This window comes from Oncorhynchus gorbuscha, linkage group LG01 (genome assembly GCF_021184085.1).
Source record: "Oncorhynchus gorbuscha isolate QuinsamMale2020 ecotype Even-year linkage group LG01, OgorEven_v1.0, whole genome shotgun sequence".
NCBI lineage: Eukaryota > Metazoa > Chordata > Actinopteri > Salmoniformes > Salmonidae > Oncorhynchus > Oncorhynchus gorbuscha.
Genome location: NC_060173.1, coordinates 58880678 through 58952766, shown reverse-complemented (window position 1 = coordinate 58952766; position 72089 = coordinate 58880678). Strand labels below are relative to the sequence as shown.

At 42.6% G+C, this 72089-nt stretch overlaps 1 long non-coding RNA gene across 1 annotated transcript; it reads right to left on the bottom strand.

Moving 5' to 3' along the window:
• Nucleotides 1–19183: 19183 nt before the first annotated feature.
• On the bottom strand, nt 19184–69728 carry LOC124040618. Its single transcript, XR_006839776.1, has 3 exons — nt 69383–69728; nt 22841–22907; nt 19184–19232 (listed from the first exon to the last, which is right to left on the bottom strand). It is a non-coding gene; the product is annotated as an uncharacterized LOC124040618 (long non-coding RNA).
• Between the last annotated feature and the right edge of the window lie 2361 nt (nt 69729–72089).

The window sequence follows — 72089 nt, the reverse complement described above, 5'->3', positions numbered from 1 at the left end:
CGAGTCCGCGTTTAACACTCCGTTAGGGCATTTTGAGTACCGGGTTCTGCCGTTCGGTCTCGCCAATGCGCCAGCTGTTTTTCAGGCATTAGTTAATGATGTTCTGAGAGACATGCTGAACATTTTTGTTTTTGTCTATCTTGACGAGATCCTGATTTTTTCTCCGTCACTCGAGATTCATGTTCAGCACGTTCGACGTGTTCTACAGCGCCTTTTAGAGAATTGTCTCTACGTAAAGGCTGAGAAGTGCTCTTTTCATGTCTCCTCCGTTACTTTTCTCGGTTCCGTTATTTCCGCTGAAGGCATTCAGATGGATTCCGCTAAGGTCCAAGCTGTCAGTGATTGGCCCGTTCCAAGGTCACGTGTCGAGTTGCAGCGCTTTTAGGTTTCGCTAATTTCTATCGGCGTTTCATTCGTAATTTCGGTCAAGTTGCTGCCCCTCTCACAGCTCTTACTTCTGTCAAGACGTGTTTTAAGTGGTCCGGTTCCGCCCAGGGAGCTTTTGATCTTCTAAAAGAACGTTTTACGTCCGCTCCTATCCTCGTTACTCCTGACGTCACTAGACAATTTATTGTCGAGGTTGACGCTTCAGAGGTAGGCGTGGGAGCCATTCTATCCCAGCGCTTCCAGTCTGACGATAAGGTTCATCCTTGCGCTTATTTTTCTCATCGCCTGTCGCCATCTGAGCGCAACTATGATGTGGGTAACCGTGAACTGCTCGCCATCCGCTTAGCCCTAGGCGAATGGCGACAGTGGTTGGAGGGGGCGACCGTTCCTTTTGTCGTTTGGACAGACCATAAGAACCTTGAGTACATCCGTTCTGCCAAACGACTTAATGCCCGTCAAGCTCGTTGGGCGTTGTTTTTCACTCGTTTCGAGTTTGTGATTTCTTACCGTCCGGGTAGCAAGAACACCAAGCCTGATGCCTTATCCCGTCTGTTTAGTTCTTCTGTGGCTTCTACTGATCCCGAGGGGATTCTTCCTTATGGGCGTGTTGTCGGGTTGACAGTCTGGGGAATTGAAAGACAGGTTAAGCAAGCACTCACGCACACTGCGTCGCCGCGCGCTTGTCCTAGTAACCTCCTTTTCGTTCCTGTTTCCACTCGTCTGGCTGTTCTTCAGTGGGCTCACTCTGCCAAGTTAGCTGGTCATCCCGGTGTTCGAGGCACTCTTGCGTCTATTCGCCAGCGCTTTTGGTGGCCGACTCAGGAGCGTGACACGCGCCGTTTCGTGGCTGCGTGTTCAGACTGCGCGCAGAAGAAGTCTGGTAATTTTTTTTCTGCTTCTGCTCCTGGTCTTGCTGGGTCTCAGTCTGTTCCCTGCCATCGCATCTCTCCTGTTCTTGTCCCTGCCCTTGCTGTGTCTCAGTCTGTCCCTAGTTCTCATTTTTTTTTTTTGAGTAGTACCCTAGTTTCCCTTTTTATCGTTTTTCGTTACGGTCCTGAGGAGAGGAGTTGGGTTCTTTCTCGGGACGTGCTGGACCGTTTGATCTATGATTTCCTCCGTTGCCGCCAGTGTTCCTCCTCGAGAGCGCCAGGAGGCGCTCGGTGAGTGGGGGGGTACTGTCATGTTTGTCATTTATTATCTTGTCTTGTCCCTGTGCTTCCCATGCTATTCGTTTCCCTCTGCTGGTCTTATTTGGTTCTTTCCCTCCTTCTAGCCCTCTCTCTCCCCCTCCCTCTCTCACTCTCTCGCTCTCTCTTCTCTCTATCGTTCCGTTCCTGCTCCCAGCTGTTCCTATTCCCCTAATCATCATTTAGTCTTCCCACACCTGTTCCCGATCCTTTCCCCTGATTAGAGTCCCTATTTATTCCTTTGTGTTCCGTTCCTGTCCCGTCGGTTCCTTGTATTGTATTCACCATGCTGTGATTGCGTTTCGCCCTGTCCTGTCGTGTTTTTGCTATGATTGTGTATCGCCCTGTCCTGTCGTGTTTTTGCCTTCATCAGATGCTGCGTGTGAGCAGGTGTCTCTGTCGACTACGGCCTGCGCCTACCCGAAGCGACCTGCAGTCTGTGGCCGCTTCTCCAGTTGTTTCCCCTCTACAAGTCTAGAGGATTTCTGTTATCCCGTTTTGGACTTAAATAAACTCTGTTTCTGTTAAGTCGCTTTTGGGTCCTCTTTCACCTGCATGACAAGCGGGGACTGTGAAGCAACACCAACATTGGCACACACACACACACACACACACACACACACACACACACACACACACACACACACACACACACACACACACACACACACACACACACACACACACACACACACACACACACACACACACACACACACACACAGATTTAGTATTGTAGATATGTGGTAGTGGTGGAGTAGATGCCTGTGGGCACAGTGGGTTGTGATTGTAATGCTTTTTTTATTGTATTAACTGCCTTAATTTTGCTGGACCCCAGGAAGAGTAGCTGCTGCTTTAGCAGCATGTTCCTGTGCGCTAGTTTGTGTTTTCCTTAGTCTTCCCAGTTCTGACCTTTCTACCAGTCCTAATCTTGCCCACTGTCCTGTACCTGCCTGACTCTGATTTGGATTATGATCCTTTGCCTTTCTTGACTTACCTTTTGCCTGCCCCTTGAACTATAAAAACTCTGAGACTAGTACTATCTGCCTCCTGTGTCTGCATCTGAGTCTAAGCATGAGCCGTGAAACTATCAGTACATTGGATTTTAGCCATATTATTTGCTTTAATATATATATTCTCCCTCTTCTGGGGGATGAAATTGGAATTGTAGCCAACTCTGCATGGCTTCATTTAAGGAGTGTGCTTCAAACAGCGTTCTATTGTCAATCCACTGGAAAATGAGTTTTAATCTGTATAACAAAAATATCCAATTTTTTTTATCTTCGTAGCCTACTGGATTTAGATACAGTTTCGGTATAATAGCAGCTTTAAGAGAGGTTTAATGCCTTGATATTTAAATGTTTTAGCCCTCCAAACTCATATTCCGTATCTGGTTTTCCATTCCATATAAAATAAATTACTTTTTTTGCTCACATTATTTAAAAAATATTATCTTGGAGTCGGTAGAATCATGAACAGATGCTGTATGCAACCTGCGGTATCACTAGAGAATTGTTCAGGGTCATTTCCCCATAGATGGACAGATGTGTCCCTTTCCATAGTTTCAAGATCCTGTCTATTTTGCTAATTATTCTACCAAAATGAATAGTTGCACGATCATTCAACTTTTCCGGAAAGTGTACACCAAGCACATCAAATGCACCATCCGCCAATTTAATTGGGAGACCTCATAGCAATTTGGTTTGTCTCTTTTAGAGACCCAATCTGTAATATTGCATTTATTATAGTTGGGTTTTAATAAAGATGAACTTGAGAAATTATCCAGGTCTTCAATAAAAGGGTTGAAGATTGTGGACTCAAGAGAAAGCTTCAATCATCGGCACACAATAATACCTTTGTTTCTAACCCATTAATTTCTAACCCCTTAATTTCATAATCGGATCAGATTTTTATAGCAAACAATTCAATGGCCATAATAAGTATGGTGACAGAGGGCAACCTGGTTTTACACTCTTGACAATAAAAAATGTTCAGAGAAATAACCATTAATTATAATTATACATAATGGAGTGTTATTCATAACTTTCATCTATTTAATGAGAGATTCTCCAAAGTTGAAACAATCTAGGCAGTTATAAATAAATTATAGACATACTTTATCGAAAGCTTTCCTAAAATCTGCTGTAAAGATTGTGCCTGTGGTTTCCCTGCATTCTCATAGTTTTAAATTATTTTGTATAATTATCTCAGTGTTCCGTTGTAAGTAGTCAGCTAGCTAGTTGGTTGTTTTGTCTTGTTTCTACCAATGTAATTCATATGGAAATGGTCCAAGCTGCTTGCTCTATCTAGCTAGTTAGTCTATCGTGCAAGAAAAGTTGTGTGTGGCGGTAAATTTGGGCTGCGCTTGTGAAGTGTCAACCCCAGATGTCACTTTCACTAGCTAGCCATACAGACAACCACTAGCTAGTCATACAGACAACCAGCCAACTAGCCACCATAACGGATATTAGAGTAATTGGTGTTTATCTATTGGGCTTCGGTCATGCTTTTTCATGTTTGCTAGGTATCGAAATTCATAAGCTATACAATGTCTCATTTTCCTATTATTTGACAGCTTAGCTGTCATGTTAGAGCAGATGCCCATGCAGTGGAGCTCATATGACATTGAGTGGCAGTGATATTGTAAGGGAAGTCCCCCCTGTATTGGACAAAAATGAATGGCAAGTCATTGGCATCGGACAAACCATATACACATTGGCCAATACCACCCAATTCGGCGTTGATTCATGCAAAGTGTATTGCAAATGCCATATGGCAATTGCCAGTTGTAACACTTTAAAAATTCAACAGGGGGCGAATGCGCTCCACCGGGGTTTTTCATATTGGAAATGTAACCCAAGTCAATGTCCAAAAGTAAAATTTTGAAAAAATGAAATTTTTGTCAAAAACTTATCACCCCTTAAAAAAGTGCTTTCTGGACCGTTTTTCGAAATTCTTTCGATTTTTTTGTCAATTACACATGTGTAAGAACTGTATGAATATACTTTTGTCCAATTTTATTATCATAATTTTTTTTTTTTTACATGCGCATAAGGAATATGTTTTGTTCAATTTCAATATGATTTCATAGGAAGTCAAAAGTCAAAAGTCAAAAATGTCAAAATTTTGTAAAAAACTTCACACACCCTTAAAAAAGTGCTTTCTGGACCGTTTTTCGAAATTCTTTCGATTTTTTTGTCAATTACACATGTGTAAGAACTGTATGAATATACTTTTGTCCAATTTTATTATCATATTTTTTTATATATTTTTTTAAATTGTGCATAAGGAATTTTTTTGTGGGCCAAATGACATAAGAAATTTGACATGCTCAAAAATCCTGCAGAAATGCAAAATTGACTGGCCTGATGAACTCGGGATGGCCGGGCAGTGATAGTTGTTCCTTTCCATCACTCGTTGTGTTGACTTCATCATGTCCATTTTGTGATGTTTTTTCACTGTATATTCATATTGCAAGTGCACGTGCATTTGCAATATGGTTCAATGGACAATTACTATATGAAATTTGACATGCTCAAAAATCCTGCAGAAATGCAAAATTGACTGGCCAGATGAACTCAGGATGGCCTGACATTGATAGTTGCTCCTTTCCATCGCTCGTTATATTGACTTCATCATGTCCATTTTGTGATGTTTTTTCACTATAGAATCATATTGCAAATGCACGTGCATTTGCAATATGTTTCAATGTGCATTTACCATATGAAATTTGACATGCTCAAAAATGCAAAATTGACTGGTCTGATGAACACAGGATGGCCGAGCAGTGATAGTTGTACATTTCCATCACTCGTTGTGTTGATTTCATCATGTCCATTAGGTGATGTTTTTTCACTATAGAATCATATTGTAAGTGCACGTGCATTTGCAATATGTTTCAATGTGCATTTACCATATGAAATTTGACCTTGCTCAAAAATGCAAAATTGACTGGTCTGATGAACACAGGATGGCCGAGCAGTGATAGTTGTACATTTCCATCACTCGTTGTGTTGATTTCATCATGAACATTAGGTGATGTTTTTTCACTATAGAATCATATTGTAAGTGCACGTGCATTTGCAATATGTTTCAATGTGCATTTACCATATGAAATTTGACATGCTCAAAAATGCAAAATTGACTGGTCTGATGAACACAGGATGGCCGAGCAGTGATAGTTGTACATTTCCATCACTCGTTGTGTTGATTTCATCATGTCCATTTGTTTATGTTTTCTCACTTTTGCAAAGTCACTGTGCATTTGCAATATGGTTCAATGGGCAGGTACCATCACGAATTTGTCATGCTATAAAAATCCTGCAGGAATGTGAAATTGACTGGCCTGATGAACACAGGATGGCCTGGCAGTGATAGTTGTTCCTTTCCATCACTCGTTGTGTTGATTTCATCATGTCCATTAGGTGATGTTTTTTCACTATAGAATCATATTGCAAATGCACGTGCATTGTTGTGCAACTGGTAACCCAAAAATAAAAATATGGTTGTAAATGCATTTACCGGGACGCCTATTGTCCATGCCCGCTATGGGAGTACCCTACTACGGCCCTCTATCTATGGAGTCCGTCCTGAGTGCTTTATGGACTGTTTAAAATATTTTGATGGATACGCATGTTGTGCAACTGGTGATTGAAAATAGGCACCTGGTAACCCCCCAAAAATATGCTTGTAAATGCATTTACCGGTCATTCTGATATTAATGCTCGCTATGGGAACACAGGATGGCCGGGCAGTGATAGTTGTACATTTCCATCACTCGTTGTGTTGATTTCATCATGTCCATTAGGTGATTTCTTTTCACTATAGAATCATATTGTAAGTGCACGTGCATTTGCAATATGTTTCAATGTGCATTTACCATATGAAATTTGACCTTGCTCAAAAATGCAAAATTGACTGGTCTGATGAACACAGGATGGCCGAGCAGTGATAGTTGTACATTTCCATCACTCGTTGTGTTGATTTCATCATGTCCGTTAGATGATTTCTTTTCACTATAGAATCATATTGTAAGTGCACGTGCATTTGCAATATGTTTCAATGTGCATTTACCATATGAAATTTGACATGCTCAAAAATGCAAAATTGACTGGTCTGATGAACACAGGATGGCCGAGCAGTGAGAGTTGTACCTTTCCATCACTCATTGTGTTGATTTCATCATGTCCATTTGTTTATGTTTTCTCACTTTTGCAAAGTCACTGTGCATTTGCAATATGGTTCAATGGGCAGGTACCATCACGAATTTGTCATGCTATAAAAATCCTGCAGGAATGTGAAATTGACTGGCCCGATGAACTTGGGATGGCTGGGCAGTGATTCATCTCAATGGCTCGTTAGGGTTGATTTCAGAATGTCACTTTTGGTGATGGTACCTCACCGTTTAAACATATTGCTAATGTACAAAAGTCAACTAGCAAGTCAGTGTCCACCAGTCAATTAGATGTCATTCTGACACCAAACTGATACAAATTGACACTAAACCCACTTTTTCCAACCTGTTTAGTAGCCAACTATCACACACTTCAGAGCTGGCCCAAAATTCACAACGCCTTTGGTTCAAACCATAAAAAAACCATAAAACATGTAGTTACGTTCTAGCTGCGGGTCCATTTCTTATGTTACGTGTAGGCCTAGCTGAGGCGACCCCGAATCCTAAGTTTCGGCTCGATCGGTCATTTGGTGTCCGAGCAAAACCCTAATTGGTACTGAAAATCCACTTTTTTCCATGACTTGCTACGGGGTCCTTGAATGAGCTATCGGACAGAAACGTTGGGGTCTGTCTATATGGGCCGAGACGGTCGCAATGCACCTAGTCTTGTGTCTCTGAGACATTTCTAAATGTCGCCATTTTCGTAATGGTCAAAATGAATTGAAGTCATTGCAAATGTACGAAGCTGTTTCTCGGTCCGAGAACCGTCTAGAGCCACGTAACTCACCACGCACTATCGACCTGAGGTCTAGAACAGGATTCTAAAGTTTCGAACTCTAGGTCTGACGGTTCTTTTTTAGCTCGAACAAAGCTAACTATTGGAGGCACTGTCTGTCTCTACAAACCCCAATACGTCCCTCCTTCCAAGTTGTGTGTCTGTGTGATTTAGTTTTCCTTTGAAATTTTATGGGAAAAATGACTGATTTACAGTTCATGGGGGTTGCCTAATCACACATATGAAGTTTTGGACAGATCTGACTTTTTTAACCCCTCGAAACAGCCCCTGAGACACCAATTAAGGCACTTCCGGTTGGCACAGGAAGCTATAAGTCAACACATATCCTCACTGGGCTGTGCTTTTACAGAATCCTGAGTTTTAAGTCCTTACGTTAAGAATTGACTGATTTACACAGGGTTGAATGCACTATGTCTATCAAACTGCAGGCAGGTAATGGAAAAACACTTTTAGGGTGATTTTAACCACTTCCGGTTGGTCCAGGAAGCTTAGAATCAACACAGGTAGACCTCATACTGTCCTGATGGACTGTCATCAAAGACAGGTTCATACGGCATTCATAACCCATATAGACTTCAGGTTGAATTTAGGGGTGCAGGCAATGTATTCCTATGGGGAGAGAAGTCAATGCAAACTCTTTGAAGTAAACACCTTATTTTAACTATTAAGGGTTAATGCCACACGGTCAAGGTTAGGCTTGCACGGATCAGGAGGACCTTAGGAATGTACCTGAGGTCGAATTGTGCTTCTCACCCTAACGGTTCTCTCACTGTCACCCAAAAGCAAATGACGTTGTGGGGCAGGCTTCATTTTGGGCCTACTTTTCTAATGGTCGCTGCGCTCAGACCGAGCGAGCTACGGTCAAGCGGGATATCTCGTTGAACTCGGCACGGCCTAGAGATTATGTTTATGCCATTGCCTGCTCTCTGTGTCTTTGAGAACCGCACTTTTTCACTCCAGCCTTGCTGTGTGTGCGTGTGAGAGCTTTTCTTTGACATCTGTTGGGAGAAATGACTGATTTACAGTTCATGAGGGTTACCTAGTCACACATATGAAGTTTTGAAAAGATCTGACCTTTTTAACCCTTGGAAACTGCCACTGTGACATCATTAAAGGCACTTCCGGTTGGCACAGGAAGCTATATGTAAACCCATGTCTTGATTGACATAGAAACTTACAGAATCCTGAGTTTTAAGTCTTTAAGTTAAGAATTGACTGATCTACGATCTACACAGGGTTGAATGTAGTCATTTTCACCTTTGAAGGTTATGTACATCAAAACACCTTTTGGGTCAATTTAACCACTTCCGGTTGCTTCAGGAAGCTTAGAATCGGCACAGGTAGACCTCATAGTGAGCTGATGGACTGTCATAGAAGACAGGTTCATAAGGCATTCATAACCCACATAGGCCTCAGGTTGAATTTAGAGGTGCAGGCAATGTATTCCTATGGGGAGAGAAGTCAATGCAAACTCTTTGATGTAAACACCTTCTTTTAACTGTTAAGGGTTAATGCCACAGGGTCAAGGTTAGGCTTGCACGGATCGGGAGGACCTCAGGAACGTACCTGAGGTCGAATTGTGCTTCTCACCCTAACGGTTCTCTCACTGTCACCCTAAAGCAAATGACATTGAGGGCCAGCCTTCCTTTTGCGCCTTCTTTTTTCAAGGTCGCTGCACTCAGAGCGAGCTACGGTCAAGCGGGGCGTCTCGTTGAACTCTGCACAGCCTGGAGACTATGGTGATGCCATTTTTTGTGTTGATTTCAGAATGCCATTTTGGTGATGGTCCCTCTCCGTTTAAACATATTGCTAATGTACAAAAGTCAACTAGCAAGTCAGTGTCCATCAGTCAATTAGATGTCATTTTGACACCAAACTGATACCAATTGACACCAAACCCACTTTTTCCAACTCATTTAGAAGCCAACTATCATATATGTCAGAGCAGGCCCATAATTCACAGCGCCTTTAGTTTAAAACATAATAAAAACGTAAAACACATAGTTACGTTCTAGCTGCGGGTCCAGGTCGGACATTATGTGAAGGCCTATGTGAGGCGACCCCGAATCCCGAGTTTCGGCTCGATAGGTCCTTCGGTGCCCGAGTAAAACCCTAATTGGTGCTGAAAATCCACTTTTTTCCATGCCTTGCTATGGGGTCCTTGAATGAGCTATCGGACCGAAACGTTGGGGTCCGTCTCTATGGGCTGAGCCGGTTTCAATGCACCTAGTCTTGTGTCTCTGAGACTTTTCTAAATGTCGCCATTTTCGTAATGGTCAAAATGAATTGAAGTCATTGCAAATGTACGAGGCTATTTCTCGGTTCGAGAACCTTCTAGAGCCACCTAACTCACTACGCACTATCGACCCGAGGTCTAGAACAGGTTTCTAAAGTTTCGGGAACTCTAGGTCTGACGGTTCTTTTTTAGCTCGAACAAAGCTAACTATTGGAGGCACTGTCTGTCTCTACAAACCCCAATACGTCCCTCCTTCCAAGTTGTGTGTCTGTGTGATTTAGTTTTCCTTTGAAATTTTATGGGAAAAATGACTGATTTACAGTTCATGGGGGTTGCCTAATCACACATATGAAGTTTTGGACAGATCTGACTTTTTTAACCCCTCGAAACAGACACTGAGACACCAATTAAGGCACTTCCGGTTGGCACAGGAAGCTATAAGTCAACACATATCCTCACTGGGGTATGCTTTTACAGAATCCTGAGTTTTAAGTCCTTACGTTAAGAATTGACTGATTTACACAGGGTTGAATGCACTATGTCTATCAAACTGCAGGCAGGTAATGGAAAAACACTTTTAGGGTGATTTTAACCACTTCCGGTTGGTCCAGGAAGCTTAGAATCAACACAGGTAGACCTCATACTGGCCTGATGGACTGTTACCAAAGACAGGTTCATACAGCATTCATAACCCATATAGACTTCAGGTTGAATTTAGGGGTAAAGGCAATGTATTCCTATGGGGAGAGAAGTCAATGCAAACTCTTTGAAGTAAACACCTTCTTTTAACTATTAAGGGTTAATGCCACACGGTCAACGTTAGGCTTGCACGGATCGGAAGGACCTTAGGAACGTACCTGATGTCGAATTGTGCTTCTCACCCTAACGGTTCTCTCACTGTCACCCAAAAGCAAATGACATTGTGGGGCAGGCTTCATTTTGGGCCTAATTTTCTAATGGTCGCTGCGCTTAGACCGAGCGAGCTACGGTCAAGCGGGATATCTCGTTGAACTCGGCACGGCCTAGAGATTATTATGTTTATGCCATTGCCTGCTCTCTGTGTCTTTGAGAACCACACTTTTCACTCCATCCTTGCTGTGTGTGCGTGTGAGAGATTTTCTTTGACATCTGTTGGGAGAAATGACTGATTTACAGTTCATGAGGGTTACCTAGTCACACATATGAAGTTTTGAAAAGATCTGACCTTTTTAACCCATGGAAACTGCCACTGTGACACCATTAAAGGCACTTCCGGTTGGCACAGGAAGCTATAAATAAACTCATATCATGATTGGGGTATGCCTTTACAGAATCCTGAGTTTTAAGTCTTTACGTTAAGAACTGAGTTATTTACGGAGGGTTTAGTGAGTGTGTGTTATTTCAGAAAATCATAGAAAATCACAGAAATCTCGCAGAGCTCCGCAGCACACTTTAAAAAGATTCGTAAGAACACCCTGCAACTGGATCTGTAACCGTTGAAAAAAAAAACACCTATCCGTGTGGATAAAAGCGTCTGCTAAATGGCATATATTATTATTATTATAACATCACCAAGGTGTCGTTGTACGATTTCTCTTAAATGACGATAGATAAATGGCTGGTTCTTTTTTTATTGACACCGGAGGCTCCTTGACTTTGACATGGAGTGGAAAAATAATTTCTCTATTTTCATTTTGGACCTTTAATCCCAGATAAATGGCCATAACTCAAAAACCGTTGAGGCCTAGACGCCATCTTGTTCGGGGCCAACTGCCCATTATGCCGCCCCTACGCTCACCGAGTTTCGGCTTCTAAATATTTTCAGTTTTTGAGATAAGGCCCCGTCGTGAATCGTGATGTTTTGTCCAATAGCAATATGATTGCTTATGCCCTCTTGTGGGAATTTCCGGGACATCGGAAAAATGACCTAAATCTTATTATTTTTGTAAAACGGAAACCGAATGTCCGACAAAGTTCATTTGATGACTTCCTGGTAGGTCCGGCCCTGCTGCTCGGCCCGACGCCATCTGCGAATTTTACAAACGATTTCGGACGTCTAGTAAGGGACCGTACATTTGCAATATGGACTTTCTCACTAACCATACAGGTATTGCCGAAATCTTCCCTTAATGTATGGAAGGGATTTGGGGTATGGGGCCGGGTAAGTTATATGTTTTTATTTTATTTTAAAACATACAATCTACCTTCAGTAAAGCTGCTCAACATTTATATTACATTCCAGTCATTTACAGACGCTCCCATCCAGAGCAACCCACAGGAGCAACCAGGGTCAAGCTCCCCGCCCAACGGCACCTAGACAGATCCCCGACCCAGTCGACTCGGGGACCCGGACCAGAGACCTCTTGGCCACCGGCCCAACGTTCCCAGTTCCACATTCCAACCCTCGGTTTCCCTCAGGCCATTCCACCTATCTCTGCTGTCCACCGTCTTAATGATTTCTACACTCCATATATCTTTCAATATATCTGATGTTTAATTAACATACAATTTGAATCTATCTAATCGAATAGAATCCACAGATTACGAGTTGAAGATAAATACTTTTACTGAGAGTATTAGTGATTGACTAACTATGTATTTTCAAATCTCCCAAAAATGCTATTTCTAAGGTCAATTTTCAAATAATGTTATGCTTGTTCAGCCATTCCTGAACCTGAGACCAGAGACAGGCTTAGGTGATATGTATTTTTTTCCCCTGTTCCGAAAGTTGCATGACAATGGTCCATTTGAAATCTAAACTAATTTCACACATAGGCCTATATTATTTAGAATATGTAAAGACAATATTAAATGAAGAATAGGCTGATGGGTGACAATATTTGCCTATCACTTGTTAAAATGTTTTTGATGCAAGTGGTTGTATTAATTTGAAATCTGCTGCATCCCACAGCTATGTTTGGAATCTTTATTTCTCACACAAGGATAGAATACGTCAACTTTTGTAGTATGGGGAATAGTAGATTGCCATAGGCTAGTGCTTTTGCTGTTGATTAGGCTCATCTTGTTGTCTGAGGAAAGGAAATGTGAACCGTTTTTCAAACATCTTCAATATGCACCTCGGAAATTCCATAAGAAGGACGCCCGCAGTTGTTTCCCTGATGTGTCCATCTTCACTTGTAGCTTACTTTGGAGCTGAGATGCCTGTGAGAAGGACCTTAATCACGTGATGGGCATTGGCTAATAAGAATTAAGATATTATCTGAGAGAGCCATGTGAGTGAGAGGTGCTTCGGAAGCACAGTGATTGGCAGCCGGGACAAGGGAATTATAATTATTATATCCAGGGCAAAACAACCACTTTTATTCAGCTATGTTCAATTGTAGTCTTTATACTATGAAATAATTCTAAGCAAATCCGGTCTGCTAAATGAACTAGCGACGCCCACAGCCACATGGCATAGCCAGATCAGGACCTAACATAAGGACAACTCAGTGTGTGCTATTCTGTTCTCCTGAAAGACTGCATTTTCTTCATATCATGTTTCTTTAGACTTGATTTGGTTTAGGCTATGTTAAATGGATTTATTCTACTTTTTAAAATGTAGACGTTCCAAAGGTCTGCATCCGTGGCTTGTAGGCTGTGCGTGAAAACCAGGAGATGCTAAATGTGTTTATGTTAGTTAACAGTCAATTACCGTGAGACTGGCAGTTATTTGCTTGACAATCACCTGCTGACAAAATGTAATGACCACAGGCGTAGTTCAAACCACTATTTTGGGAGCGGAATGTCGGCGAGTAGAGAGGATGTGGCGATGGAGAGTTTGGAGAAATGGACGGAATCATGGTGGAAGCAGAAGTGTTGGTTGATTCTGATGGCCTGTTGAGCAAGCTTGGCAAGAGTGAATGGAAGACTGTGGTAACGTAAAATAGAGCAACAATAGCCAAAGTTGTAACTGATCATCAGTTTGTTGTTGTAGTGCGGTGATCATGATGTATACTTTGGGAGAAACATTTGAGGTCACAAAGATGATAAATGATGCATTAGGAAAGGTAGAATCAGTTAGGGTCACCAGGAGTGTTTTTTTCTGATTTCATGCATCTCCGAAGAGCAGATTGAGAAATCGACTCTGACACCAGACTGTACATTTGTGGTAACGATTGTTTTTTGAAACGTGCAAAAAGGTAAACTGATGGCCGAAACCAACCATAGACATATAATCCATAGATGGCAGTTCCCATTCAAGTAAAGACTGGCAGCCATTGCTAGTGTACCCATGGGTTTAACAGTTAAATTGCCAGAGTTAGTGTTTCCAAAACCCTTCTATAGATTATATGGCTATGGTCACAACGCAACAAGCTGTTCCACAGATAGGAGTGGGAAAAGGTGTTTGTGCATTGATAAGCACACCAAAGATTACATAAATGATAAATAATAAGATAAAGACGGTGTAAGAATATTCTAAGATAAATACACGTAGAGGACTAGAGGTCAAGAAGGCTACAGAGCAATGGAACTAGTGTTTTTCAGATCAACATCTTTTTAGGACCTGTGTAGGAATTTCAGTCCGGGACTCATAGCTACATGTGGCAAGTTCTCGTTGGTCACAATTGTCTATACATTGAGCCTAAAACGGGATACTTGGTATTTGGCCATTGTCCCAATTTTATTGCAAGGAATTCTAATCGGTCAACCACAGGCTAGGCTTGGGCATAAACTACACACTGTCTCTTTGTTAAGTGGAGAAAACACTGAGGATATGTAAGCATACACATATATCTACAACTATAATTTGTTGTCTTTGAATAAATATATTTTTATCCCCCTGATGTGCTTTGTGGTCTGTGTTATAGCATCAACTGCTAACAACGGCACTTCTAAAAGTCTCTTTCACACCATAGCCGGCTGGATCTGCAAGACTACCTTTCTTTCATTTTGATTTCGGCACAAATGAAAATGTGGCACCGACTCACCCGTGGATTGATGTTTCTGCGTCGTCTCAATGAAGAGTTCGGCGTTCAACTAGCCATGCGCGTAATGCAAACGCAGTTACAAGCCTGCTACAGCTACTGACAAGCGGGCGGGCAAGCAATATCCAGTGTCATAGTATGGATGAATCCTGACCTGGAATGTGAAGCTAAGTGAAGCTGTTTAGCTTCATTAAAGCCTGAGTAAATCTAGCTTGCTTTGTAGTTTGCCACTTTGGTGACAGACACAGTTAAACACACACTGACACACACACAAAATACCATTCCCTTGTATCTCTCTCGGTTTGGCTAATGGCTGGGATCCCATTGAGATGTTCAACAAGGAGACGTACGGGGGTCAACACTACACGTAAGTATCCTCCGCTCAGCTCCTCAATTTCTTAATGGCGCCTCAATGTCTTTTTTAGAAGGTTTAATAATGCATGATTTTCCTTTACAAGCACTCCATTTCCAACCAGAATACCTTTATTTGTACTCATACTTTTTAATGATAAGACCATGTCAGTTGTCTCTCCTTCCCATCTGTTCCTCTCTCCCCCCTCAGCGTTCCACTGGAGAGGCATGCCTCGGATGAATGAGACCGAGGGCAAACACCCAATACCAACACATTGTCTCACTGAAGAACGATGAAGGCCAGACTGAGGGGTACAAGTACAGTACCATGGTGTCAGAGAGAGAAGTGACATGAAGGAGAAGTGCCGAAGGCAGGTTGGTCACGAGAGGAATCACAGACCTACAGAAGCATTGCTTGGTGTTGCCACAAAGTTGGAAGCACATAATCATCTAGAATGTCACTGTATGAACCAATGTATAGCATAGGTTCACAATATTAACATTCAATGTATCAGCATATATGATCATACACAAGGAATGTGATCAGTATTTACAGTAATATACATACACATGCAGTATTCAATTAGGACAACAACAATAAACAATTTGGACATTTTGAAACTATAAAACGGTTTCAAGTCCAACTCCTTGTCAAGGCCAAGAGGAGACAGTGTGTTGAGCCTTTCTGGATCCACAGGCTCAACACACTGTCTCCTCTTGGCCTTACTTACAAGGAGTTTGACTTGAAACTGTTTTTATAGTTTCAAAATGTCCAAATTGTGTTGTTGTTTTTATCCTAATTGAATACTGCATGTGTATGTATATTGATCCCATTCCTTGTGTATGATCATATATGTTGATACATTGAATGTTGATATTGTGAACCGATGTTACATACATTTTTGACCCCCTGTTTCAGGAAGTGATGTCACTGAGTACTGCCCCTATGTACAGGATCTTCCACCCCCACCTGGGATATGAATGCCTGATGAAGACCTAAGGGTCAAAACGTTGTGATAAATAAATATTACCTGGGAGCATGAGCAGCAGTGTGCAGCGTTTTCCTTTCTGATTTTCAGTGATTCAGGAGTAACGTAAAAACAGAATAATATGCCCAACCAACATTAGACAACTATACTGAAACCCAAACTCAAATTGCTGAAAGTAAATTAAATGAAATAAATGAGAGAATAGTCAGATTAATTTAGAATTAATATAGCAGTGCAGATGTATTATAGGTAATGAATGTGTAGGGGACTTCTGAAATTCTACAGACTTTGCAAAGGGCCATGAATATTTATATAAATAAGGTATTTCTGTTTAAAATGTTTAAACATTTGCAAAAATGTCTAAAAACATGTTTTCGCTTTGTCATTATGGGGTATTGTGTGTAGATCGATGAGGATTGAAAAATTGTAAACAGTGACCGCTTGAATATGCGAGAAAGGTGTTGTGAATGTAATTAAAAAGAATGAAGCTAAGCTAACTAAATTACACGAGGGCTAACAGGCTAATAGTTCATTTTTTTGTTGAAGGAGAAACTGAAAAAGATAGACTGTATGACCTGTAATCCCAATTTTGTCTAACTCAAAGTGAGAAATGCAACATGTCCTCATTGGAAATCTATATGTTACATGGACCGAGCTGTGACGCAAAACTGAAACCTAGCCACTCTCTAGTTTCCTAGCAATAGTATCTAGCTACACAAGTCTATTCTTCCCTTGATCGTCAGTATTAGCTACCCAGCTAGCAATGAGGAACCGGCCCTCTTCCAGGGGGCCAGAACTGATAGTATTGGCCCGAAATCGGGTGTCGGACTTGATTTACTCGGCCCGCAATCAAAATGAATGACTGCCCAGAATCGGCCCGAATACATCGGCTCGTTTCAGTGTACCAGAATTCAGCCGACATTGACGGCATCTGACCAGAATCCCCCCAGATGCGGCCCGATGCATATTTAAATAAATGTATATGAAATTACCCAATTTAGTCATTTTAAATATTACTATTACACATTTTATACATACAAATTATACCAATCCACAAAAAAAAAAACATTTTGTGATGGAGGAAACACCATACACCTGGTGGCCGTGTGCATGCGCCTGGCCCGCCACAGGAGTCACTACAGCGTGATGGAACAAGGACATCCCGGCCGGCAAACCCTCCCCTAACTTGGATGACCCTGGGCCAATTGTGCGTCGCCTCATGTGTCTCACGGGTCTCGAACCAGCATCTGTAAAACCGCAGTTTGTACTGTGATGCAGTGTCTTAGACCGCTGCGCCCCTTGTGAAGTTCCACACACAAGTTTTTCATGCTTATCAATTGCCTTGCACAAAGTATAAAAATACTAAAATACTACACAGGACTCTTAAAGAATTTCATTTAAATGTTATTATTATTATTTATTTATTTTGTTCACAGAAACAATGAGGAAAATATGGAAAAATAAAATATGAAATGTTAATGATATAAAGCAGCCCGTGTAATCATCTGCCAGAGAGTAGCCCCAATCTGCCCGAGCCCCTAGTAATACATTTGGGACAGATAACTCACACCTGAATCGGCCCGAGCTCAATCCCCACATCCGAGCCATAAGTAATACTGCTGATGTCGGCCGAGTCTGACTCTCAGCCGGAATCGGCCCAGATCATACATATACAGTGCATTTGTAAATAATTCAGACCCCTTCACTTTTTCCACATTTTGTTATGTTACAGCCTTATTCTAAAATAGATTAAATGTATTTTGCCATGGGGCAAAGTCACTTAATCCCTACATACATGTACAAATTACCTAAATTACTAACCTGTACCCCCGCACACTGACTCGGTACCGGTGCCCCTTGTTAAAAGCCTCGTTATTGTTATTTTATTGTGTTACTTTTTAAAAACTTGAATTTATTTAATCAATATTTTCTTAACTCTATTTTATTAAGATTGAATTGTTGGTTAAAGGGCTTGTAAGTAAGCATTTCACGAAAAGGTCAGCGACATATTTTACTGGAGTTTTTCTTTGTGTGATATGTTTTCTCTTTCGTTCTATCATCATTTGTTCTTTCTCTATCGCTCCCTCTCTCTCTCTGTTTGTTTGTTAGTGCCGCTGCATTCCTTGCTGCAGTGCAATCTGATTGGCTGAATGCCTGTCTCGAACCACTCTAACACTGGCTGGCCGAGAGGTGCTATTGGCTGCTGCTGTCCTCCCTGTTTGGGGAGGACTGGTCTGGCTGGCAGGGTGTGCGGGAGGGCAGGCTGGTTGACGAGGTGGGGCTGTGCCCCTCTGTCCGTACCAGAGAAGGCGAGCTCCAGGCAGCAGGGCAGGACAGGCCCAACCATTGCTCGGGCTCAGACCCCATTAACTTCAATTGAGGTCTGACATAGCCAAGAGGAGGAAGGGGGAGGAGGAGAGTGGTGGTTTTATACGTCTGAGTCATGATCTGTCTCATGAAATCTTCACTCCCTCTAAACCTCAGAGCCGACATTGTTTTTAGTGACTTGTGCATATTTTGTCATCATTTTGAGACACATCTAAATTTGAGGCTCTGTTCATTCTTCAGAAGGTGTGTATCACTGGGTGGTGCTGTGTTCCATCATCTTTGGCACACACACACACACACACACACACACACACACACACACACACACACACACACACACACACACACACACACACACACACACACACACACACACACACACACACACACACACACACACACACACACACACACACACACACACACACACACACACACATACAGTGCATTCGGGAAGTATTCAGGCTTCTTGGCTTTTCCACATTTTGTTACTTTATTATTCTGAAATTGATTAAAAATCTACACACAACATCCCATAATGACAAAGCAAAAACAGAGTTTTATAATATTTAGCCATTTAAAAAAATATATAATTATATAATAATAATATGACATTAAAATAAGTTTTCAGACCCTCTAATCGTTTTTTTTTTTTTTTTCTACTTTGTTGAAGCACTGTTGGCAGTGATTACAACCTCGAGTCTTCTTGGGTATGACTCTATAAGCTTGACACACCTGTATTTGGGGAGTTTCTCCCATTCTTCTCTGCAGATCATCTCAAGCTCTGTCAGGTTGGATGGAGAGCGTCGCTGCAAAGCTATTTTCAGGTCTCTCCATAGATGTTTGATCAGGTTCAAGTCCGCAATCTGGCTGGGCCACTTAAAGACATTCAGAGACAAAAGGAACACTTATGTGAGAATGCTATTCATTGACTACAGCTCAGCGTTCAACACCATTGTACCCTCAAAGCTCATCACTAAACTAAGGATCCTGGGACTAAACACCTCCCTCTGCAACTGGATCCTGGACTTCCTGACGGGCTGCCCCCAGGTGGTGAGGGTAGGTAGCAACACATCTGCCACGCAGGGGTGCGTGCTCAGTCCCCTCCTGTACTCCCTGTACACCCATGACTGCATGGCCAAGCATGACTCCAACACCATCATTAAGTTTGCAGACGACATAACAGTGGTAGGCCTGATCACAGACAATGACGAGACAGCATATAGGGAGGAGGTCAGAGACCTGGCCGTGTGGTGCCAGAATAACCACCTATCCCTCAATGTAGCCAAGACCAAGGAGATGATTGTGGACTACAGGAAAAGGAGGACTGAGCATGGCCCCATTCTCATCGACGGGGCTGTAGTGGAGCAGGTTGAGAGCTTCAAGTTCCTTGGTCTCCACATCAACAACAAACTAGAACGGTCCAAACACACCAAGACAGTCGTGAAGAGGGCACTACAAAGCCTATTCCCCCCCTAGGTAACTAAAAAGATTTGGCATGGGTCCTGAGATCCTCAAGAGGTTCTACAGCTGCAACATCGAAACCATCCTGGCTGGTTGCATCACTGCCTGATATGGCAATTGCTCGGCCTCTGTCCACAAGGCACTACAGAGGGTACTGCGTACAGCCCAGTACATCACTGGAGCTAAGCTGCCTGCCATCCAGGACCTCTACACCAGGCGGTGTCTGAGGAAGGCCCTAAAAATTGTCAAAGACCCCAGTCACCCCAGCCATAGACTGTTCTCTCTACTACCGCATGGCAAGAGGTACCGGAGTGCCAAGTCTAGGACAAAAAGGCTTCTCAACAGCTTTTACCCCCAAGCCACAAGACTCCTGAACAGGTAATCAAATGGCTACCCGGACTATTTGCATTGTGTGCCCCCCCAACCCCTCTTTTTTACGCTCCTCCTACTCTCTGTTTATTACATATGCATAGTCACTTTAAATATACATTCATGTACATACTACCTCAATTAGGCCGAGCACTGGTTGGGCCGACCAACCAGTGCTCACGCACATTGGCTAACTGGGCTATCTGCATTGTGTCCCAGCACCCACCACCCGCCAACCCCTCTTTTACGCTACTGCTACTCTCTGTTCATCGTATATTTATAGTCACTTTAACCATATCTACATGTACATACTACCTCAATCAGCCTGACTAACCGGTGTCTGTATGTAGCCTCGCTACTTTTATAGCCTCGCTACTGTATATGGCCTGTCTTTTTACTGTTGTTTTATTTCTTTACTTACCTATTGTTCACCTATAACCTTTTTGCACTATTGGTTAGCCTGTAAGTAAGCATTTCACAAGCATAGACCTGTTGTATTCGGCGCACGTGACAACTTTGATTTAATTTGTTTTGTCCTGAAGCCAATCCTGCTTTGGCTGTGTGCTTAGGGTCATTGTCCTGTTGGAAGGTGAACCTTCGCCCCAGTTTGTGGTCCTGAGCGCTCTGGAGCAGGTTTTCATCAAGGATCTCTCTGCATTTTGTCCCTTCATCTTTCCCTCAATCCTGACTAGTCTCTCAGTCCCTGCCGCTGAAAAACAACCCCACAGAATGATGCTGCCACCAACATGCTTCACCATAGGGAAGGTGCCAGGTTTCCTGACACTTGGCATTCAGGCCAAAGAGTTCAATATTAGTTTCATCAGACCAGAAGATCTTGTTCCTCATGGTCTGAGAGTCCTTTAGTTGCCTTTAGGCAAACTCCAGGCGAGCTGTCATGTTCCTTTTACTGAGGAGTGGCTTCTGTCTGGCCACTCCACCATAAAGGCCTGATTGGCGGAGTGCTGCAGAGATGGTTGTCCTTCTGAAAGGTTCTCCCATCTCCACAGAGGAACTCTGGAGCTTTGTCAGAGTGACCATCGGGTTCTTGGTCACCTCCCTGACCAATGCACTTCTCCCCAATTTGGTCGGGCAGTCAGCACTAGGAAGAGTCTTGGTGGTTCCAAAATTCTTACAATTAAGAATGATGAAGGCCACTGTGGTCTTGGGGACTTTCAATGCTGAAAAAATGTTTTGGTACCCTTCCCCTGATCAGTGCCTCATTAATTGGTTTTTGCTCTGACATGCACTGTCAACTGTGGGACCTTATATAGACAGGTGTGTGCCTTTCCAAATCATCTGAGTTCAATTTCGAGTCTCATAGCAATAATACTTATGTAAATAAGTTATTTCTGTGTTAACTTTTTTATAAATTTGAACAAACCTGTTTTCACGTTGTCATTATGGGGTGTTGTGTGTAGATTGATGAGGAACATTTTTGTATTTAGTCAATTTTAGAATAAGGCTGTAAAGTAACAAAATGTGGAAAAGGGGAAGGGGTCTGAATACTTTCCAAATGCACACATACAGACACATACTTCTGACACTGCAGTGTGGCCTGTATGGTGAGGTGACTCAGAGCCCTGGTTGTCTGACTGAAGAGGGTTGGCATGATTCAGAGCACCTGAATGTACATGCTTATGCACGTATGCATTTTGTGCCATAAAACCGCTCCCTTTTGCCATTTGTTATTTCATTTGCCATTTGTCTCGAGCATCCAACATTATACTGCATCATGTGTAGAGTAGGGATAGGGGGATGGGGGATATAGAAACTGATGAGATATTGTTCAACACCTGCTGGTTGTGCTGAATGCAACACAGACTAAATCAGGTCACAGCTGCAGGAATTGGGGGTGTGACTGCCACCTGCAGACCAGAATTGTTAGGGAACAATTAGGGTTGCAAAACCAGTGGTAATTTGCGTCCAAGTTACTGGAATTTGTGTTCATTTAGGTAATTAATCTTTGGCAATCTTACAATAGAATCGGAATGTTATATTTCAATAGCTTAAACAAATATTTTGATTTATATAAACTATTTATTTTTGTACATTGTATATGTGTCCATATTGTCCATGAGTTTCTAGTGGATAGACCATGCGGTTGAAAAAGAAAATAGCATCATTAATGAGAAAATCATCTAATCAACAATGGCATTCTTTTCAATGAACTCTGTAACTCTTCAAACTCTTGACTTTTTTCACAACTGCCACCAGTTTGGCATCAGAACGTTTACAAAAAAAGACATACTGAAATAACCATTAAAAAAGTGTATACAACTATATAGGATATTTCATGCTGAAGCCTTCATATTAAACATCAATGACAATCACTAAGTGATGGGTTATATTTAGGATAATGTTTTACAACTTTGTTAATCTATTCTTTGTGTAGTTTTATTGTATTATTTTATATATTATACATGTGATAAGGCCACATAGAGGGCCAGAGTTAATTACAGACACCTGTGATAATCTGAAGTACCCAAAAAGATCACTAGATGTCTTGTGATAAATCCCAGAAAATTCTTGAAAGTTACCACAATTCTGTTAGTTTACTGGTAAATTTTGACATTTTCCTGTAATATACCCTCCTTTTGTAACCCTAATTACAATACACACAGCCTGTAAGGAAAAACAGAGAGAGAACACTTACCATAAAGACCACTGAACATAGACCATCTCCGTGTCCTCATTAATAAGACAAACGGTGACTCAGCCACCTACAGAGCACAAGACAAAGTGGGGAGGTTAGAGGCTACACTAGGTGTTGTCTGAGTAGTGTCTTCTGATAGAGGTAATGTCGATGTGGGTAATGAAAACAAATTACAAGGAATAATTCCACTAAAACATCCTGGCTAGCTAGCTAAACATACTGTGAAGATGCATTGTTTAACACAGTATGTGTGACTCGTTTCAGGAAACTAGGCATATGTCGCAAGTCACGACTTCGAAGGAGAGCCATTTTAACATAAAGAAAACAGTTTGTTAACAAAATGTGGTTCTTTGTTGGCAGAAATGCCTTCTGGAACACATTAACTTTCATGTGCCTTAATAACAAACTTGTATGCCATCTGTAAATATGAATAAAATTGTTCAATTATGAGCCTTATTGGTTAAGCCACAGAAAAAGTCAGCAACATTCCCACTAGCCATGATTGGCTGAGATAATGAGTGTTTGCTGGACATGCCGAGAGAAGAGTTTGGATTGGTCTATAGAAGCTTCTGTCTATTTGAGCTGGTCAGTCTGTGTTGGTAATCCTGTCGAATGCAGCTTTTTTTATGCATTGTGTAGTGGAGCTGCATACTTGTTGCTCTCCACTTTCTGGAGGATCAAGTTTTGCAATCAGTGGAATCAGAGAAGCTAAATAGCTATGATAGCTAAAGAGATAGAGAGAACAACTGTCTCCGGATTACATCTTCAAACTAAGGGCATCCGTGGCATGGCATCCGTGAGGATGGAGACGCACCATCATGCATGAAGATAGGTGAAGATAGTCTAGCTAGCTACATATTCAGATATTACACGTTTCTAATTTTGACAGAGAGTGGTTTCATTTCAAGCTCAAGTGTTAGCTAGCTGGCTCCCTAGCTAAAGTAACATGTATGACGTTATTATTTGTATCCCAGAGCCGTTTTCTTTACCTGTTAGAGCCTAATGTTAGCTAGCTATCATTAAACATGTTTGATTAGCTCCCAGCAGATTCATGCAGGGCAGTAACGAAATGATTTGGCGCTACGTTCACTGTTGTTTAACTAGCTAACGTTAGCTGGCTGGCTCGTTAGCTAACGTCACGTGACGTGTGTGATCTTACACGTAGTTTACTAAGCTAGGTTCATTGTTTACCTAGCTAGCTACATGTCTTAAGCTAAAGTATACAACCGGTGTCAGTAGACATCTGCAAAAAAAGTGTACTGAAATTGTTGTCAGTAGAGCTGGTTAGGCTGTTTTCATGTTATCCATAGGTAAAGAAATCACTGGCACTCTGAACGCTCTGACAGCGAAACGAGATGGGTGGAACTAAAGCTTAAGAGGGTGTGAACGTTGCTGAATGGGTTTAGATAAAGAGGAGCTCTTCACTAGATACCAAAACATTCAAAGGCCATTTTCTCCAAAGTGGGTTTAAAAGTTGATCAACTTTCAAAGCAGAATAACTTTCCCATTGTTCCTCAAAAATGCAGTGTTTGTCATACCATTTTGTCCCTTGGAGTCTCTACTTTTATCCAATGTAAAAAACACCATTTCACATTTTGCTACATAAGACCTAATCCAGGTGGTGAGTCACATTTTATGTCTATCTCCCATCTCCCTGCCAGCCTCCCTCTTTTTCCCCTGTCTCTTTGCCTCTCCCCAACTGTCTCCCCCTCCCCATCTCGCTCCTCTCACATGTTCAGGGGCCAAACTCCAGTAGAGGGCAGTGTCTTTTCACTATGTCCGATCCTCCCCTCGGGCATATAGCTCTCTTTTAAGATATTCCAAAAGATCACATATGGTTCTCATTCAGCAAACACCTCCAAATATCATAACTTTAGAATGAACTCTTCACCTGCACTCAAACGTCTCCTCCCTCCCTTCTCTATAAAGACTTCCTTTACCAGATGGATGGATTTTCATGTATGTTACTAGGACCCCAATGTCAATTCTAGAGTTGTAATATATAATTCCATGGTTGATACAGGGTGGTCCAGAGAGGAATCTTTACACAATCAGAAGAACAGATTCAAGCATAGGACTACATTATAAAAAATAACACAACTGTAAGCATATCTATAGTGTCATGTCTGTTTGTTGCAAGGCTAGCTGGTTTAGATTACTGCTCAGGCCACATTGTGCAGTTGATGTAGTGTTAGTCTTTCATGGATAGACTACAATAGATGCATGTAGGATATATACATCTGGGATCAGGAATCCCTTTCAGATTATAATAAACAAGATTATATGGACAGGGGGACCAGATCCTAGATCAGCACTCATACTCTGAGACACTCTATGAAAATGGAACCTGGTCTGGGTGAAGCACACTGAGAGTGCTGCTGCAGTGTCTGATTGTCAGACACTACCCTAGTCTAATAGCGGGGCTAGAGGTACAGTATATTAGGGTGCAGTAGACCCCCCAGTCATGGCGGACAACGAGGCCTGAGTGAGACTAATACTGCAGTGTCTGAGTTCACAGTAGCCTGTAGTTTACTGAACAGCACAGTCATGAGGATGGAAAAACAATCTGTGTCTAGGAGAGACTAAGCAGCCTCTCTATCTCTCTCTGTTTCTTTCCCTCCCTTCCTCCCTTTGTCGCTGTCGCTCTTTCATCTCTGTGTTTGCTCTTACTCTTCGGTCTGCCCTCTCTCTCTCTCTCTTTTTCTGCCTCTCTCCCCCTCTCTCTCTGCCTCTCTCTCTCTCTCTCTTTTTCTGCCTCTCTCCCCCTCTCTCTCTGCCTCTCTCTCGTTCGTTCTATCACTCTTTCTCTGTGTCCTAAGATGCCCTCAATTTCTTCATTTCGTCTCGTTCCTGTGTGTGTGTGTGTGTCTTTGTGAGTCTGTCTCTCTGTTTCTCCCTCACCTCTCTATCTCATTAGGTTCCTGTCATTCTGTCGTTGCCAATTCCCTTTTCTCTCTCTTTCTCTTTCCTCCTGATTAATATCTGCATTGGTTGCTATGGCACCAGACAGAACTCTCTCCCTCCTCAGACACAGGGGTAAGTGTGATTCTGTGTGTTTGTGAGTATGTCTAGCAGTTTGTGAGTGTCAGCGTCTTTGTGTGCCAAACAGACAGAGAGGTGTTTGAACTCATAACATTATAATCAATTTAGAGAAGGAATGCAATATGCAGAAAAGGAAAGGTCACTAAGCTAAAACTTCAAACTTTTTCTCTCCCTCCCATCTCTCTCTCTCCCTCCCGTCTCTCTCTCTATCCCCATCTCCCTCCCAGTCTCTCTCTCCTACCCGTCTCCCCCTCCCCGTCTCTCTCCTCATTCCGGTCACAACTTTAAGACTTGTTTTTGTGCTGCTGTGCGGTTTGTTGCTAACGTTTCTCTGCTACCTGCCAACTTCACGGTTTTTACTTCTTAATTACCATTTTATGTTGTATATTTCCCTCGCTCTACTTTTTTCATTCAACTTTGTCACCCAGGATGCTTTATGGTTCTACACGATCTCGCTAAGTAGTAACATTAACATTATGACATCTAATTGCAGTCGCTGTACTCATAATATACAGGAGAACGATCACCTTATGGCGAGGATAGCCATGCTGCAAACCCAGCTTCAGACGCAATCGTTAGGCAAGGGTCATTTAAGTGTAGGAAAGGATGAAACAGCGTCTGTGCCACCAATAAGCACAGATAGTAGTATAAATCCCCTCGCACAGTCCCCGCTGCCGGACAATTTTGTTATGGCTTCTGGAAGAAAATGCTGTAGGAATGCTCAACCGGTGTCGCTCATTCAGCAAACAGAAACTTTCAACTGTTCTCCCCATTAAGCAACGAGTCCGAGTCTTCTCTGGTCTCTCCTCCTCCCGTTACGTGGTCTGAGACACCGAAGCCTCCCACAATTAGAACTGACAAATTGATCACCCTAGTCATTGGCGACTCCATTACCCGTAGTATTAGATTTAAAAATAATCACTCAGCGATCATACACTCTTTACCAGGGGGCAGGGCTACCGACGTTAAGGATAATCTGAAGATGGTGCTGGCTAAGGTTAAAACTGTAGAGTGTAGAGAGCATAGGGATAGTGGTATCCACGTCGGTACCAACGATGTTAGGATGAAACAGTCAGAGGTCACCAAGCGCAACATAGCTTCAGCGTGTAAATCAGCTAGAAAGATGTGTCGGCATCGAGTAATTGTCTCTGGCCCCCTCCCAGTTACGGGGAGTGATGAGCTCCACAGCAGAGTCTCACCACTGAATCACTGGTGAAATTGTTTTCTGCCCCTCCCAAAATAAAGAATTTGTACATAATTGGCCCTCTTTCTGGGACTCACCCACAAACAGGACCAAGCCTGGCCTGCTGAGGAGTGACGTTCTCCATCCTAGCTGGAGGAGTGCTCTCATCTTATCTATGAACATAGACAGGGCTCCAACTCCTCTAGCTCCACAATGAGACACGGTGCAGGCCAGGCAGCAGGCTGTTAGCACAGTCAGTGTAGTCAGCTCAGCTATCACCATTGAGATCGTGTCTGTGCCTCGATCTAGGTTGGGTAAAACTAAACAGGGCGGTGTTCACTTTAGCAATCTCTGGAAAAAATACCTCCTCCATTCCTGTCATTATTGAAAGAGATTGTGATATCTCACATCTCAAAATAGGGCTACTTAATGTAAGATCCCTTACTTCCAAGGCAGTTATAGTCAATTAACTAATCACTGATCATAATATTGATGTGATTAGCCTGACTGAAACATGGCTTAAGCCTGATGAATTTACTGTGTTAAATGAGGACTTTCGTCCTGGCTTACACTCGTGACCATTTCCCCCGCACATCCCACAAAGGCGGAGGTGTTGCTAACATTTACGATAGAAAATTTCAATTTACAAAAAAAAATGACTGCATTTTTGTCTTTTGAGCTTCTAGTGATGAATTATGTGCAGCCTAATCAATAACTTTTTATAGCACTGTTTACAGGTCTCCTGGGCCATATACAGCGTTCCTCACTGAGTTCCCTGAATTCCTATTGGACCTTGTAGTCATGGCAGATAATATTCACATTTTCGGTGACTTTAATATTCACATGGAAAAGTCCACAGACCCACTCAAAAAGGCTTTCGGAGCCCATCATCGACTCACTGGGTTTTGTCCAACATGTCTACAAACCTACTCACTGCCACAGTCAGACTCTGAGGCTAGTTTTGTCCCGTGGAATAAATATTGTGGATATTCATGTTTTTCCTCATAATCCTGGACTATCAGACCACCATTTTATTACTTTTGCAATCGCAACAAATAATCTGCTCAGACACCAACCAAGGATCATCAAAAGCCGTGCTATATATTCTCGGACAACCCAAAGATTCCTAGATAGGATTGCTTTCACTTCAGCAGTGATAAATTCATGATCTTCTTTAACGAAAAGTTAATGATCATTAGAAATAAAATTTTGGACTCATCTTGAAATCTGCGTATTTCTCCAAAGTTCAGTTGTCCTGAATCCTCAAGACTGCCAGGACCTAGGATCAAGGAGACACTCAACGTTTTTTAATACTGTATTTATTGACACATTGATGAAAATAGTCTTGGCCTCTATACCTTCAAGCTGCATACTGGACCCTATTACAACTAAACTACTGAAAGAGCTGCTTCCTGTGCTTGGCCCTCCTATGTTGAACATAATAAATGGCTCCCTATCCACCGGATGTGTACCAAACTCACTAAAAGTGGTAGTAATAAAGGCTATCGTGAAAATGCCAAACCTTGACCCAGAAAATATTTTAAAAATATTGTCCTATATCGAATCTCCCACTCCTCTCCAAATGTTTTGAAAAAGCTGTTGCGCAGCAAGTCACTGTCTTCCTGAAAAGAAATAATGTATACGAAATGCTTCAGTCTGGTTTTAGACCCCATCATAGCACTGAGACTACACTCGTGAAGGTGGTTAATAACCTTTTAATGGCATCAGACCAAGGCTCTGCATCTGTCCTCATGCTCCTAGAACTTAGTGCTGCTTTTGATACCATCGATCACCACATTATTTTGGAGAGATTGGAAATCCAAATTGGTCTACACGGACAAGTTCTTGTCTGGTTTAGATCTTATCTGTCGGAAAGATATCAGTTTGTCTCTGTGGATGGTTTGTCTTCTGGCAAATCAACTGTAAATGTTGGTGTTACTCAAGGTTCCGATTTAGGATAACTATTGTTTACACTATATATTTGATCTCTTGTTGATAATGTTAACTCTCAGTGAGAAACATGGTGAAGCCCCAAATTTGCACTCCCTGGAAGCCTGTGTTTCAGACATGAGGAAGTGGATGGCGTCAAATGTTTTACTTTTAAACTAGGACAAAACAGAGATGCTTGTTCTAGGTCCCAAGAAACAAACAGATTTTCTGTTGGATCTGACAATTAGTCTTGATGATTGTATAGTCATCTCAAATAAAACTTTGAAGGACCCCCGCGTTACTCTCAACCCTGATCTCTCTTTTAACGAACATATCAAGGGTATTTCAAGGACAGATTTTTTTCCATCTACGTAACATTGCAAAAATCAGAAACTTTCTGTCCAAAAATGATGCAATAAAATTAGTCCATGCTTTTGTCACTTCTAGATTAGATTACTGCACTGCTCTACTTTCCTGCTACCCGGATAAAGCACTAAATAAACTTCAGTTAGTTCTAAAGATGGCTGCTAGAATCTTGACTAGAACCAAAAAATGTGATCATATTACTCCAGTGCTAGCCTCTACACTGGCATCTTGTTAAGGCTAGGGCTGATTTCAAGGTTTTACTTCTAACCTACAAAGCATTGCATGGGCTTGGTCCTACCTGTCTTTACGATTTGGTCCTGCCACACATACCTACACGTGCGCTATGGTCACAAGACGCAGGCTTCCTTACAGTCCCTAGAATTCCTAAGAAAACAGCTGGAGGCAGGGCTTTCTCTCATAGAGCTCAATTTTTATGGAACGGTCTGCCTACCCATGTGAGAGACGTGGACTCTGTCTCAACCTTTGTCTTTATTGAAGACTCATGTCTTCAGTAGGTCCTATGATTGAGTGTAGTCTGGCTGGCCCAGGGGTGTGAGGGTGAACAGAAAGGCACTGGAGCAACAAACTGTCTATGCCTAGCCAGTTCCCCTCTCCTCACTGGGATTCTCTGCCTCTAAGTCTGAGTCACTGGCTTACTGGTGCTCTTCCATGCAGTCCCTAGGAGGGGTGCGTCACTTGAGTGGGTTGAGTCACTAATGTGATCTTCCTGCCCGGGTTGGCGACTCCCTCAGGCTCGTAGGGTGGGGGAGGTCTTTTGGGCTATACTCGGCCTTGTCTCAGGGCAGTAGGTTGGTGTGTAAAGATATCCCTCTAGTGGTGTGGGGGCTGTGCTTGGAATGGTGGGTGGGATTATATCCTGCCTGTTTGGCTCTGTCCAGGGATATTGTCGGACAGGGCCACAGTGTCTTCCGACCCCTCCTGTCTCAGCCTCCAGTATTTATGCTGCAATAGTTTGTGTTGGGGGGCTAGGGTCAGTCTGTTATATCTGGAGTATTTCTCATGTCTTATCCGGTGTCCTGTGTGAATTTAAGTAAGTTCCTTCTAATTTTCTCTCTCTCTCTCTTTTTCTCTCTCTTTCTCTCTCTGACTTCTCTCTCTCTCTCTCTCTCTCCTCTCAGAGGACCTTAGCAATAAGACCATGCCTCAGGACTACCTGGCCTGATGACTCCTTGCTGCTCCCCAGGCCACCTGGTTGTGCTGCTGCTCCAGTTTCAACCGTTCTGCCTGCGGCTATGGAACCCTGACTTGTTCACTGGACGTGCTACTGTGTCCCGGACCTGCTGTTTTGGGCTATCTCTCTACCACACCTGCTGTCTCTAACTCACCTGCAGTCTCTAACTCTGAATGATTGGCTATGAAAATCCAACTGACAATTTCTCCTGAGGTGCTGACCTGTTGCACCCTCTACAACTACTGTGATTATTATTATCTTACCCTGCTGGTCATCTATGAACATTTGAACATCTTGGCCATGTTCTGTTGTAATCTCCACCCGGCACAGCCAGAAGAGGACTTGCCACCCCTCAGAGGCTGGTTCCTCTCTAGGTTTCTTCCTAGGTTCTAGCCATTCTAGGGAGTTTTCCCCAGCCACCGTGCTTCTACATCTGCATTGCTTGCTGTTTGTGGTTTTAGGCTGGGTTTCTGTACAGTACTTTGTGACATTGGGTGATGTAAAAAGGGCTTTATAAATACATTTGATTGATTGACCTGTACAGGGGCCAAACACCAGTAGAGGGCAGTGTCATTCCACTATGTCCAATCCTCCCCTCGGACACAAAACTCTCTTTTAATAAACAATATAACAAGACAATACTATTACAAGATATTCCAATTAATCACACACAGCTCTCATTCAGCAAACACCTTTAAATATTATAACTTTATAATGAACTCTACACTTGCACTCTCTAATGTCTCTCCTCTCACCCATCTCTATAAAGACTCCTCTTATCTTCACCTTTCCTCCTCAAGCTCATCAGACCTCATTCTTCTTTTTGCCCCATTAAGTAAAAACAACATACCACACAACACTAATTCTAAAGGTATAAGTATGAAACGAACAGTCACCTCAGGTCAACTCATGGAGAGAAAGCATTGTCTATTGATAAGTACATATGTGTGTCGGAAAGAAAAGAAAAACAAGTAGACCAAGATAAACTAAGGAGATATAACAGTTGCAATGACAGAAAATTAAAGTGTCCAGACAGGTCAGGTAATAAAACCAGACAGGGAATGATTGAACTCTCTCGCTCTCTCAACGGTGATGGTAACAAGGTCCAACATTCGTCTGACAGTATGCAGTGCAGGTAGAGACCATTACTATTCACAGCATGGAAATATCACAACACACCACTACATACTCAAAAGAAGTAGGGGAGGGTTTCAAACAGAATGCAGTGACAGGTCTGGTTTAGAGTAAAAAAAAGTTATTAGCAGAGAAATTGCAGCAATGTGCAACACCTCTCTCTAGTCAGTGGTGGAAAAAGTACCCAATTGTCATACTTGAGTAAAAGTATAGATACCTTAATAGAAAGTTGCTAAAGTAAAAGTCACCCAGTAGAATACTACTTGAGTAAAAGTCTAAAAGTATTTGGTTCTAAATATACTTAAGTATCAAAACTAAATGTAATTGCTCAAATATGCATAAGTATCAAAAGAAAAAGTATAAATCATTTCAAATTCCTTGTATTAAGCAAAGCAGACGGAACCATTCTCTCATTTAAACATTTACGGAAAGCCAGGGATACACTCCAACACTCAGACATATATTTTTACGAACGATGCTTTTGTGTTGAGTGAGTCTGCCAGATTGATAAGTGAATGAATCTATGCCTCCTAAGGATTCAACATGAAACGAGTCCTTTTGGGTGTCAGGGAAAATGTATGGAATAAAAAGTACATTCTTTTCTTTAGGAATGTAGTGAAGTAAAAGTAGAAATTTAAATGACAAAAAAACAACTTCAGTAGTACTTTAAAGTATTTTTACTTAAGTATTCTACACCACTGTCTCTGGTGTCTACTAGCGATTGTTTTTCACAAAAATCTATACCCATGAACACAGATTTAAAAACAAACATTTTTGTGCCAGTGACAGTACTTAGGCTACATCAATAGGCGTTTTAAAGTAGTTATGGAACTTCTATAGGTGTTTTAAAGTAGTATGGAACTTCTATAGGGGTTTTAAAGTTGTTATGGTACTGGTCTTGGCACAGTACAGGCTACGTCATTAGGTGTTTTAAATGAGTTAGGCTAATTATATAGGTGTTTTGATGTAGTTATGGTACTTCTACTGGTCTTGGTCCAGTACAGGCTACTTCTATAGGTGTTTGTAGTTAGGGTACATCAACAGGTGTTTTAATGTAGTTATGCTACTTCTATAGGTGTTTTAATGTAGTTAGGGTACTTCTATAGGTGTTTTAAAGTAGTTAGGCTACATTAACAGGTGTTTTAATGTAGTTATGCTACTTCTATAGGGTGTTTAACAAAGTTAGGGTACTTCTATAGGTTTTTTAAAGTAGTTATGCTACTTCTATAGGTGTTTTAAAGTAGTTAGGGTAGTACTTCAATAGGTGTTTTAAAGTAGTTATGGAACTTCTATAGGTGTTTTAAAGTAGTTAGGCTACTTCGATATGTGTTTCAAAATAGTCTACTTCTGAAGGTGTTTTGAAGTTGTTATGGTACTTCTTCTGGTCTGGGCACAGTACAGGCTACTTCATTAGGTGTTAAAATTAGTTAGGCTACTTATATAGGTGTTTTGATGTAGTTTAATGCTTCTACTGGTCTTGGTCCAGTACAGGGTACTTCTACAGGTGTTTTAAAGTTGTTAGGCTACTTCTATAGATGGTTTAATGTAGTTAGGGTACATCTGTAGGTGTTTTAGTGTAGTTAGGGTACTTCTATAGGTGTTTTAAAGTAATTATGGCACTTCTATATGTTTTTTAATGTAGTTATTGTACTTTTCTAGGTGTTTTAAAGTAGTTAGGCTACTTCTTGAGGTGTTGTAAAGTAGTTAGGGTACTTCAAATGGTGTTTTAATGCAGTTAGGGTTCTTCTATATGTGTTTTAATGTAGTTAGGGTACATCTATAGGTGTTTTAATGCAGTTAGGGTTCTTCTATAGGTGTTTTAATGTAGTTAGGGTACATCTATGGGTGTTTTAATGCAGTTATGGTTCTTCTATAGGTGTTTTAATGTAGTTAGGGTACATCTATAGGTGTTTTAATGCAGTTAGGGTACATCAACCGGTATTTTAATGTAGTTATGCTACTTCTATATGGGTTTTAATGTAGTTAGGGTACTTCTATAGATGTTTTAATGTAGTTAGGGTACTTCTATAGGTGTTTTAAAGTAGTTTTGGAAGTCCATAGGTGTTTAAATGTAGTTAGGCTACTTCAATATGTGTTTCAAAATAGTTAGGCTTCTTCTAAAGGTGTTTTAAAGCTGTTATGGTACTTCTACTGGTCTTGGCACAGTACAGGCGACTTCAATAGGTGTTTTAAAGTTGTTAGGCTACGTCTATAGGTGTTTTAATGCAGTTAATGTACTTCTACAAGTGTTTTAATGTAGTTAGGATTCTTCTAAATGTGTTTTAAAGTAATTTGGGTACTTCTATATGTGTTTAAAGTAGTTAGTGTACTTCCAAAGGTGTTTTGAAGTAGTTAGGGTACTTCCACATGGGTTTTAATGTATGTTAGGGTACTTCTAAAGGAGTTTTAATGTAGTTAGGGTACTTCTATACATATTTTAATGTAGTTACGGTACTTCTATATGTGTTTTAATGTAGTTAGGCTACATTAACAGGTGTTTTAATGTAGTTATGCTACTTCTATAGGGGTTTAACAAAGTTAGGGTACTTCTATAGTTTTTTAAAAGTAGTTATGCTACTTCTATTGGTGTTTTAAAGTAGTTAGGATACTTCAATAGGTGTTTTAAAGTAGTTATGGAACTTCTATAGGTGTTTTAAAGTAGTTAGGCTACTTCGATATGTATTTCAATATAGGCTACTTCTGAAGGTGTTTTGAAGTTGTTATGGTACTTCTTCTGGTCTTGGCACAGTACAGGGTACTTCTATACATGTTTTAATGTAGTTAGGGTACTTCTATAGGTGTTTTAAAGTAGATAGAGTACATCTATAGGTGTTTTAATGTAGTTAGGGTACCTCTATAGGTGTTGTAAAGTAGTTAGGGTACAACTAAAGGTGTTTTAAAGTAATTAGGGCATTTCTATATGTTTTTTAACGTAGTTAGTGTACTTCTATAGGTGTTTTAATATAGTTAGGGTTCTTCTAAATGTGTTTTAAAGTAATTTGGGTACTTCTATATGTGTTTAATGTAGTTAGTGTACTTCTACATGTGTTTTAAAGTAGTTGGGGTACTTCTATAGATGTTTTGAAGTAGTTAGGGTTCTTCTATAGGTGTTTTAATGTAGTTAGGGTACTTCTAAAGGTGTTTTAATGTAGTTAGGATAATTCTATACATGTTTTAATGTAGTTACGGTAATTCTATATGTATTTTAAAGTAATTAGGCTACTTCTATAGGTATTTAAATGTCGTTAGGGTACTTCTATAGGTATTGTAATGTAGTTAGGGTACTTCTTTAGGTGTTTTAATGTATGTTAGGGTACTTCTAAAGGTGTTTTAATGTAGTTAGGGTACTTCTATACATATTTTAATGTAGTTACGGTACTTCTATATGTGTTTTAATGTAGTTACGGTACTTCTATATGTGTTTTAAAGTAATTAGGGTACTTCTTTAGGTGTTTTAATGTAGTTAGGGTTCTTCTATAGGTGTTTTAATGTAGTTAGGGTTCTTCTATATGTGTTTTAATGTAGTTAGTGTACTTCTACAGGTGTTTTAAAGTAGTTATGCTACTTCTATAGGTGTTTTAAAGTAGTTTTGGAACTTCCATAGGTGTTTAAAAGTATTTAGGCTACTTCAATATGTGTTTCAAAATAGTTAAGCTACTTCTATAGGTGTTTTAAAGTTGTTAGGCTACTTCTATAGGAGTTTTAAAGTAATGAGGGTACTTCTATAGGTGTTGTAAAGTAGTTAGGGTACAACTATAGGTGTTTTAAAGTAATTAGGGCATTTCTATATGTTTTTTTAATGTAGTTAGTGTACTTCTATAGGTGTTTTATAGTAGTTAGGCTACTTCTTGAGGTGTTGTAAAGTAGTTAGTGTACTTCAAAAGGTGTTTTAATGTAGTTAGGGTTCTTCTATATGTGTTTTAATGTAGTTAGTGTACTTCTACAGGTGTTTTAAAGTAGTTATGCTACTTCTATAGGTGTTTTAAAGTAGTTAGGCTACTTCTATAGGGGTTATAATGTAGTGTTTTAAAGTAGTTAGGGTTAGGGTATTTATATATATTTTCTTTAAGTAATTAGGCTTCTTCTATACGTGTTTTAAAGTAGTTATCGTACTTCTACTGGTACAGTACATGCTACTTCTATACATCTAGCAGGGCATAGGGTGAGAGTAAGAAGAAACCTTTTGAGCCTCAGGAACTGGTAGTGTAGCTGCTCTGACAGCTATGTTGAGGGAGGGAGGGAACAGTGTGGGTGTGTGTGTGTTTGTGTGTGTGTGTGTGTTTGCATGTGCGCGTGTGTGTGTGTGTTTGTGTGAATGTTTGCATGTGTGTCTCGGCGGTGTTGGATGAAGTAGGTCTGTTTTTGTCTGCCTTGACGGGCCTCTGGCCTCTGGGCAGCGGCGGGGTGGAGGAGGCAGCTCGAGGCTGGAGAGCACAGCATGGGGCGGCCTTTGTACAGCTGAATCCATTGCACTGTAGCAGCACAGGGCGTGAGGTCACAGAGTCCAGCATTCCTCTGGAGCACTGTCTGTTTACACGACTGGTAGTTGCTGCGCGGAGGGGATGAGGAGGAGGGTTGGGATAAAGGAGGGAAAGGAGGGGGGAACACACACACCAACAAAAGCTCACACACATACATACACTACATAACTACAGCATCAGAAAACACAATTCAATAGTCATTTTAATGTAAACTAGACAGGTGTTGATTGTGTCTCTCTCTCTCTCTCTCTCTCTCTCTCTCTCTCTCTCTCTCTCTCTCTCTCTCTCTCTCTATAGGGCCCTTATGTTGTCACAGATCTCTCTCTCTCTCTCTCTCTCTCTCTCTCTCTCTCTCTCTCTCTCTCTCTCTCTCTCTCTCTCTCTCTCTCTCTCTCTCTCTCACTCTCTCTGACTCTCTAGGGCCCTTATGGTGTCACAGATCTCTCTCTCTCTCTCTCTCTGACTCTCTAGGGCCCTTATGGTGTCACAGATCTCTCTTGAACTTTCATTGCGCACACCTGTCCCTTATTCCCACTGATTGTGTTTGTATATATGTGCCCATTGTTCACCATGGGGCTGTTTATTATTATTACTATGTCCGTTAGTGCACGTGAGTACCTGTGCTGTGTGTTTTGGCTTTTGTGCCATTGTGGATTGTGCAGATGATTACGGGTCTCGTCCCGTGGGTTAATCATTGGGCACTTGTGTTATTTATTCGAAGTATTCCTCGCTCTTTTGTTTTGGGTTTCTACCCTGTGTTTTGTGTAGTATTTGTTTGGTCTTCATTCCCATGCCTTTACATGGCACGCAGTAATTTGGGTAAGAAATAAAAGAAACATATTACGCATTTCTGCGCCTGTCTCCCGAACCCATTCATACCAACGTGACATACGGTGACCATACTACCGCCACTCAGGGGTCACAAGTCAGAAGGCAGTCAAATTCCACGTAACTATTGAGTCGTGGTAATTAGGATTCTCAAAGTTCTGATGCTGCTGATGATCATTAGTAGCCTACCAAACTGCCTGGTACTCAGCACTCTATCGTCCCTCTAATTACACCGACCTCAATGCAAATGTAATCGAAAATCTAGTCAAACACTTAATGAGAGCACATGAGCTCATGCTGCTCATTATTTCTATAGGCTATGCAATTGCATGAGAAAATAGAGTTTTGATGGCCTCTATTAAAAAGAGAAGGCTCCCATCAGCTTTCTATAGGCTAAGCCTACTATATTTATTTATCAACGGTCCTACTTTACAACGGGGTATAGTCTACTTGGCTGGCATGAAAATTAACCATGGGAAAAGTGCCCTCTATTCGCTATTTAAGTGCGTAGATGACATGTGTTTCTTCCCCTTCCCCTGTTTCGAGAAAGGTGCATGATAGTTGTCACTTCTATATAAAATAAAAAATCACACATATATCACTTAGTATATGTCGACAAGTTTAAATCAAAAATAGTCTGATGTGTGACAATATTAGCCTATCACTTGTGAGTTATATATATTATATATATTATAACTGAATGATGCCCAGCTTATAAGCAGTAAGGCAAGAAACAGTGCATGCCTTTTTTCAAATCATAGTCGCACACCTCATGTAGCCTAGCCGATAGTACACACGCAGCGTGATTTTTTTAATAATTTGGGGAAGATAATTTTCACCATAAAATGTCACCTTTATAATAAAAGCATGACATAATATGCATTATCGTATTTGTGGTCACTTTTGAGAATGGTGTTTTTTCCCGCTAAATGATAGCATTTTGAATCATTTGCGGTTATACCCTCCTGCGTGAGAGGTGCTTCACAGTACGCAGTCGGGATAAGGGAATTATAATTATTAGATTCAGCCCAAGGGCACAACGGTCACTGGCCGCAAAAGGTCTGGATTTTTTGTGTGGGGGGGGGGGGAGATTACGGCCACACAAAGGAGATGCTGCTGGGAGATTTGAGGTATTATCAAGTGCTTGTCAAATTGTATATGAGAGACTGATGAAGTGTGTGCAGCCTGTGAAAAAACAAACAAAGCAGAACTCATGACTTTCATGTGACTTTTATCAAATCATCATTAGAGTGGCATCATGCAGCCTTAAAATGTATTAAAAATCAAAACATATAGCCCAACATTTGTATCAAAACTAAAGTTACATTAATAACTCTAAATGAATTTTTAAGCATATAGGAGTGTGCCTGTTTGTTTGTTAACCACTCAACACAGAACAGCCACATGTGCACACTCCCTCAAATCGTTTGGAGAAAATATGCTTTCTATTTGATTCAGTTATGTTCAACTGTATTCTTCATACTATAACATAATATAAACGGAATTCTTAGCAAATCTTGTCTGCTAAATGAACTAGTATAGTCCACAGCCATTTGGCATAGCCACATCAGGACCTAACATAAAGACAATTCTGAGCATGCTATTCTGTTATTTTGAAAGAGACTACATTTTCTTCAAATCATGTTTTTTTTTAAATAAATAATGGATTTATTGTGATGGTGTAGGCTATAGTACATGTACTTTTTATAATGTAGATGTGTGGAAGCCAGGAGATGCTAAATCTGTTAATTAACAATCAATCACCGTGAGAACAGCAGCCATTTGATTGACAATCATCGGCTGACAAAATGTTATGACCGCCACAGCCCTAGGTCTGACTCTAAACAGTGGCCTGAAGCCCATACTTGGCCCCTTCTCTGGGAAATGTGTTTATCTAAAGTACCAACAGGGAGGCCCTCTTATTCAACTAAGCTGCAATAAGGATTTGAAATCACCTCTAGGAAACCTTTTCTACTGTTGTCAATTCCTGAATGACCACACCACCATGGTTATATACTGGAAACAAACAATGAGAAAGCACTTCCCTGGTGGCCCAGTGGCTAGAAGACCTAGCTTGGGAACTAATGATGCAGGTTCAAATCCCACATGTGCAGATTATCAATATATGAAGTGCTTGTATGGTGGAATGTCCTATGAATTAAAAACATAATGGTGATTTAATCCAATCTGTTTTCATTTGCATGCTGAGAATGTTAGGTGCAACTTTTCAAAATATTTTTGACATTTTCTGAGGACCTCAAAGATTAGATCAAATGTATATTGTGTGAACAACAATGCAATATTATGCTAAACCTAAAACACTTTTGCTATGAATGTCATAAAAACAGAATTATTTCATTCTTACAACATTAACAGGTGTGCCTTGTTAAAATCTATTTCCTTATTTTGAATTTATTTGGATTTTATTTCCTTTGTTTGCGCTAAGCAGTTGTGTTGTGACAAGGTAGGTAAAGGTTGGTAAAATACCAAGTCCATATTATGGCAAGAACAGCTCAAATAAGAAAAGAGAAACGACAATCCATCATTACTTTAAGACATGAAGGTCAGTCAATGCGGTATCTTCAAATGCAGTCGCAAAAACCATCAAGTGCTATGATGAAACTGGCTCTCATGAGGACCGCCACAGGAAAGGCAGACCCAGAGTTACCATTGCTACAGAGGATACATTCATTAGAGTTACCAGCCTCAGAAATTGCAGCCCAAATGATTAAATGGAATTCTATTTCACATCAAGTAACTGACGCAAGCAGTAAAATTTGATTTTTTAAAAAGCAGAAAAAAACACCTGATGGAATAGCGGGGACTGTGAAGCAACACAAACATTGGCACAGACACACACACACACTCACACCCACACATATTATTCTACAATGTAGAAAATAAAAAATAAAGAAAAACCCTTGAAAGAGTTTGTGTGTCTAAACTTTTGACTGGTACTGTATGTGTATGAGTAGTACGATTTGTTTGCCTGAGAAATACACACACACTACCATTCAAAAGTTTGGGGTCACTTAGAAATGTCCTTGTTTTTGAAATATATTTGTTTTAATTGTCCGTTAAAATAACATCAAATTGATCAGAAATACAGTGTAGACATTGTTAATGTTGTAAATGACTATTTTATCTGGAAACGGCTGATTGTTTATGGAATATCTACATAGGTGTACAGAGACCCATTATCAGCAACCATCACTCCTGTGTTCCAATGGCAAGTTGTGTTAGCTAATCATTTTAAAAGGCTAATTGATCATTAGAAAACCATTTTGCAATTATGTTAGCACAGCTGAAAACTGTTGTCCTGATTAAAGCAATAAAACTGGCCTTCTTTAGACTAGTATCTGGAGCGTCAGCATTTGTGGGTTCGATTACAGGCTCAAAATGGCCAGAAACAGGTCGCGGTAAATGTTCTCGTAACACAAAAACTGTCCAAACTGATGATTATAGAATGTTTATAAAACTGTCCAGTTGTACGGATTTGTCATGAATACCACCAAAGGTGGCTCCCCTTCCTGCTCGGGTGGCGCTCGGCGGTCGTCGTCGCCGGTCTATTAGCTGCCACCGATCCATTTTGAGCTGATTGACATGTCTATCCGGCTAGACCATCTGCTGGCTGCTCGCGGACGTTCTGAAAGGGTCCTGTCAGTTCCACCACCTGCCCCCCCCCCCCCCCATCCTGATGGAGCTAGGAGGGGCTGTGTCTAGGGAGACCGGAGGAGGAGGCTCCTCCTGTACCCATTGTGGCCAGAGAGGGCACACTTCTGGTCGGTGCTGGAGGAGTCCATCTGAGAGTCGAGAGGGCAGGCGGAACACTCCTCGGTCACCCCAGGTGAGTCAGCACTACACTCTCCCAGAGCTTACTGTTGGACACATGTTTTTGTTAATCTGTTTCCTTAAATTTTCCCCCTCTCTCCAGCATAAGGCGCTATTCGATTCAGGCGCAGCAGGGAATTTTATAGATCGCGGACTCGCTCAGAGGTTGAGGATTCCGTTATTTAAGGTTATTTAAGGTTGACCCCCCTTCCCCGTGCACTCCTTAGATAGTCGACCGTTAGGGTCAGGGCTGGTTTAGGGAGGCCACGATTCCTCTGGAGATGATTACACAGGGGGATCATAAGGAACGGATTAGTCTGTTTCTTATCGATTCATGTGCGTTTCCGGTGGTAGTGTGGAGACTCTCCAGGGGTGGTCTGATGAGTGTTCAGGCAGGTGTTTAGGAGTTTCCATCGGTGCGACAACGGTGGAGAGTTCAGACCAGGTTTCCACCGTGCGCATTCCTGTTGAGAATGCCGATTTGGCTATCGCCTTCAGTAAGAAGAAGGCGACTGTGGATTTTAGTTACCCACTACCTCTCATCGCTACTGCGGTGGAATCATTTCACAGGGCGCGATTTTTCACGAAATTGGATCTCAGGAGCGCGTATAATCTGGTGCGTATTCAGGAGGGAAATGAGTGGAAAACCGCTTTTAGTACCTCATCTGGCCATTATGAGTACATTGTCATGCCGTACGGGTTAAAGAATGCTCCAGCCATCTTTCAATCCTTCGTTGATGAGATTCTCAGAGACCTGCACAGACAGGGTGTAGTGGTGTATATTGACGACATCTTGATCTACTCCGCTACACGCGCCGAGCATGTGTCTCTGGTGCGCAAGGTTCTTGGGCGACTGCTGGAGCATGACCTGTATGTGAAGGCAGAGAAATGTGAATTTTCCAAATGAGCCGTTTCCTTCCTGGGTTATCGCATTTCCACCTCGGGTGTGGTAACGGAGGGTGATTGCGTCAAGGCCGTGCGTAATTGGCCCACTCCCACCACGGTGAAGGAGGTGCAGCGGTTCTTAGGGTTTGCCAATTACTACCGGAGGTTTATCCGGGGATTTGGCCAGGTGGCGGCCCCTATTACCTCACTGCTGAAGGGGGGGCCGGTGCGTTTGCAGTGGTCAGCAGAGGCAGATGGAGCGTTCTGCCGTTTGAAGACGCTGTTCACCGAAGCCCCAGTGTTGGCACATCCGGACCCTTCTTTGGCATTTATAGTTGAGGTGGACGCATCCGAGGCTGGGGTTGGAGCTGTGCTCTCCCAGCGCTCAGGTACGCCACCGAAGCACCGCCCCTGTGCTTTTTTTCCGAAGAAGCTCGGGCCAGGGGAGCGGAATTATGATGTGGGGGATAGTTAGTTGTTGGCCATGGTTAAGGCTCTGAAGGTGTGGAGACACTGGCTTGAGGGGGCTAAACACCCTTTTCTCATCTGGACTGACCACCGTAATCTGGAGTATATCCGATCAGCTAGGAGACTGAATCCTCGTCAGGCAAAGTGGGCCGTGTATTTCACCCGATTTTGTTTTACGATCTCGTATCGACCCGGTTCCCTCAATCCTAAGGACGACGCGCTGTCCCGCCTATACGACACTGATGACCGGTCCATCGATCCTACTCCCATCATTCCGGCTGCCAAGCTGGTAGCACCGGTAGTATGGGAGGTGGACACGGACATCGAGGGGCACTAAGGGAGGAACCTGTGCCTCCACAGTGCCCGGAGGTTCGTAGGTACGTGCCGCTCGCTGTTCGTGATCAATTGATTTGATGGGCACATAGTCTACCCTCATCAGGTCACCCGGGTATTTCGAGGACGGTGCGAAGTCTTAGAGGGAAGTACTGGTGGCCTACCTTGTTGAGAGATGTGCGCTCAGAGTAAGGCTCCCAGGCATCTGCCGCGAGGGAAATTACAACCGCTCCCTGTTCCACAACGGCCGTGGTCCCATCTATCAGTGGATTTTCTTACGGATCTTCCCCTGTCTCAGGGGAACACGACGATCCTGGTCGTTGTGGATCGGTTCTCTAAGTCCCGCCGTCGTATCCCGTTGCCCGGTCTCCCTACGGCCCTGCAGACTGCGGAGGCACTATTCACCCATGTCTTTCGGCACTACGGTGTGCCCGAGGATATCGTTTCTGATCAGGGTCCCCAGTTTACGTCCAGAGTATTGAAGGTGTTTATGGAGCGGCTGGGGGTCTCGGTCAGCCTGACCTCGGGTTATCACCCGGAGAGTAATGGGCAGGTGGAGAGAGCGAACCAGGAGGTGGGTAGGTTTCTGCGGATGTATTGCCAGGACCGGCCAGGGGAGCGGGCGAGAAAAATGCCCTGGGCAGAAATGGCCCAGAACTCACTAAGCCACTCCTCTACCAACATGTCACCGTTTGAGTGCGTGTTGGGGTACCAGCCGGTTCTGGCATCAGAGCCAGACCGAGGCTCCTGCAGTGGAGGAGCGGGTGCAGCGCTCTAAGGAGACCTGGAGAGCCGTCCAGGAGTCATTGCGTCAGGCGAGTGGACGGCAGAAGAAGAGCGCTGACCGTCACCGCAGTGAGGCTCCTGTGTATGCACCGGGGGACAGGGTCTGGCTCTCAACTCGAAACCTGCCCCTCCGCCTGCCCTGCCGGAAGCTGGGTCCGCAGTGTGTAGGGCCATTTAAAGTCCTGAGGAGAATAAACAAGGTGTGTTATCGATTGTTACTCCCTTCGTATTATCGTATTAACACTTTGTTTCATGTGTCTCTCCTCAGGCCGGTGGTAGCTGGTCCCATGCAGGAAAGTGAGGTTCCGGAGGTCCCTCCGCTCCCTCTGGACATCGAGGGGTCCCCGGCGTACACGATACGGTCCATTCTGGACTCCAGACTCTGGGTGAGGGGCCTGCAGTACCTCGTGGACTGGGAGGGGTACGTTCCGGAGGAGAGGTGCTTTGTCCCGGTGGGGGATATATTGAATTCATCCGGATCGCCCTGCGCCTCCGAGGCTGGCGTCAGTGCACTGCGGGAGCCGCGTGTCGGGGGGGGGGGGGTACTGTCACGAATACCACCGAAGGTGGCTCCACTTCTCGTTTGGCGGTCTATAGCTGCCAACGATCCCTTTTTCCTTTTCGTTTGTTTTTGTCTAATTGTTTTCACCTGTTCCTTGTTGTTTTTTTTGGGATGGGTGTTATTTAAGTTTGTTTTGCCCGCTGGTGTTTGTGCGGGCTTGCATTTTGGTGATGTATCATGTTTTTTGGGGGGGGTTTCGCTGTCCAGTGTTTGTATCTAGGTTTTGGGTTGGTTTAGCGCCAGTGTTTTGGGCATTCACCCATGTTTTGGACCTGTTACATTTTGAAGGACATTAAAGCGTTTTCCCGTTCATTTCGCTCTCTGCATCTGACTCCTCACTCATTTCACTCACCCGCCGTTACAGGATTATCCTACAATTGTTATTTTAGGGTGAAAAAAACATTCACCTGATGTTACAAGAACATTCCCAGAACTTATTTAATCTATCCTTTGCAACCTAACTTTAAACATTTCATGAATGTCGTCAAAACTGTGCATATTTTGTGTTTTGGGAACCTATCTCTTGTAATGTACCCACAACCTCATTAAGTATTCTGGGAACCTTCAAAGAACATACAAAATGGGTTCTGGGAAAGTTCTTGCAAATATTTTTTGCAACCCAATAGAAACATTGTAATAATCAGTACAAATGCAGTTTTTGTGTTTTGGAACATATCTCTTGTCATGTCCACACCATGTTCCCCCAACCCAATTAAATATCCTGGGAACCATTAACCTCTCTGGGATATGTGGAATGCTAGCATCCCACCTGGCCAAAAGCCAGGGAAAATGCAGAGCGCCAAATTCAAATGAATTACTATAAAAATCAAACTTTCATGAAATCACACATGGAAGATACCAAATTAAAAGCTACACTTGTTGTGAATCCAGCCAACATGTCAGATTTCAAAAAGGCCTTTCGGCGAAGGCAAACGATGCTGTTATCTGAGGATAGCACCTCCGTAAACAAAGAGAGAAAAGCATATTTCAACCCTGCAGGCGCGACACAAAACGCAGAAATAAAAATATAATTAATGCCTTACCTTTGACGAGCTTCTTTTGTTGGCACTCCAATATGTCCCATAAACATCACAAATGTTTGTTTAATTCCGTCTATATATATCTAAAATGTCAATTTATTTGGCGCGTTTAATCCAGAAAAACACCGGTTCCAACTTGCGCAATGTGACTACAAAATAACTAAAAGGTTACCTGTAAACTTTGCCAAAACATTTCAAACTACTTTTGTAATACAACTTTAGGTATTTTTTAATGTAAATATTTGATCAAATTGAAGACGGGATGATCTGTGTTCAATACAGGAGGAAAACAAGATGTAGCATGCTTTCAAGTCACACGCCTCTAACAAACAGTACACTACAAGTTACCCTCGTTCTGAACAGGGCTACTTCTTCATTTCTCAAAGAAAAAAACTCAACCAATTTCTAAAGACTGATGACATCCAGTGGAAGCGGTAGGAACTGCAAGAAGGTCCCTTAGAATCTGGATTCCCAATGAAAATCTATTGAAAAGAGAGTGGCCTCAAAAAAAATACATCTGAATGGTTTATCCTCGGGGTTTCGCCTTCTAAATAAGTTCTGTTATACTCACAGACATGATTCAAACAGTTTTAGAAACTTCAGTGTTTTCTATCCAAATCTACTAATAATATGCATATCTTATCTTCTGGGGATGAGTAGCAGACAGTTGAATTTGGGCAAGCATTTCCTCCGGATGTGAAAATACTGCCCCCTGTCACCAAGAAGTTAATTGAAATGCATTCCAGTTAACTACCTCATGAGGCTGGTTGAGAAAATGCCAAGAGTGTGCAAAGCTGTCATCAAGGCAATGGTGGCTACATTGAAGAATCTCAAATGTAAAATATGTTTTGATTTGTTTAACACTTTTTTGGCTACTACATGATTCCATATGTGTTATTTCATAGTTTTGATGTATTCACTATTATTCTACAATGTAGAAAATTGTAAAAATAAAGGAAAACTACTGAGTAGGTGTGTCCAAACTTTTGAATGGTACTGTACAACTTAAGCTAGCTAATGGTACTAGCGTGGGAAAACCACTGCTGGTGCCACTGATTATTTTCTCTTGCGTTCTCAGTTGTGACCTGTCTAGGCCTTTTTCGGTGCCACCCATAGCATGTCAAAATGTGATTGCTTCATTCCAATGTCACCCCAACAATCTTCTCTAATACAGTGGAATCATAGAGTTTCTAATCGCAGAGGCACAATCCATCACGAGATATCCGGGAAACCTTGTGAAACCGACCAAACAGACCAGGCCAGGGTTTGGGGTTCGAGAAGTCAATGAGAGAAGTGAAAAATTCTTCCTTTGTTGTTCATTTTCTCAAAATCTAAAGGCAAAACCTTTAGAAAAGTTTGAGCCAGTGTCTTAAGTAGATGAACATGTTTTTACTCCAACCTCGTGAAAGTGACACACTGACACGTTTTCATTTTTAGTATAGTAGGTTAGGGCGTGACTAGGGGGTGATCAAGTATATCTATTTCTATGTTGGTGCTAATGTGGTTCCCAATTAGAGGCAGCTGCTTATCATTGCCTCTGATTGGGGATCATATTTAGGTAGTTATTTCCCCACCTGTGTTTTGTGGGATATTGATTGTTTATTAGTGTGTTTGGGCACTATGGCCTCACGGTCTTTGTAAGTTGTTTTGTTTGGTTAGTTTCAATAAAAATAAATATGTGGAACTATACTCACGCTGCGCCTTGGTCCGCTCATTTCCAAGATCGTGACACCGGCTGTATAAATCATCCATATATACCTACAGAAATAAGACAAATCCTGTTTATGTTGCCAGTCTCTGCCCCTTTTCAAATCCGTCCATGGAAACAGGCTCGTTAGTGAATCACATTGCACCGTGGCACAAAATGTTCATTCAGCTTTTCAATCATCACATCAAAGTTGAACTTCATTAAAGTCAAAGGTGAAGGCATTGTTGACGCTCTCTGAATCTTTCCCATTACATAAAGTTGTGAATTCACATGCACCACGGTACGCTCCTTGTGTAGTTTTGATGCCACTCGAAAAAAATGTTGGTCTCTAGATCAGCCATGCCGACAGCGGCGAGAAGTCAAATGGCTCCGGTGGGTTGAATTTCGACAGTGCTTCTCACTAATCTTCAGTGTGTGAGTTCTTTAATTCTGTCATAATGGAGACCAGGCAGACAGTCATCTGGTTTAGTTATGTTTACTGCAGTGGGTTAATACAGGGTGACACAAAGTTTTTCTTGGTAGTCTTAAACAAATGTACTTTGAAACCAAAGTGTACACCTAATAAACATGGTTATGAGCTTAAAAAAAGAATACACCTTTACCATGTCAGATATAGTTGAAATGTATTACATTTTAAATTTGCATCCCAATATTACACTTTAGATACATCACAGAAATGAAATTATATTTAAAAAAAACGTTTGACATAGAAACAGCAGATTTAGTGTTTTTTTAAATAATGTCTATTAATTATATAATTCTGAAAAAGATGAATAATATTCAACCCATGAGGCCATTAGGTCATTTAACTGCAGGAAATGACTCGTACAGTACATTTAACATTCAGTCCACAGAGCTAATATCTGCTAGCACTTATTGCTAGGTTAGTCATGTTAGAATAGTCTTCTAGGTTGGTAACATCCGGTTAATGGTGTTGCGCATAACTAATCAATCACAGAGAGATCAGTCATCGCCACGCTCTATCTCTCTCTTTTTCTCTTTATCTCACTCTCTCTCTCTCTCTTACCCTCACCCCTTTTGTCTTTAACTGTTTTTCTCTTCCTCCTTCCCTCCCCCTCCCTTCATCCACAGACAGCTCTCGTGTGTGTTAAATGGCGAGTAGCCGTCATATGCCACTACCTGTGGAAGGGAGGAAGGATCAGGGCAGAGGCAGACAGTGGATCTTCAGGATATCTTCTAGAAGGCTGTAGAAGCTCTCCAACACTCTTTTCTCCGTTCAGGGCGTTGTTTATTTTGGTCCTTTTCTTCGGTCATTAGGCAAAGTTCTGAGAACCGCTCACCAGGTTACTGAGGCTGACACCACCATGAGGGCCTGTTGGAAGGGATTCCCTCTCTATCTGCTTTCACACACACACGCATGCACGCACACACACACACACACACACACGCACATGTGCACAAGTCCTGCACACACACCCACACACACTGGCAAAACAGAAACAGATCTGTTAGGGAGTGTGGGGAGTGTGCTGCTGTTGCAGGTAGTTTTTTAATGACAGTGGTCATGGTTGGGTCGGGTCTGAATGCAAGCAGCAGATGCACTGAGACAGAGCACAGAGACAGGGATTCTAAAGGTTTGAATTTGTCCCAAATGGCACACTATTCCCTATACAGTGCCACTTGGAACACGTCCACAGTCACTGCAGGGTTGAGAAAGAGAGTGGGTAGGTTAAGAGAAAACAGAGGTAGAAAGGAAAGGCAGGGAAGAGAGGAAGGGTAGGCAGAGAGAAAGGAAAGAGTAGGAAATGCAGTGGGAAGAGAGGGAAGGGCAGAGGGAGAGAGAGGGGAGAGAAAATTGTCAGAGGGAAAGAGAGGAAGAGTGGGATATTGGAAGAGAGGTAAGGGAGAGGGAGAGGGAGAGAAAGAGGCCAGAGAGAGAAGGGGCCAGGGAGCGAAGGGGCCAGAGAGGGCATACTTTACTAGTGACAGCGAGTGTGTGGTCCGACAGGCGGGCTGGTGTTCATTTATTGAGAAGTTGCTTTTATGAGGGGCTGGCCTACCCTAGCTAACAAAGCAGAGGCAGCAGGTTCAGACCAACATTCTCTAGTCTGCCCATAGCTACAGAGACACACAAACACACGCACGTACATACGCACGCACGCACGCACACACACACACACACACAAGTTTTTCAATGGGACAGAGGGTGCCTGGGCAACATAAATGTCTGACATTTTTAACAGTATGACTGTGAACATCTCTACGAAAACCAAATTAAGGATAGATATGATGAAAAAACTGTTGGGTGGAGGAGATAAAACCCAAAATGAGAACCTTTTGTTTGATTAAGGATGAATATTTCTCTCACACAGAAATTCACCCTTAATCAAACAAGAGCTTTGATTACGGGTGAATTTCTGTGTGAGAGAAATATTATGTGTAACCTACCTAAAAGCAAGAGATCGCTATGTGCACAGGTACGATTAGGGATATTGCCTCTGCGTATTGAAAAAGGTAAAATCAGGGATTTTGCTTCTGCATATTGAAACAGGTAAGATCAGGTATATTTCCTCTGCTTTATTTGTCACGAACCTCGCCGAAGATGGTGCCTCTTCCTGTTCGGGCGGTGCTCGGCGGTCGTCGTCGCCGACCTATGAGCTGACATCGATTCCCTTTCCATTTGTTTTTGGTTATTGGGTAATTGGGTACACCTGTTTTGTATTAGGGTTTGTTTGTTTGTAGGTTATTTAAGGGCACTAGGCTCGCTGGGTATTTGTGCGGGCTTGTTTTTTGTTACTCTGTGTTGGATGGTGTTATTTTGTTCGTGTCTTTATTCTCCGGACTATTTCTGTCCTGTTGTTTGAACTGGCAACTTATACGCCCTGTGTGTTGGCGTGACCGTTTTTGTTGCGCTGGTGAATAAATTTGACAAACGACTGAACCCTGCTCTCTGCACCTGATTCCACCCACCACTCCTAGTTATCATAACATTATACTTATTTTCCACCATAATTTGCAAATAAATTCATTAAAATTCATTGCAAACAAATTAATTAAAAATCCTACAATGTGATTTTCTGCAATTATTTTTCAAATTTTGTCTGTCATAGTTGAAGTATACCTATGAGGAAAATTACAGGCAACTCTCATCTTTTTAAGTGGGAGAACATGCATACTTTTTTGGCTGACTAAATACTTTTTTGACCCACTGTATGTGTATATATTCTTTTATTTTCTTTATTTTTTTTTTTACCTTTATTTTACTAGGCAAGTCAGTTAAGAACACATTCTTATTTTCAATGACGGCCTAGGAACAGTGGGTTAACTGCCTGTTCAGGGGCAGAACGACAGATTTGTACCTTGTCAGCTCGGGGATTTGAACTTGCAACCTTTCGGTTACTAGTCCAACGCTCTAACCACTAGGCTACCCTGCCGCCCCTGTGCATGGTGTATTTATGTATGTGTGTATGTATCTTATTTTACTGCTCTATGGATGTAATTATTGTTTGGATAACCTTATTGACTTATGTATGGAGTTTTTTTTCACTCTTTATGTGATGCGCAATGCAGAGAACACCGGATGTTTTTTTAGCATTTTATTACTACAGTGAAATATTTTAATGTTTGTTCATGTGTCAATTAATCCCATAAGAGATGGGTTGCCAATTGGCAATTTGACACGAAAATAAATAGTAATTCAGTCATTCGTTCAGGCAGTCTGCATTCTCACACAAACACAAACACACACACACACGTGATTTGCACAACCATTCCCTACTGTGCACATATGCATGCAGTATTGAGCTGTTCCCGATTGGTCATAAAATGTATGAAGAGGATTACTAGCCCTCCAATTTCACCAGATGTTGTCAACTGGTGTCCCGCTAGGAGAGAATACAAAGATAAATGGGAGGAGAGGAGCTCAGAGAACTTAGAGTGTACAAAACATAACCATTTGAGTTGTTGTCCTGGGTATCCGTCACTTGTTTACTACAGTGGGCATAGACTATTTTTATCCCTCCCCATCAGCCTTTGTTCAGGGCGAGCTGTTGGTTGCACCAATGTGCCACTCAATTCATTAACTGTTCTCCATTTTAGTTATTATGCACTACTTCAGTCAAAGTATCACTCATCTAAAGCATACTTTATACAATAAAAAAAAACTACTTGAAATGTCAGTAGGTTGCAGTGGTTCCTAAACTTTTTATGGTCCCGTAGCCCTTCAAACATTCAACCTCCAGCTGCGTACCGCCTCTAGCACCAGGGTCAGCACACTCTCAAATGTTGTTTTTTTTTGCCATCATTGCCTGTCACACACACACTATACGATACATTTACTAAATATAAGAATGAGTGTGAGTTTTTGTCACATGGCATCAGTGTCTTAACAGTGCAATTTGCCAAGGCAGGATACTCTGGGTGCAGCCTAACCCAGAAATCTGGCAGTGGCTTCTGACTAAATTACATTTTCACAGAACCGCTTGTTGCAATTTCGATGAGGCTCTCCTGTTCAGATATCGGTAAGTGGACTGGAGGCAGGGCATGAAAGGGATAACGAATCAAGTTGTTTGTGTCATCCGTTACGTACCCAACTCACTCAGGTGCTTCGCTATATCACATTTGATATTGCCGTAAACTTCAGTTCATTTGCACACAAAATAATCATACAATGATGGAAAGACCTGTGTGTTGTCCTTGTTAATGCAGACAGAGAAGAGCTCCAACTTCTTAATCACAGCCTCAATGTTGTCCAGCACATTGAATATAGTTCCGGAGAGTCCCTGTAATCCTAGATCAGATCATTCAGGCGAGAAAAAACATCACCCAGATAGGCCAGTCGTGTGAGAAACTCGTCATCATGCAACTCGTCATCATGCAACGGTCAGACATGTGAAAATTATGGTCAGTAAAGAAAACTTTAAGCTCGTCTCTCAATTTAAAAAAACATGTCAATACTTTGCGCACTTCTGTATGTTGTAAAAGCGTTACATGGTCGCTGCCCATGTCATTACATAGTGCAGAAAATACAGGAGAGTTCAGTAGCGTCCAAAACGTCTTTCAAGCTGTCAGTCATTCCCTTGGCAGCAAGAGCCTCTCGGTGGATGCTGCAGTGTAACCAAGTGGCGTTGGGAGCAAGTGCTTGCATGCGCGTTACCACTCCACTATGTCTCCCTGTCATGGCTTTTGTGCCATCAGTACAGATACCAACATGAGCAGCAGCTACGTTTGGCTACATACGGACCGTTAGTGGAAGTCCAGTGAGAGAGTAACGATTAATGTGATTGGATGCTCATTGTTTGACTAGGCTACCTGTATTTGACATTGTGTTGTTATTTCGCTGAACACCAGATCGTTCAATTTTATGTTCAGCAGTGAATCGAGGCTACTCAGGTGAGAAAAAAAACTCAACCAAATGTATAGACCCGTTGGAAAATTTTAATGGACTGTTTGAAAATGTGAAGGATTCTAAAAATCGATACATGTGAATGGCATTGTTATTTGGCGTAACCATACCCCAGTTTGGGAATGCCTGGGCTACACCATGTCTTGGGCACAAAGTGTTCCTATTTACCAGAATCCAAACAATACAAAATATATGCCATTTAGCAGACACTTTTATCCAATGCAACATGCATTTTACATTTGGGTGGTCCCCGTGGGAATTTAACTCAAGACACTTGTTATTGTAAGTGTGATGCTCTACCGTCTGAGCCACACAGGACCACAAAATATATGCTTTTTCCCACGGTGGTGCTGCTTTAATAAAAGACAGATGCACAACACTAACCCCCAAGCCGACAAATGGTGAAATAGTGTCGTTAGACAGAGTCACCATGGCCAGTCATTCTAACTCTGAAACCACCTGTGTTCTGTAGTCTTCTTCCTTTCTCCAGGCCTCGCACTCTTTTCACTGAGCTGAGGGTTGTGACAGGAGGGGAGGCCGCCTTTCAATGCCAATGTTGCCTTCAACCTGTTTCTTTAGAAGTGAAACATTTATTAAATGGTCCACGTCCACACAAATCAAATGTCCTTTTCAGATGTAAGCCACATGTCACTACTGGCTCAGAGACGGAATATGGATCAGCCTGCTTGGCCTCACCTCGTCTCTCTCAACTGCCTGACGCATATGGGCAGACGTCTTTCAACACATCAATAGTGTATGAATCCAAAAGAAAATAGCTTGTGGACTCCCTTCCATTTAGGAACAGTGTACGAATCCAAAAGGACTCAAATAGTGTTATTCCAGGTACACACATGTTTAACATGACAATATTGTATTTCTCTTTTCTGTACGACAGGTGTGTCAGGAATGAATTCTCTTGACTCAGAACTTGAATGAGTCTTTTACGTCGGATCTTACTCCAAGTCAATCTTAAACAGTCCTCAACAAGAGAGGATAGTCCAGAGACCAGTCCAGAGTAGTAGAAGAAAGATCAAAGGACCAGATCCAAAGATGAGCTGGATTCATGTGAATCAGTACACACTTCCTCAAGGGTTCTTCAAGGGTTCTTTGGTAACGACTCAAATAACCTTTTGAGCCCTTCACTGGTTCTTTGCAGTTCAGAAAAGGGGTTATTTAATCTGAATCAACACAATAATAACACCTATGAATGTTTTTAATTATAAAATGGTTAACCAGAATAAAAACACCCTGTGTGGTTCTTCAAAATGTTCCTTGTAGAATCTTTGAGATTGAGAAAGGTTCTTTACAGAACCATTCACCCTTTACACATGTGGGAATTGGTCTATATGGACAGGGTTAAATGTAAATGCGTCTTACGGAAGAAATATGGAAGTCAAATGCGTAACCATGGTAGCAATTTAAAGGGAACAGTTTGAAACAGTTATTAGACAAAAGGTGAGGACACAACAGTTCACCTGACACAAGACTGAATCCAAACATTACACTGTTGATTTTATGTGCACTTCACACAATGCTCTATACATTCAGTAACATGATAAGAATATTGTGGGGAAATTTGGAGTAGGTGCAATATAAGACTAATGACAAGGGTTTGAGGGAGAGATGCTTCTACACCTGCATCCCTTGCTGTTTGGGGTTTTAGGCTGGGTTTCTGTACAGCACTTTGTGACATCAGATGATGTAAGAAGGGATTTATGAATACAATTGATTGATTGATTGATTGATTGATTGAGGTCTCCAAGAGGCCAGCTCTCCAAAGTGTGTGAAAGTAATTACAATACACTTTTATGACTCAAAAACTATAACTTTTTAGCTCCCCTAGCTGTGCTGTTGAGGAACTTGAGGATCTGTTGAGGATCAAACACACTGATAGTTGTTTTGAAACAGCCCTGAATCCCCACTATCACACAATTACTGTTGCAATTGTTTACGCAATCCAAAGACAGTCCATTATAAATCACAATCTGTGTCAGTTGGGCATCATTTGGAAGCTTGTTCTACTGCAAACATGACTAGCTAAATTATAAACTACAATCTTACAGTGTTAGGATTTCACAAGGCAATTCGGGAAGCAGACGGTCATTTTAGCATGCATAGAATGGAGACATGAATGCATTCTGGTGTGTGGTCCGCTGTTAATTCTCTTCACAATACAACCAACATAGGCTCATTCTGTTCAGGACAACCCAGAGTATAACGTCATGTCATCTTGTAACTGTAAATTGAACATAGTGTGCATAAACGTTGACACGGTACGTTACATGAGTTTTATTTGATGGAAATGTGAATTTGGACATTTGGACTCACGGGTGTTTGGCTTGGTTGTATGACATCAAAATGGCATTGATTATAATCCTCTGTGTCATCTTTCAAAATACATAGAGCTGTCTTCATATATAGCATTTCCGTCTGACAACAAAACATTTTCAAAACTTGCCCAATTAATGAAAAGGATAGAAGCAACTTCTTGCCAAGCGTGGTACTCAAATTCAGAACGGCTGTCAGTCAAAACCCATACAGAACTGTGAAGCAGAGACCCTGAGCTCTGATGTCATGTATAGGATGTTAATGTAGGTAGCTAACAGTGTCCAAATCTGCATTTCTCAACCTGTACGAGTGTAAAGGATTAGAAAGGGTTCTATATAGCACCAAAAGGGATTGTAATCATAGTGGAAGCGTATATGACCTTTTTTATGTGTTTTTTTGTATAACCTTAGGAAATGGTTCTTTATCGCACCATTACAAGCTAAATAACCAATATTTGGCACTATATAGAACCTTTTTTTTACGTGAAGGACTGTCTTTACTGTAGTTATATTTTTACAGCAATGAAATCAGCTCCAATTAAAAGAGCATCCAGACTGAACAAATACAGTAGCCATGGAGTAAGTAACCAACAATCAATCTGATGAACTTTATTGACACACAACAGTAACACCAGACTGACACACGTCAAGTTGGTTCAAATCAAATCAAATTTTGGATACTGTTCATGTCAGTTGGACACTTGATCACAACTAATAAACAATTTTATGGACGTACAACAGCACCAATAGTTGTGCACCGGAGTGACACAAGTCAAGTAGGTCAGAGACTTTTCTAGTCAGTTGGCGACTGTTTGATGAATGATAAACAGCGTTATTTTATTTCAAAACAAAGTTATTGATACCAACAGCACCAAAGTGACACAAGTCAAGTTGGTCAGAAACTTTTCCACTTGAGCACCTCCATGGAAACATCAGTGATCATCAGTGGTCATCCAGAGCACAGGTGTGGTGACCTTGAAACACGCCTCTTGTTATTTTCCATTGAGTTGAGAATGTATGGCATGCAGTCAGAGCACTGGAACATCCCTCTCTTTTCCCCAATCTCTCTCTTTTTCAGTCTCTCACTGTCTCTCACACCCTTTGTGTCTCTCTCTCAACACCCCCAACACCACCCTCCTTTTCCTACATATCCTATGCCTTTCGTCTCGCTTCCCCTATCTCCGTCTCAGTCTCTCTCTTTCTCTTTTAACTGCACAATTTAGGCCTAGACATATAAGTCTCAGTATGTCTCTCTCCTGAACTGTACAACTCTCTGTCTTTCGCACTCTCTCTCTCCCTCTCACTCTCTCCCTCTTTCTCACTCTGCCTCTCCTCTGTGAATGGGTTCACTGGGATGTGGTTCCAACGATGTTACACCTTTCACATAGTATCCACAATATGTTGCCTGTAAAAACAATCTGGCAACGTGTATATGATCCCCTTTCAAATGGCACATTTACTTCTTTCTTGTTGGCATCCACCTTATATACAGCTATTGCTTAGCCCGCAAGGAGCAAGATTCATTTTACCCTGTTGTTGCATCGTTATCATGTTAACCTGACATGACAGCAGCGTGTTATAAATTCCTCCGACTGAATGCACTGCTTTTAATTTCTTCACATTCACAACAGTAAGTCACTATACTTGTGAATAATTACCTAGTAATGTGTTAATTTTCCTGTTATGGTGAATGGAAAGTTGGCTACAGTTAAACTCTTAAACAAAATATTGTCTAGAAGGTTGCTTTTAGTTGCCTGGCTTGTTAGATTGACAGATACTATATCCATTGGTGACAAAAAATATAGTAAGTAACGTTGCTATTTGGACCAGGCTACTGTGATGTCATGTCGTTTATGTGTTTATACTTTTTCATAATGACTAGGACATGTTTGATATCGGACAACAACAATAGAATGTTCACGATTTACTGCGTGCAAAAGCCGGTAAGTTGGCGGGACTTTTAAACATTTAACTTCAAATAAAAGTACAAGGCGGGAAAAAAAGTTGGTAAAGTTGGCGGCTCTTCATCTTGGTTTGAAAGGGGTTTGTGTGAGGCTCACATTGGTTAATATCGCCCAGCTGGACCTTTGCTCAGATATGTGAAAAAATAGTTGCAAGGGGGAGGGACAGACTATTTTAGTATTTTTCCTACACAAGATATCCTTTTGGACACCCTGTGGGTTTTCAACCACTCTGGTACACAGACACACATAGACACACTGTGGTAGGTGGATGATCAAGCCACTCGATCTGTTCTGTGTGTGACCGAGGAAACTCTGGAGAAACTTTATTCAGTCAGTGTCATGAACTATACATTCAAGCAGTGTTGCACGGTATATCGGTACCAGGGTAATATCACGATACCAAAACGTCATGATACTTATGACACCAACCATAGTCCCGCTTCAGATGATACTACCAAATGTTTCGTCCCTACTGATCTAAAACAAAAACTGCTGGCACTTCTTATAAACCTTTTGTTCAGTCATTTTCTTTGCAACATGATTTAGTCTCTTTTATGCACTGGTCCAATAACATCCACTTCACTTGTTTGCGTATATCACGTGTGGCAGCTATAATCATCCAGCAGCATCTCCTTCTACCCATCACTCACCTGCTTCGCTTTGGACGCTCTTCCTGCGCATTTATTACTGAATTAGTTGTCCTGAATCAATATTATTTACCCGTGATGGCGAGCGGGTGTGCAGACCCTGATGAATCTTTTGTTGGTACGTTTGTACATGTTATACATTGGAGCAGCGTGCAGAGCGAGTAAAGTCGATACGTTGCATCAGGCCAGTCGGAGTAGGCTTTGCAGCTTCGCTGTCAAGCATCCTCTGAGAGCTAGAGAGGAAAGCTTCGCAACAGGTACGCCATCAAATGATTTGTTGGGAAGTTGAAGTTTATTTACTGCATTTCTACACCATTTAAAAACTCTCAAATGCTATTTGGAGAACAGCAAAAATAAACATAATTACCCGAGTCATCAATTGTCTTATGCATCTTATGCATCTCACAGTACAGACATTGTAATTTATTGCCCTGGCCACATCTGCAGTCCTCATGCCTCCTTTTCGCATGCCTAAGGCACGTTCACACAGATGAGCAGGGACCCTGGGCATCTTTCTTTTGGTGTTTTTCAGAGTCAGTAGAAAGGCATCTAGTGTCCTAAGTTTTCATAACAGTGACCTTAACATTTTTCAGTTTTCGTAACAGTGACCGACCGTCTGTAAGCTGTTAGTGTCTTAACGACCATTGCACAGGTGCATGTTCATTAATTATTTATGGTTCATTGAACAAGCATGAGAAACAGTGTTCAAACCCTTCACAATGAAGATCTGTGAAGTTATTTGGATTTTAATGAATTATCTTTGAAAGACAGGGTCCTGAAAAAGGGATGTTTCTTTTTTTGCAGAGTTTAGTTATTTTTTTGTACCCACTTGATATAATAATATAATAATGCACTTGATGCATGCTAATAGTGGTTCTATCTTGAATTCAGTGATATAGTGCCTGTAATGCAGTAACATCAGGTAAGAAGACACCCTGGATCCCAATGTGTGTGAATGAGATGTACAGGTTCCTGAGTGTGGTCATCTTCATGGGTCTGCTGAAGGCCAACGCTGTCCATATACACTCGAGCCAGGCTGGCCTTTCCTGCATCATGCCCAGGACAAGATTCAAGGTTTTGAGATGGACAGTACATATGAGCGATTTAAAGGGAGTCACCAAGGGCTAAGACCGCCTGTTCCAACTCCGTCCCCTCCTCGAAGACATCATTGCGGTATGCGGGGCCTACTGCCACCCTTACCAGAATCTCTCCATCGATGATCGCATGCTGGTGTCAAATAATTTATATCAGTATAAAACAGTACATGGTTCGAGCTGTGACTTTAAAACATCTATCAAGGAAAGCTGAGCCACGATGCAGTCATGGGCCTTCTGAGAGTGGCATACCTTGGAATAGGGTTTCATGTGTATGTCAACAACTTCTACACCAGCACAGCCCACTATTTGCACAGGCTGAGGTACGGAGCCTGTGGCACTGTCAGGTAGATCAATATTGGATTCACCCCCAAAACCAAGAAATCCCATGCCTAAGAAGTCAGACAGGGGGGACATCAGGTGGATCTGCGATGGGCCACTCCTGTACGTCCAGTGGAAGGACACTCGGGATGTTACCATGCTCTCCTCCATCCAGAATGTGTTCAATTGAGACTCAGTCCAGCAGAGAGTCAGGAACCATGACGGGAGATGGACCAGCTACATGGTGGAGTGGACATGTCCGATGCCCTACCGAAGTGTTACAATGAGGCCCAGAAGATGCCAAAGTGGTACAAGAAGTTGTTCTACCACTTCGTCGACATTGCAGTGGTGAACAGCTTTACACTGCACAAGGAGATGGCCCTGGAAAAGAGGAGGAAGCCCTCGACACAGTGGCTGTACGGAGAGGTCCTCTGCATGCAGCTGGCTGACTGTGGTGTGGAGGAGGTGGAAGAGGTAGGTGTGTGTATATTGTTCTATTACTTGCTGATGATAATGAATCTCCCCGTGGTGATCAATAAAGTATTCATCTTTATGTTCATCCATCTATCTGTATATCCGTCTGTCTTGGACGACACGGAGGAAGAGGAGGCTAAAGCTTCAGCGGCAGTAGTGGGGGCTCGAGGAGGTCATTGGCTGCCGGGTGGACTGCAACCCCATCACAATTGTGGACACCTCACTCACCACTGCCTACGTCAAGGCCGCCAAGGGCAGGCTGTGCTGTGACCTGTGTGCGGAGGAAAGGCTGAAAAAACAAGACCCCTTGGAAATGTGAGTCTTGCTATGTGCCACTCTGTCTTACAGTAGACAGGAACTGTTTCCAGGCATGGCACAAGAGGAGAAGGGACAGAAGTGTTAACACTTGAAACACAGACACAAACACACCTCCATTTTCCTTTCCCCCCACACAGATATAATTAGTTTTGTTCTCATAATCAGATTTGTTCTAAATTCTAGTTCATGGTTCACTTTATTAATGTTCAAATATCAATTTCTAACTTGTAACATATTGCGTTTTGAGAGTTGTTAATTGTTTTCCTAATGTGTTGGGTAGATATTCAATAAAAGGCTAAACATTGAATGGCACTTTTGCTTTTGCTTTGTACTTTTCTTGTTGATTATGTAAGGCTTATGTGTGCCTGCTCAGGTATAACTGATTTATTAGACCATGGTATGAAAGGTAAAAGGGTTTCTCTTCAAATATAATATTCAACCATGTTCTTGCACTTTATGCTTTTTGAGATATTCACATTTTTAAGAGACGAGCAAGAACTAGGCTGGAATTACAAAAAATGGGCTAATGAAAACCATGTTTGATACCATTCTATTCACTCCATTCCGGCCATTATTTCGAGATGTCCTCCCCTCGACAGCCTCCTCTGATGTGTAGATACCACCGAAAGAAGAGTTTAGCTTCCTACATGTTTGTATTGCTGATTATCTTCTTATGGCTGGGGGGCAGTATTGAGTAGCTTGGATGAATAAGGTTCCCAGAGTAAACTGCCTGCTACTCAGGCCCAGTTGCTAAAATATGCATATTATTATTCGATTTGGATAGAAAACACTCTAAAGTTTCTAAAACTGTTTGAATGATGTCGGTGAATATAACAGAACTCATATGGCAGACAAAAACCTGAGAGAGAAATCCAACCAGGAAGTGGGAAATCTGAGGTTTGTAGTTTTTCTTGTCATTGCCTATTGAATATACAGTGTCTATGGGATCATATTGCACTTTCTAAGGCTTCCACTAGAAGCAGTCTTTAGAACCTTGTTTGATGCTTCTTCTGTGAGGGAGCTGAATGAGTCAGAGGTCTGCCAGAATGGCATGAGCTGATCACGCGCGCTCAAGTGAGGGCGAGCTCTGTTCCATTGCATTTTTATAGATAAAGGATTTCTCCGTTTGAAACATTATTGAATATTTATGATAAAAAAAACATCCTAAAGATTGATTTTATACTTCGTTTGACACTTGGTTTGACATGTTTCTACAAACTGTAATATGACGTGTTGTCTGAACGGTAAAGCTTTTTTGAGATCTGACACAGCGGTTGCATTAATTTGACTATTCTCGCATCATTGATTTAATTTACTTTCAGCAATTTGAGTTTGGGTTTTCATTACTGTTGTCTAATGTTGGTGGGGGCATATTATTCTGTTATTATGTTATTCCTGAATCTCTATGATAAATATAACCGTTTCTTTTGAGAATATTTTTTAACAGACGTGAAATTTACTTTGAAGCTCACAGTGTCGAAATACATGTGAAATCCATCATTGACACAGACATGGTGGCATAGCAGGCAGATCAGAATGCTGTGAACCAAGAGGTTGTGAGGTCATATCCCAGGTGAGGACATGTTGAGTAATAATTGCTGTATATTTAACCTGTTAAGCCTTACCCTGTTTACTGCCCCTTCTGGAGGAATTGGGTACCCATATAAAACAGGTTAAGTTTTTGTCAAAAGTTGCTAATATATGCATATAAAAAATATTATCGAATAGAAAACACTCTAAAGCTTCTACAACCGTTTAAATTTGTCTCTATGTAAAGTAGAAGTCTCAGGGCATGCATTCTCCCAAAGTCTCTCTTGTCATGGAAAAAGTTGGCCCAACTTTGACGTCATCGTATACGCCTTCCCAAACAACTACCGCTCTGGGAACAGTCTGTACGTGTTCAGCGCGAAGCCTGCTTTAAATGGGGCTTCTCATTCTGAGAATCGCGCGCTCACGAGACGTTGAGCGTGCCGAAAGGTCTCGGTCACGCGAAAAAAAAGTGTACGTTTATGCGCGCTCTGCTCCCGCTCTCTCTTTTCTTCAGGATCAATTAAAAGACGTGTGTGTGTCGCTTCGTCCTTACAATTGCTGTACACCTTTATAACATGTTAAAGCTTAATTATGAACATAGTTTGTCAAGTTTACTCGACATATAATATATATTTTCGACGTTTTGGTGCGCATCCACTTGAATTTTGCCTACATTTTGACCGAAATGTGGCTATTTTGAGAACCGAAAGACGCAGACTTGAAAACTAAACGCTGTTTTGGTAAGTATAATCCCTTCCAGGTCTTTTGATGGAAGAACAGCAAAGGTAAGGGAATATTTATATGTTAATTTTGGGTTTCTGTCGACTCCAAGATAGAGGAGGCATAATGATACATTTGGAGCGCCGACTCCTAGTATAGCCTAGTGAACTCAACCTGTAACGTTAAAAATAAATGTAACACAGCGATTGCATTTAGAAGAAGTGTATCTTCCTATACATATGTAAAACATGCATATTTAGTCAAAGTTTATGATGTGTATTCCTTGTTAGCTGACGTTATCTGCCGGAGCTATTTAATTTCTCCTGACATTTTAGTAGCATTTTGTGAACGATGCATCATTGTAAACAGAGATTTATGGATATATATTGCAGATTATTGAAAAAAAATGAATGTACTGTGTAACATGTTATATTACTGTCATCTGATGAAGATTTCAAAAGGTTAGTGAAATGATTTTTTTTTAAATCCTGCTTTTGTTGACTGCATATTTTTTCCTACTTGGCTATGCTAATGAGCTATGTCTGCGGTGGTGGTTTGACATAAATATGTGCTATGTTTTCGCCGTAAAACATTTTAGAAATCTGACTTGTTGCCTGGATTCACAACGAGTGTAGCTTTAATTCAATACCCTGCATGTGTATTTTAATGAACGTTTGAGTTTTAACTAATACTATTAGCATTTAGCGTAGCGCATTTGCATTTCCAGAGCTCTAGATGGGACGCCTGCGTGCCAGGTAGGAGCAAGAGATTAAACATACACAATGGTATCATGTATATAAAAGTGTGTCAAATATGTAAGTTAAAAACACTGTATCTTAAAAGCACTGCGTGTCTAACATTGCATTTTTCTGTGACCATCAGGTGTCAACCATCAGGTGATGTCCATGGGACAAACCGGGAACTAGACAAAACTACCAGGGGACCATGAAACAATGTCCCAAGAAAGTCTTAAAAAACAACCTCGGGGGCAAAGATCTGTGTGACAAACTGGAAACTAAGACAATACCTGTGGGACAAGCCGGGAACTAGACAAAACCTGAAGGGGAACATGACACAACGTCCTTACCACTTTAGGCGACCATTTCATGACTTTTCCGTCCTAACGACAAATTCTTCCTTGTAGTGTTATATAAAAACATTGCATATCAGTTGAGATTTTAGTAGTAGTTTGTAGTACATACACACACATACACACACACACACAATCTCTCTCATCTCTCTCATTTACACAGACAGACAGACAGACTTACTCATCCACTGACTCACTGATTCACTGACTGACTGGGGTTGTGGGGTCAATTGTGGGGTCAACTTTAGTTGATTAGTCCATCTGTAGATGCTCTACAGACTATCGGAAACATTTCAACAGACTATCGACTAAGACTAACTCTAAACCTAACCTAAACCTAACTCTAGACCTAACCCTAACCTTAACCCTTACCCTTATTCTAAACTGTAACCTTAGCAAGGAGTGGCTTATCAACAGATAGTTTGGTGATAATAGGACTATCTGGACTGTCCAAATAAAGTATAAACCAATTGTTTCATTTGAATGTCTTGATATTACTGCTGAAATCCGGTTTATGCACAGGACCGATATCTGAGAACGTGTCTACAACGTCATCAGCCAGCTATCAAACTATGGTAAATACACGCTACACGTGTAACGCTACTGTTTATCAGCAGCTAGCCACGTTCCATCTGTGTTTGTCATAAAGAAGCTTATCACTGGCATGTGGCAAAGTGCTTCAGTGGCGTTTTGTCATAACAACTCTTTCACTATCTATTTAAGTTATATTGCCTGAGAAGCTGGTGTATATAGGATGATATATTGGCATGGGTGTTGTTAGGCCCGAGATGAAGTCGAGGACTGGCAAACCGTGCCATTTTATCCTCCAAACACCGTCTTCGAGGGCATTATCACTTTTATACAATGGGTTACCAACATATTAAAATGATTGACATATTTTCATTAAAAGCTTTATTTTGATGAATATATTTATACTATTTTATCCTTCCACAGTATATAGTCCCAACACAAATCTAGGGTTGCTACCCAAGCTCACTGGTATTTATTCTATTGGTTTGGTTGCCAGAGACACGACCCAGTCGTTCAGTCTTTTTGTTCCCTATCTATGGACTCGACCAACTCGTTCGTTCTAAATGTTCCATTGCCATACTGACTGTCAACATTCTTAGCCCTTGCTTGCTAGCTAGCCAACTGCGTCTAATTTCACGTCAAACAGTGCAGAGCGCATGATGTCTGTCTCGTCCCAACTTCCGACCCCTACACATTCATTACTATGGGACAGCTGGAGATCGAATTTGATATTGAAACAATGTTGCAGATGTCGGAGAAACAGATAGCAAGGTTTATACAAATCTCCGCTATTGAAATCTATGTTAGTATAAAATACATTTGAAATAATGTCTAGATGCTTTTTATAGTAGAGATCGTTTATAACTTGCCTGGCTGGGCTGATGAGACAGATGGAACAGAGTAAATAGGCATTTTAATGTCATAGATTTAGACAGTGGTAAGTTGTGGAATAGACACCGGCTGGAATGCGCTTTTAACCAATCGGCATTCAGGATTAGACCCACCCATTGCATAAAATGCCATAATCATGATGTTATTATCATTATTTCATTATGTGCAAAAACGTTATTACGTTACTCTATTCCAGCTCACTGCACATTCCACTGTCTCATTAACCCAGCCAGGCGATTTAGAAACTTCATATATACACTACCTTTAGAGGTATCTTCCAGTGACACTAGCTAGCCCAACATCCCAGTTACAGATTATATGACATACACTGTATATGCAAAAGTATGTGGACACCCCTTCAGACACACCCGTTGCTGACCGGTATATAAAATCTAGCACACAGCAATGCCATCTCTATAGACAAACATTGGCAGTATAATGGCCTTACTGAGGAGCTCCGTGACTTTCTATGTGGCACCGTCATAGGATGCCACCTTTCCAACAAGGCAGTTCATCAAATTTCATCCCTACTATTGCTGCCCCGGTCAACTGTAAGTGCTGTTATTGTTAAGTGGAAACGTCTAGGAGCAACAACGGCTCAGCCGCAAAGTGGTAGCCCACGCAAGCTCACAGAACAGGACCACCAAGTTCTGAAGCACTGCTACAAAGCACATAGCATTTTGCTTCCAAACTGCCTTTGGAAGCAACATCAGCACACTAACTGTTTGTTGGTAGCTTCATGAAATGGGTTTCTATGGCCGAACAGCCGCTCACAAGCCTAAGATCACCATGTGCTATGCCAAGCGTCAGTTGGTAAGGTATAAAGCTGGCCACCATTGGACTCTGGAGCAGTGGAAACACATTCTCTAGAGTGATGAATCATGATTCACCACGAATCTGGGTTTGGCGGATGCCAGAGGAACGCTACCTACCCGAATGCATAGAGGCAAACTGTAAAGTACGGTGGAGGAGAAATAATGGTCTTGGTCTCTTTTTCATGCTTCGGTCTAGGCCCCTTAGTTCCAGTGAAGGGAAATCTTAATTCTACAGCATACAGTGAGATTCTATATGATTCTGTGCTTCAAACTTTGTGGCAACTGTTTTTGTTTCAGCATGACACTGCCCCGTGCACAAAACGAGGTCCATATAGAAATGGTTTGTCGTACCCTAACCTCAATCCCATCCAACACCTTTGGGATGAATTGGAACGCTGACTGCGAGCCAGGCCTAATCGCCAAACATCAGTGCCCAACCTCGCTAATGCTCTTGTGGCTAAATAGCAGCAAGTTCCCGCAGCAATATTCCAACATCTAGTGGAAATCCTTCCGAGAAGAGTGGAGGCTGTTATGGCAGCTAAGGTGGTCCAACTCCATATTAATACACATGATTTCATAATTTTGGAATTAGATGTTTGACGAGCAGGTGTCCACATACTTTTGGTCATGTAGTGTATCATAATTATTAGTTATGTAACAAGGTTCATCTGTTGTTTGAAGAGAGTCAGACCGAAATGCAGCGTGTAGGTTACTCATGACTTTTAATGAAGATAATGCGGTACATGAAATAACAGAAAATACGAAAACAACAAACGAGTGAACCTAATTACAGCCTATCTGGTGACTAACACAGAGACAGGTACAATCACCCACGAAATACAACGCGCACTCAGGCTACCTAAATACGGTTCCCAATCCGAGACAACGAGAATCAGCTGACTCCAATTAGGAATCGCCTCAGGCAGCCAAGCCTAACTAGATACACCCCTAATAATACACACTCCCAATTAATACAAACCCCAATACGAAATACAACATATAAACCCATGTCACACCCTGGCCTACCTAAACATTTAACAAAAACACAAGATACAATGACCAAGGCGTGACAGAACCCCCCCCCCCCCCCCCCTAAGATGCGGACTCCGGGACGCACCTCAAGAGCATAAGGAGGGTCCGGGTGGGCGTCTGTCCATGGTGGCGGTTCTGGCTCGGGATGTGGACCCCACTCCATAAATGTCCTAGTTCCTCCCCTTCGCGTCCTAGGATAATCCACCTTCTCCGCCGACCATGGCCTAATAGTCCTCACCCTGATCCCCACATAACTGAGGGGCAGCTCGGGACCGAGGGGCAGCTCGGGACAGAGGGGCAGCTCGGGACAGAGGGGCAGCTCGGGACAGAGGGGCAACTCAGGACAGAGGGGCACTTCAGGACAGAGGGGCATCTCAGGACAGCAGGGCAGCTCAGGACAGAGGGGCAGCTCGGGACAGAGGGGCAACTCAGGACAGAGGGGCAGCTCGGGACAGAGGGGCAGCTCGGGACAGAGGGGCAGCTCGGGACAGAGGTGCAGCTCGGGACAGAGGGGCAGCTCAGGACAGAAGGGTAGCTCAGGACAGAGGGGCAGCTCAGGACATAGGGGCAGCTCGGGACAGAGGAGCAGCCCGGGACCAAAGCAGCCCGGTACTGAGGGGAAGCCCGGTACTGAGAGGCAGCCCAGTACAGAGAGGAAGCCTAGTACTGAGAGGCAGCCCAGTACAGAGAGGAAGCCTAGTACTAACAGGAAGCTCAGTATTGAGAGGAAGCTCAGGCAGGTAGTAGGCTCCGGTAAATCCTGGCTGGCTGGTAGAACTGGATGATTCCGGTTGTCTGGCTGATCTGGAAGATCTTGGCAGACTGGCATTTCTGGCGGATCCTGGCAGACTGGTGACGCTGGGCCGACTGGCGGCGCTGGGCAAACAGGAGACTCCGGCAGTGCAGGAGAGGAGAAAGGCTCTGGCTGCGCTGAACAGGCGGGAGACTCCAACAGTGCAGGAGAGGAGAAAAGCTCTGGCTGCGCTGAACAGGCGGGAGACTCCAACAGTGCAGGAGAGGAGAAAAGCTCTGGCTGCGCTGAACAGGCGAGGCGCACTGGACGCGCTGGGCCGACTGGTAGCACTGGTGGCGCTGGACAGACAGGAGACTCCGGCAGCGCAGGAGAAGAGAAAGGCTCTGGCTGCGCTGAACAGGCTGGAGACTCCGATAGCACAGGAGGGGAGAAAAGCACTGGCTGTGCTGAACAGGCGATGCGCACTGGACGCGCTGGGCCGACTGGGAGCACTGGTGACGCTGGACAGACCGGAGACTCCGGCAGCGCAGGAGAGGAGAAAGGCTCTGGCTGCGCTAAACAGGTGGGAGACTCCGATAGCGCAGGAGAACAGAACAGCTCTGGTTGCGCTAAACAAGCGGGAGACTCTGGCAGCGCAGGAGGGGAGAAAAGCACTGGCTGCTCTGAACAGGCGAGGCGCACTGGAGGCCTGGTGCGTGGTGTTGGAACTGGTGGTACTGGCGCGAGGACACGCACAAGAAGCCTGGTGCGGGGAGCTGCTACTGGAGGACTGGTGTGTAGAGGTGGCTCTGGATAGACCGGACCGTGCAGGCGCACTGGAGCTCTTGAGCACCGAGCCTGCCCAAGCTTACCTGGCTCGATGCCCAATCTAGCCCGGCCAATAGGAAGGGCTGGTATGTGTCGCAGCTGGCTCTGCACCCGCACTGGAAACACCGTGCGCTCCATAGCATAACACGGTGCCTGCCCGGTCTCTCTAGCCCAACGGTGAGCACAGGGAGTATGCGCAGGTTTCCTACCTGTCATAACTATTCTCCCTTTTAGCCACCCCCCAATATTTTTTGGGGGGTGACTTTCCGGTTTCCAACCGCGTCGCCGTGCTGCCTCCTCATACATGCGCCTCTCCGCTTTAGCTGCTTCTATTTCCTCCTTGGGACGGCGATATTCTCCCGGCTGCGCCCAGGGTCCTTTACCGTCTAATTCCTCCTCCCATGTCCAAATCTCCAAATGATGCAGTCTCTCCCATTGCAACTGCTCTTCACGATTAACAGGGAGAGTAGGCTCAGGTCTGTTTCCTGACTCAGCCACTCTCTCTCTGCGCTTTCCCCGTTACCTTCGGTTTTCGCTCTGTATAGCAATGCTTTCCTTCTCGATTCCATACGTGTATAGCCCTCTTCGCATTGCTGTAGGGAATCCCAGGCGGGCTCCTGCACTCGCTCTGGGTCGGCCGCCCACCTGTCGATTTCTTCCCACGTGTATAATCCCTGCTTCTGCCGTCCATAACGTCCTCCTTTAGATCCTGCCAGTTCACACGCTGCTCGGTCTGTGAATGGTGGTGGGTGATTCTGTAACGAGGTTCTTCTGTTGTTTGAAGAGAGTCAGACCGAAATGCAGCGTGTAGGTTACTCATGACTTTTAATGAAGATAATGCGGTACATGAAATAACAGAAAATACAAAAACAACAAACGAGTGAACCTAATTACAGCCTATCTGGTGACTAACACAGAGACAGGTACAATCACCCACGAAATACAACGCGCACTCAGGCTACCTAAATACGGTTCCCAATCCGAGACAACGAGAATCAGCTGACTCCAATTAGGAATCGCCTCAGGCAGCCAAGCCTAACTAGACACACCCCTAATAATACACACTCCCAATTAATACAAACCCCAATACGAAATACAACATATAAACCCATGTCACACCCTGGCCTACCCAAACATATAACAAAAACACAAGATACAATGACCAAGGCGTGACAAGTTATTATAACAATCAAATAGTATCATAATAAAAAAACATTTGTTTAGAGATTGGTAAATTCTCAGCCACCAAAAAGCATAGAGCTAAGGAATGTATTCATGCTTACATCATCTCACATCATTGCACCATAATTTATGGCTGGTGCTGACTGAAAACCAACTCCGAAAGACCAAGGAGTTCATAAACCCCCTGAACCTCAGTGAAATACCAAGGCACCACAATAATAATGTGAAAAAAACTATGTCAACACAATATCATAAAATATTAAGAACATTTGAATATATCAACAATAGCCTTATGGACTGCAGAATGTTATTTATATCTGATAGTCATCTAATTGAATGTATTTGTGTGTCGGTTAAAAACGGTGTATTGGAGACAACGCCGGTGTTCACTCACCCGGCAGACAATTATGTTGTCCAACCAAACTCTTCCCTGGGGGGTTTCTTCCCTGGATTTCACTCAGTACAGTGTGGACTGACTCGAGAGACAGTGGTGGTGTGTCCTCTGCCTGCTGCTTCACCCGTGTGTGTGTGTGTGTGTGTGTGTGTGTGTGTGTGTGTGTGTGTGTGTGTGCGTGCGTGCGTGCGTGCGTGCGTGCGTGCGTGCGTGCGTGCGTGCGTGCGTGCGTGCGTGCGTGTGTGTGTGCGTGTGTTTCTATTTCTGGACGTGTGAGACGTCTGAACGTCTGACCACAAAGAGACACAGACATGCCCTGGGAGAAAGAGAGCAATGCAGCTGAGCACACATACACACACACACACACACACACACACACACACACACACACTTTAACATAGAAATGTCCATCACAAGTAACCTTAGAGACTTATTATTTGAAACTTTTCTCAGGTAAATGAATATTCTGAATGAAATGAAAATAGTCGAAGTCTCCACAGTTCCAATGCACTTCCTACCTTGTTGCTTTCAGTCGCTCTCTGTCTTTCCAACGACGTTGGTTCCTCAGATTTCTCTCCTCTTAAGATGGAAGACCTACGTGTTCCAAACTCCTCTCTTCTCTCTGCACTTCTCTTTTCGATGTTTTTTCTCTTCTCTTCTTCCCCTCCTTTCTTATTCTTTAGTTCAAATCCAGTTCTGCCGTTCTCCTGCCAGGTCTACTCTTCAACCAGCTCCTACCAAAACAGTCCCTGATAAACAGAGACTGAAAAGAGAAAGAGCGAACACAGAGAGAGCAGAGAGCACAAAAAAGGCCTGAGCCTGAACACACTCTGGAAGTCATCTGAAAACAGAGCCAGCCACAGAGAGCAGAGCGCCCTCCTAACAGAGAAGCACACTGAAATGAACACAGATTTTTCCCCCCACTGGCTAGCTCCCCTGTGTGGGACTCCAATCCTGGCAGTTCGTCCTCCTCTGTTATCCTCCCCCTCCCATCCCAGCCGCTCCAGCTCCAACCAGCGACTCTCTCGACAGAGCAGCCACCAGTGAGAGTGCAGTCAGACTTAAGTCCAGCATGTGTGTTAGTCTGCTTGTGAACATACTCTGTGTTTATGAGCATGTACTGTATATGCGCACCGCACTGCACAGGATGCATACATGTATGTGTTTTATATATGTTCTTAGATTTTTTTTCTCCATGCAATGTATGCTGTAGGCATCTTAATAATATGCACTGAAGATATGTGTGTAATACATGTGAGTCGTTCTGCATTTCTCAAAGGAGAATGTGGTGTGATGTCTAGGTCTGCCTCCCTAATGGCACCCTATTCCCAATACAGTGTACTGCTTTTGACCCGGGTCCATAAGGCTCTTGTCGAAAGTAGTGCACAATACAGGGAATAGGGTGCCATTTGGGATGCAATCCTAGAAGACCTAGAAGCGCAAGACTAGTGACTATGCATTATTGGTGCAGCGTCTTACTGCCCTTCATTGTGCTTCAAAGTGATTTTTTTTTGTATGGGGGCACTGAGTTTTTCAATCTAAAAGCTTTGTCATAAAAAAAGGCCTCTCCCTAATTACGAAATAGTATATTTCTCAATTCTCTTTTCCTGTTTGATTAGATGTCTCCAATAAAACCAATAAAACAATAAGGTACTTCTGTAAATATAATGTGTTCACTGGGAGTGAGGAAGCAGGTTCAGGGAGTGAATCATTTAATAAATAAACCCAACAATACAAAACACGAAACATCGCACAGACATGAAACAGAAACAATAACTCCTGGGGAAGGAACCACAGGGAGTGACATATATAGGGAAGGAACCAAAGGGAGTGACATATATTGTCATGTTTTGTCATATATTGTCATGTCTTGTCCTTGTGCTTCCCTTCTATTCGTTTCCCTCTGCTGGTCTTATTAGGTTCTTTCCCTCTTTCTATCCCTCTCTCTCCCCCTCCCTCTCTCCCTCTCTCGCTCTCTCTCTCTATCATTCCGTTCCTGCTCCCAGCTGTTCCTCATTCTCCTAACTACCTCATTTACTCTTTCACACCTGTCCCCTATTTTACCCTCTGATTAGAGTCCCTATTTCTCCCTCTGTTTTCCGCTTCTGTCCTTGTCGGATCCTTGTTTGATGTTTGCTGTTCTGTGTCCTTGTTCCGCCCTGTCGTGTTTTTGCCTTCTTCAGATGCTGCGTGTGAGCAGGTGTCTATGTCAGCTACGGCCTGTGCCCTCCCGAAGCGACCTGCAGTCTGTGGTCGCGTCTCCAGTCGTTCCTCTCTACTGACGAGAGGATTTCAGTTTTCCTGTTTTGTATTTACCTAAGATAATATCCAGGATTATCGTTTTTGTTTAAGACTGGAATAAAGACTCTGTTTCTGTTAAGTCGCTTTTGGGTCCTCATTCACCAGCATAACAGAAGGATCCGACCAAGAATGGACCCAGCGACTACGGATTCTCTCTACTCTGCTGTCGAGTTCCAGGGAGCGATGCTAGGAAGACACGAACAGGAATTGTCTGCTGCTCGACATGCCGTTGAGACCCTGGCCGCCCAAGTCTCCGGCCTCTCGGAGGAGATTCACAATCTCCGCCTCCATCCACCGGTTACCTCCTGGGCTTCCGGGTCTCCGGAGCCCAGAATTAATAACCCACCGTGCTACTCTGGGAGCCTACTGAATGTCGCTCGTTCCTTACCCAGTGTGATATAGTGTTCTCTCTCCAGCCCCACACGTACTCCAGGGGTATTGCTCGGATCGCCTACGTCATATCACTCCTTACTGGACGGGCTCGGGAGTGGGGCACAGCTATCTGGGAGGCAAGGGCTGAGTGTACTAACGAGTATCAGAACTTTAAAGAGGAGATGATACGGGTTTTTGATCGTTCTGTTTTTGGGAAAGAAGCTTCCTGGTCCCTGTCTTCCCTATGTCAAGGTAATCGATCCATAACGGATTACTCTATAGAGTTTCGCACTCTTGCTGCCTCCAGTAACTGGAACGAGCAGGCGTTGCTCGCTCGTTTTCTGGAGGGACTCCACGCTAAGGTTAAGGATGAGATTCTCTCCCGGGAGGTTCCATCCAGCATGGATTCTTTGATTGAACTCGCTATTCGCATTGAACGACGGGTAGATCTTCGTCACCGAGCTCATGGAAGAGAGCTCGCGTTAACTGTGTCCCCCCTCTCCCCGACACTACCATCTTTCCCCACTGACTCAGGTGTTGAGCCCATGCAGC